The following is a 70,984-nucleotide window of genomic DNA, read 5'->3' on the forward strand; positions in this document are numbered from 1 at the left end:
ACAGTAATGTAAGTACAGGAGACACTCTTGAATACGTCTGAACCACATTTTCCACATCAGTTCTGTATTTCTAATTGTAATCCTTGTGGTTACTCTTGTACTGCTGTATTACACACACATATGCTACAGAAGAAAAAAAAGTTGACAGTGATGCATTTTTCCCATAAATTGTCACACCTGACTTTATATTTTTGTGTTCACATAGCTGTTTTACAACAGGTCCATAACATGACTGAACTTTGGCAAAATAAAAAAAATACAACTATGTACAATATATAAAAATAAATACCAAACACCTTTACAGTACAACATAGGTATCACTAGTTGACAGACGATGTACCACAGCTGTATATGTTATTATGGTCCACATTAACAACATGTACAAAGATGTTTATAGCAGATTGAATTTAAAGGGACCATAGGCATCTGTTTTATCTTTTTTGAATTAGTGTCTTTTATGCTTCAGAATGAAATTCTGGTGGTTCATATTGATGATCAACACAGGTTATGAACAATGTGTATACAACAATGGTATAGAACCAAAATGTCCAGCACATCTGGATCGTAGTCAACAATTTCAGAGAGGCAGTACTCAAGTACGCAGCTGCTCCTCCAGTATTCTGTAGCACAACAATTACATTTTCCTTCACCGGGAGGCGTGTTCCTGTGTTTCAGGAGGGAATAAAATATTTGTAACATAGGTCAACGTGTCACAGGAGTCACAGAACTCTGTTTATTGATTGGCTGTGGGTACTCTTTGGCTGCACTTCACCATTAAAAGTGAAACCATCCCCAACTTTAGTTTGGCCACACTTCACAGCAGAATCAAAACAGCCGCAGTTTTGGAGCGGCCGCCTACAGTTTTCCATAGGCATTGCATGGCGGCTCACAGAAGGCCGCACTTCACCGTTTGAGAAATGTGGCTTCTTGTGAAAAAAAAAAGGAATGTGTAGCATAATGTCATTAGAATAATCAAAGCAACATTTCGAAAAAAGTTCTGGTTCTGGTACCAAAACTCACTGGCACTAGTATCAAAACATTTAAAAAGATACCCTAGCTCTATTCCTTATTCTGTACTGAAGTTCTAGGCAGGACTTTGACTTGTGGACAATTTTACTCCGTGAACTTTTCGCATGTGCCTCTTCATCAGCAGCCTTTCGGTAAATAACTCGTCACAATCCCCACATTTGTACGGCCTCTCCTCTTTATGTTTGGCCAAAACGTGTTTCCTCAGAGTTGAACCTCTGTTGAAAGATTTGCCACAGATGTGACAGCTGAAAGGCTTCTCTCCTGTGTGAGTTCTTATATGTTCCGTCATGTGTCCTTTCAGTTTGAAACACTTGCCACAGAAATGGCAGCTGTAGGGTCTCTCTCCTGTGTGCACTCTCATGTGGTTCTGCAGATTGCTCTGACAGGGTATGTGTTTGCCACATATGTGACAGTCAAAGTTTCCCTTGCCGTCATGTGACTTGCTTTCGTGCGTCTTGAGGTGCCATGTAAGCACCGTTTTTTTGGTAAATATGTAGTTGCATATGTGGCATCGGTATAAGGTGGTACTGGTCTTCTCTTGAGAGTGCTCTGGATCTTCTGCAGGGCTTTGCGTTGGCTCTCTGCTCTCCTCTGCTGCTTTGCAGTCTTCTAACTGCTGCACTGTTTTGATGAGTTCTTTCGTCAAGGCATCCCCGTCATCGCTGTCCTCTGCTGAGGGTTGCACCTCTAGCCCGTTGATCCACAGTTCCTCCTTCTGCTCCTCATGCTCCACTTCAATCTGGGAGGGTCCTGGCTGGTCCTGGCACACAGCCGGGCTCCAATCCTGCTGTTTAGGGGCAATCTCCTCCACCGATATCGGTGCAGTTGACAGTGTGGCATCTGCAAAGACGGAAACAGAAATGCATTACACCGACTGAGTTGTAAGTGCCAAAATATTGCTCCCATCAATCTACGGCCATCAGGAATTTTACCTTTGAGATCAGCTGCCTCAGAGCCACATCAACTTCATGAAGGGTCAAACCAGTCAAGAGCTGAGGACTCAGTTGAGCCTCACGCTAGGAACTATTGTTTTGTGGATGAGTGTTACAGTACAACAATGCCAATATATTACCATTGCATTTTGAAGGAATCAATTTTGAAGTGTTGAATCTGAATACTTAAAGGTGTGTTGCCTATATCCACCTTCTAACAGGCACAGTATACAGGGAATCTTTTCTGAGTCTCAGAGGCATTAGACTTCTTAAGATTGCATGCAGATTTTCACCGACTCATCATTGGCTCAAACTGGCTCACCCTGGCTTGCTTGAGTGTTTTTGTGGGTGTTTATTCTCTCCAAACAGCCACTGATTGTACAGATATTACCTGTCGTTAGCTAGCATCATACACACTGTGTTTGTGTGAGCAAACGCTTTGCTCACATTGAAACATTTAAAATACATCCGAGAGATCTGGAGCAAATTTGCATCTGTTCCAACAACTCGTGTCTTTCCATTGGCCCTCTATAGTCAGTCGTCTATATTGAAGTAGGTTCAATTGATCAACCAAACTTGTAATGCACTGTCATACAGGTTAGTGCAATTCAAACTATGAAACTATACTGTTGCACATCTGATTACAATCAACATCCCTGATTGGTGTAATCAGAGGTTTGCTCTGTCGCACCTGTAACCACACCCAACTGTGATGTCACACCCTAATCACAAACACACATCTGCCAATATGGGGGTCTAGCCTCTTTTGAAGTCATGATTTTATACCGCCACTCATTTCAACATATATTGCTCACAGACACACAATCAAAAAACTGCAGCAGTAATTACATGTACTGTAGCTTTATTGGCATTGCACTTTACAAAACAATACATTACAAGCAACGTTTTGCAAGTCAATAAGAAGAAAGCCACACATGAATTAAAAGCAGAATTTAAGGAAGTACAGCTGTCAATAACAAAGTTTTAAAACACGGTGCGAAAAGCTAATTTTGTATCATAATATAAATAGCCCTTACGATGCATTTTATAGATATAGATTTATGCACCTTTAACTATTTGCTTGGTACATTAAGTGTTTTAAGTATATTTCTTCCGAGCGTGTTACATGTTTTTAATGAGTTGAATTACAGCAACTCATCAGGAGCATCTGAACAATATGAGAAGTTGTATCAGTGCGGTGGAGCATAAGTGCTAATCTGAGGAAGCATGTCAGCTGCAACTTCAATTAACACACAAGCAGAAAAGATAAACCTTTAAAAAAGCCATCACCATCAGATGCCCTCAGACTCACTGTAACTTTAAACAGCAGCAAGCATCGGCATTGCTGCAGCAACAGTATTTCATATGAAGAAGGTGACATCGTGGACCGTCTTCATGTGCTGTTTGAACACGACGAGCAGAGGAAAGCGCTGGCTGCACTGCATGCACTTGAACGGCATGTTCTCCCTGTGTTGGATCCTGGCGTGTTTCGTCATGGTGGAAGACCTGTTGAAGCTTTTCCCACATGTGTAGCAGGTGTAAGGTCTTTCTCCAGTGTGAGTCCTCAAATGTTCTTTGATATGACCTTTCAGTCTGTATCTGTTACCACAAATGGGACAGGCAAAGGGTTTCTCGCCGGTGTGTGTTCTCATGTGGCAGATCATTTGACTCCTGGTGTCTGTTTTTCTACCACAGGCATAGCAGGTGAACGCTTGGTTGGTAGGCTTCGGTAAATGTTTTGCTTCATGAACGCCGAGGTGCGATTTTAACTCGATTTTTCTCAAAAAAGGCTCACAGCAAATCTTACAAAAAAAAAAGTTTTTCTTCTTTGTAGATACTGGAGATACTCCAGAGGATGGTAGCGGTTGGTCATCTGGTGATGGTATCTCATATTTCATGTGCTCTCCGACTGTTATAACTCGAGACAGGCTGTCTGGCGCTTCGTATCCGCCATGCTCTCCAACTGTCACAACTTGAGTCGGGCTGTCTGGCATCTCATTTTCTTCATGCTCTCCAACTGTGACAATCTGAGTTAGTGTGTCTGTAACGTTGCTGTATGCAGGACGTACAGGTGTCTCTACAGACCTGGTACAAAGTTCAGTCAGGTCCTCTTTAATGGTCAGGATGACCTGCTCCTTGTCGGCCTCACTGGGAATACATTCCTTCTGTATCTGCTGCTCCTGAGCACAAAGGGTGGGCAAAGCGATCTGCCTTGAATCTGTAACAGTGGATAGGAAAATGTTTTTGGTAGCAGCTAGAAAAATCACTCCTCTGATCACACAAGAACTAGATGTTGGGAAACTTGAACGGTCCCCAGCAGCGCCGCTCGTCCTAACAGCAGCAGAGAAATCAAATGAAAGCTATGGTTTGAAAACAGTGACTATAAACTTTCATTAAAATTAACTTGCACACCAAACATTAGAAAAACACGATAGATATTCAAAATATCATAAACAGAACAACTGATGGGAGAAACAGAATTGTGTGGAGAACGGGAGCCAATACAAGTGCAATCATATCAATATGCTGCACTACATACCTTTTTCTATCTGGGACATTTCACAAATAAGCACCCAAAATATTCATCGATAGTGAGCATAAGGTGATAAAAAAAAACATGACTCAAATGGTGGATGTAAATTTATTTTATGAAAGAAATCGAAGTACTTCACATGGAAGTAGTAATCACATAGCAGGGCACCTGAGCAAATGGCTCCTACTTGTGATTGAGTAAAACGGCTCAAAATGCAACACAACACCAACACTCAACATCCACACTCGGTGGTATTGAAACTCTAGTCAAGGAGTTTGCAACCTCAGGCCGTAGCTTAACCAAAGGCACCCCGGCAGTAAATGTTCAAGATTGTTTTTTTGGAAACGTTGAAGTGTCCTCTCGTCCGCATGCTAAATGACCTCTTCCAACGCCATTGGCAGCTGCAGTTTGTTAAAAGTTGCTGACCCCTACTATAGTCTGTATGCAATACTGCTGTCACATTATTGGCTGCATTGTATTCCCCCTTGTTTTAAGGCAGAATTTTGCTTCTCCTTCAAGGCGTCGCACAATAACACTGTAGGAAAATGTGTACAATTCAGCACGGCTCACACTCGTCAAATGGGTTGGATGGTAGAGGTGAGAAAGATCTCCATGTTAGCGACTTGCGAGCATTCATATCATCACGATGCTTGAAGGGTTACAGTGTTAGGACTCGGATGTTGACGTGAACACCAGTCAGAAATTACTCTGATATAACATCAGCCTGGAATAAGCCTCATGTAATCACAAATGCTGCTTCCATGCTTTTTGTAGTTTGGGTTCACAAGTGAAATAGGCGGGCTAAATTAAGCTGTATTTAAATAATATACAATGGATCTCAGGTGTGAATAGATTTGATGTTGTGCAGCTGTGTTTCACCCCTTCCGGTCAATGACTTGAATTTCTCTCACAACCCAAACGTGTTTTTTTGCGAGCCACAATAGGCGATGAGGGGCCTAACTCCACATTCAGTCTGGCTGTACTATAATAACACCAAAAACATACACGGCCACAGGTTATAGTGACAAACAGGATATTACAAAAGACATTCAAAATGCACTTTGCAGTATGTGACATCACATCAACAGCTAATTAATTAATGCTCACCTTTAACAAAATAGTCACACCACTTTTAAAATGAATTTAAGCAGCTCCTCCATTTTGTTAACATGAATGGAGTCATAGTAGGCAGTGGTTTATTCAGTCAAGAAAAAAAACTGTGATTGAAAATGATCAAAGCAGTTGTCTCAGTTGCAAGATAGAAGTTGTAGTTTTGCTATTGGTGACACAAGGTCATTTTGGTGAAACACGACCATATTACTGGGCCTGTCCCGAGGTTCTTTCATTTTTACTCCTCCCTATATCATTTGAAAAATCCATATGTTCCAACATGGCATGCATTTGAACAAAGATACAAGAAACCCTTATTTACACTCAATGAGTCACACTTTGTGTACATTTTTCTAAATCTACACACATGCACTTTTATGAATGTGAAAAGGTCAAGTTAGTGCTTGTGAATCGGAAATACATATTATTGTTTGGCGTTTGTTCCCTCCACACAAAATAAAGTATGGAGTGCATATTAACCCAACACGTTTCTTTGTGTAGAATAAACTGAATTGTAAAAGAAAACATTGATTTATTTTCATGTTGTTAGGGCGATACGTATAAATATTGGCATCGTACAGAACTGCACTATGAACAAATCATGGTTTAAATGTTTTTATTTTCTTAATGTGTGCTGTCCTCTCTACAGGTGACGTTGGCTTCCATTCACCATGTACGCTCCCTGTCATTAGCCAGGAAACAGAGACATTAGCTAACATGGCTTGCTAACGTAACGTAGCTGAATGTGGCGAATACCAAGCCCTGGAACTAACTTCACGCAGTGTTATCTGACGTGCTTTGGATAATTACTAACGTTAAGCGTAATGTCAGCTCAGGCACCGACGGAGAGGTGCAGCGCAGACTGAGAAACATACCTGCCCTGTGCAGCCTTATCTCTGGTTTGTAGACCAAATCCAACAGCCGCTGCAGCCTCTGGTTCTCCAGTTTCGTGTGGTACACCTCCTCCTGGTAGTCTATTATTGTCTTCTCAACGAATCCATAGATGTCTACCGCGGCGGCGGTTAGCCGTTCCGTCAGAAAGACGTTGAACGACTGAAGCGTGGAGTTAGCCATCGTGCAGCCTCTGTTAGCTCCCTTTTCTGCGAGCGGTGTGTTGCACAGTGTGTACCGTGCAGAGAGGTACCGTGTAGTGCTTCGAGGGGAGCAGCCTTCAGCCAGAGATACGATATGCAACAAGGTGTCATACCGCCATCTACTGTGCTGGACTGTGTATAACTGTAGTATAACTCAAGTCTAAAGACTGCATTGCCATATTCACACATTACATTTCACCCTGCATCCCTTTTTGTTGCAGGACACAGTTGTCCTTTCAAATAATTGTAAACGTGTAAGCCTGTACAGGAATGTCGTGGTAAACCAGCCTAAACTTTATTTATGTTTTCAGACGTGCATTATTTACATTTCCATAACTGGCCCTCAATGAGTTACCTTGCCAGTATATGTAAAAACGATGTGTTAACATGTAAGCTAAATAAAACAAGAGGCAAAATATAAAATAAGCAGTTTTGTTAGTTCACACAGAGACGCCAATGTGGAAAACGTTGAAAATATCAAAGCTTTCGCAGAAGTGTACCACAGGTCCAGTGAAAAGGGACCTGAGAAAACCGACACTCAGTTTTCTACTGATGCACAAAAGCGTACATGTCCAGATGTATCTATCTTATTGTTGCAAAAGAAGAATTCACCCTCGCCTGCGTGCAAAGATAACTAACTGTGTTGTATGAGAATGTTCCAGCACCAAGGCCATCTGGCCGCTTGTTTTGGTTGCTGGTTGTTTGTTTTTCTTTGTTTTTTGCTCCTTCTGTGTAAAGAAAGTGCGTTCCCTGTATACTTGGTTCTTCCTCACTGAGACTGTACGCATTCTGTTGTGATGATTGAATCTTCTCTGCACAGAAAATAAATACTCAAAAGACAACCTCTGGTTTTCGGTATTCTTTATTACAGCATTATTAAAAGACTCACACAAAGCGGGTACATTTCTACTTAGTATATTGTGTAAATGCTTAAGTGCTTGTACTTTTGCTCTGAACTCAGTAGACCTCCACCCTTTGTGTTAACATACGTGCTCAAATGTATCTTGCTGTTGGGTAATGGAAATATATTCTTATGAGTATTTTATATTCTTATAAGATAGAACTGTTTTACAACTTGCTGTGAAACAAACCATCATAAGCTTGCATCATGTAACTTGTGATCCATGCAGCTGACTGCCTGCACACACATGTCCTCTTCTTCTGTGTTGGATAACAAGTACCTATTGTATATTCACATGTTCTATGCCTCAAGGATACAACATATATATGTGTGTGTCTGTTGTTACACAGATAAAGCACTTCTTTTACTTCTGTTTGACGATATTCTATTACAGTTTAAAAAGACTCAACAGCAGGTATAATCATTTTCCACCACAATCCTCTTGTTTATTCTCAGACATTCAACTTGGTGCAGATCTTTTGCCACATTCTTTAGAACAGTGTGGTTTCTGACCTGTGTGAATCTGCATCAGCATTCATAACTTCTTGCATTTTCTTATGCCTGTCTTGACTCTTGTCTAAATATTGGAGTAACTTATTCTTCTTTCTTTTATACAAAACTACTTCTCTCTTGACAGCAAATATTGTACAGAAATAGGCTATAATTAATACATTAATATCACAATATGATTGCAATAATTCAGATTATTCTCCTTCTATACCTTCTGACTTTGTATAAGAAAGGGCTTTAAGACAGTTTAGGCAATGTTCCATTCAACATCTTTTGTTTGCTGTAGAAGACGTGACAACTATTCTTTTAATGTTTCCAATTAATACCATTAGGCTTTGTCTAGAGACGTATACCATTATGAACAATTTCAAACAACTCCTCAAATTAAGTTTTGAATAGCTTGTTAAACTCGTCTCTTGTTCATGACATTGTAATATAAACTATAGGAAACATATATTTGGATGAGGATTGCCAAAGGGTTAGTAGAATAATTTATGAGTAAAAGCAGTAGTAATATGTACTTTAATACTCTGTTAGCTGCATGAGCAACAGCAGCACTGAAAGAGCTTTTAAAACAAAACTACACATTTGTTGTACATGTGTAACAGCCACAGTATTGTTCCTTCTCGGTTTCCCTGTAAAAACAGATATCTGATCACTATATAATACGTATCAAAGATTTTGTGTGATAAGCTTTCAAATAGTAGTTTCCACATTCATGGTGTATAGTTAATATGTCCTACTTTGCATTGCATGTGTAACAGATATATGGATGGGAGCATTGTTTCTCATATCACCGTAACAGTGATGAGTGCTGGATTTTGGTTTGATTTCAAAGAAATTTAAAACGTTAAACTTTTTTGTTCACTGAGGTATTACTGTTGAGGTCTGAAACATTAACGGGGCAACTGTGAACATTAAATATAATGTACATCTTTTATTCTCATATGAATATAATACAGCCACATTTCACACTGATAGTTGAAAATAGATATGCATTTTTTTTACATGTTAAAGTGCAGTGCTGTATATACAAAGTGAAAGAGTGTAATTAACACCTCAATTAGCTGAGGTGCATCCTGGGATGTTTACAGTTGAAACCGTAAGAGGTAAATCCACACTGAATCCCAGAAGGCAAAATACTGCTGCAGCGCTGCATCTCTATATTTAAGGTCGATACACTTGGTGACATCTGAAGGAGCACACCTGCTGTGACATCACTGACTGGGGCCAGAACAGCAACAGCATCGGAAGTTTTAAGAGCAGCGCAAAGCTTCTTTCTTTCTTTTAAGAAACAACTAGGAAGCTCTTACTTTGATTGGGAGTCATGGTAAAAACTCTGAACACGTAAATAAAACATTTCCAGTTATGAATAAATCATATTACTATTTCATGTTTGCTTTATCACAGGAGACATAGGAGCTACCGTTTGTGTGTTACAGGTCAGTTTAACCAATCAAGAGCCAGGTGATATCAATGAAAACTAATTCAATATCAGTGAAAAGTACACAACCTCTGAACTAGCTATGCTGTTCTTATCTAATATCTCGTAAGATGCAACATTTTACTGCTCCATGTCATTATCATTCTGCACCGTTTTCATTGCAAGGCCCCACAGAGTTACACTGGAGATAAACTGGGCTTCAGTGGACCTGTATGAGCCACTATTGGGCCTGCTAGAAGAAGTGAGGGAACTGCAGTGATTGGCTGTGGGAGGGAGGTAGGGCCTCCCCACCCCTCCTCTGCCCATCTCCACCGACATATTCCCATTCTCCACATACGGACCGTACACAACCTCCGGAGACAGGTGGTGTTTGGAAAGCTTCATGTGGTCTGTGGCTGTCGGGGCTGCACCTCTCTCCTGGTGGTTGGAGGAGAGGAGGTGATGGGGTACCAGCGAGCGCAGCTCAGGAAGGGGGGTGGGGGTAGAAGCCGGGCTGAGGTGCATGCTGGGAGGTGGAGTCTCTATATGTGGTGGTGAAGTAGTAGCCGGTGAGGGTTTTTCTAACCCTGCATGGGGCATCAAGCCGGGGAAATGCTGCTCACTGGTTGCGGCAGGAGGTTTACTGTGGCTGACGGGTTTGGGGAACGCGGCCACTCTATCTGAGCTACAAGGTGGGTCAGAGGTGTCTGTAGCGGGGCTGTCGGCTGGAGCCCCCTTGCAGTGCATGTTGCTGTGTCTCCTCAACATGGCAGAGCGGGTAAAGCTCTTTCCACAGGCGTTGCAGATGTAGGGTTTCTCACCAGTATGCGATCGTATGTGACGCTGCAGGTCCCCTGAGCCAATGAAGCATTTCCCTAAAATAATTAAGAACACATATTGAGTGTAAAACACGGTGCAGACATTAGTCTATACTGAATTTAAAAAAAAGATATATATATATTTTTTAAAACTGATTAACTTTTACTGGGTGTGTTCACAACATGACTCAAGCATGTTTTGGGAAAAATGGCCATTATAATTTAATAAAGCCCGATGTGATGTCATCAAAATGCTTGTTATGTCCAGAACCCGAAGATATGCAGTTTACAGTCACATGAGACAAAGAGGAGCAGAACATTTAGAGACTAGAGCAACATATTTGCAGATTCATTTCCAGTTAACTGACTAATTGTTTCCTAGCATAGTGTTGTATACAACTATGTCTACAGTGTAATCAATGTGAATAAGACTTTCAACGCTATAGACGCTGTTCTTTACCACATGTGGCACAGCTGTGTGGTTTTTCCCCAGTGTGACGGGCCTTGTGCTTCAGAAGCTTCCTGTGTGTGTTGAAGGATTTTCCGCACTGGTCACATGTGAATGTCTTGTCTGTGGTGTGAGTCCTCTTGTGTTCCTTGAGATTGCTCAAGTTGTTAAATCCTGAGGTACAAGACAAGCACAATGAAAAAAAAAATTGAAAAAAAATCACTGGGTCTGTGAACTAAGAAGCTCAACCTACTATCAATACTTGATAAAGATTCAACTTAAGAATGAGGACATTAGGTAAGAACTACATATAGATGGATAAAGGAAATAATTAAGATAATTGCTTCTGTCGAGAGCAGTAATTTACCTCGACCACATATATCACACAGATGTGGCTTCTCTCCTGTGTGGACCACTTTGTGACGATGGACATCCCCTGATGCAGTAAAGCTGGAAAACACAGATGAATATTCAATTTATAGGCTACTGTAGAGACTATTATATATTATATTACAGGGCTGTGTCATACAGGGACAATATCATATCACTGGGGCCTGAACTATAATCTATTGTAATTGGTTAATTAGTCCAGTACAGCCACAAATTCATCAATTTCTTAATTATTGCCTGAACGTTATTGGTATGCCTGAAATCAAGTCAAGCTTTTGTAAACTAGTCATGAGTAAGTAGTAATTTGCAATAAGTAAAGGAAGACACACAGACATACAATACACAACAAAGTGACAAAAAAAAAAAACGTATACAGGGAGGAGGTGAATGACCAAAAATGTAAATGAGGAAATTGCACACATAGAAGGTGCCATACCTTTTACCACATAACTCACAGATGTACGGTTTCTCTCCAGAATGTCGCCGCAAATGTGTCTGTAAATTTCCAGCCTGTAAAAAAAAAAATCTGTTAGATATCTCAATATATTATTCCCATCTAAGAATAACTCTGGAAAATCTGAATAATACACCAGACGTTACCTGTGAGAAGTATCTCCCACAAACATTACACTGGAAGGGCTTCTCACCTGCAGAAAAAATAAATGTATGTTTGCTTCTGAAAATATTCCTAGAACTAAATTACAATTATTACAGAAACATGTCACTGTATACCATGTGTGATTATAAGGCCAATTGAATCAGTAAATACCGGTATGTGAGCGCTTGTGCAGCTCCAGATTGCTCGGGTGTCTGAAGATCTTCCCACACACCTCACAACAATACTGCTTGTTTCCTATCTGCTGCGGTGGCTCTGGCAAAGTTTTCAGATTTTGCACTTCTTGGTTCACAGGTGTTGGACTGGGAAGTTGCGTATCTGTTGCCGTCTCTGTAACCTGCTCTCTGTCTGAGTTAAGGCCCTCAACGGGAGCTTCTGAAGCTTCAGTCTGGACCACAGACTCTTCTTGATGACTCTTTTTGGGACATCTGAGGACAGGTTCACTCACTGATTCAGCAAACATCTCCTCCAATGCCTTCTGAGATCGGAGGTAGTTGTATTTCTTCAGGTACACAGCCTTCTTTGGGCGCACTGGCTTGTTGAGCATTGAGTCTGCCGGGTTAGCGTTGGGGGTGTTTAAATTATCTGAGGGTGTTAAAGAAGAGACGGGGTTCTTTACGACTGCCACAGATGTGCAGGGAGGATTGGGCTGAACTGTGTTTCCTGAGCATACGGGAGTGGGGCTGACCCCGAGCTGACACGGCTGCTCTTCCACCAGCACCAAAGGGCACGGGCCTTGATTTAAGGCTGCACTATTAGTCTCAAGTGCACTTTGCTTGAAGTACTGCTTACTATAGAAGTTACGGAGCTTGTAGCCATGGACAAGCTGTTTTTCTACAGGTGCTGGAGTGCTGCTAGCTGTGTCACAGTTCGAGGAGCTATTAGGCACAGAAATAGGCAACCTTTTGGTGTGGTCCACATCACTACTGAAGCCAGGCTTCTGGGTTTCAGAGGGACAGTGGAGGTCAACATCGTGAGGAAGACTACTGCTCCCCAAGAGGCAGTCATGCTCAGAACTCAGCATGCCCGGAAGTGAAAACGATGTGATTTCCACTGGAGGAGGACAAGGCTTGAGGAAAGCATTACACATGCTCTGAACATTTGGAACCTGCAAACACTGAGCAATGTCCAGGAGTGCTTGCACATTATCTTGGTTGATGTCAAGATGGGAGGTGTACATGTAGTCGAATATTTGGCCGATGCCACTGACATCCTGGATGACCAAGTTGAACACCTCATTCTTCTGACTGGGGGAATTTTGGAATAATGACCTGGAAAGATCAAAGCAGCATTTGTAGCATTAACAGCAGTGTATGATTACTTAGCTACGTGGTAAGGATGGAAATATGCCACAGATTCACTGACATGTCACTCTATTATAAAAAATAATTGCATAAAAGCACCTGAAATAGGAGCTGAAAGCAGCCAGGACATTCTTGTGGGCTTTGAAGCAGACACCTTTGACCACCAGCATGCAGTCACAGAGCAGACCCTGAATCCTCTGCTCCTGGAGCTGCTGCAGGAGGTACGAGCTGTGGCTGGACAGGGTGTCCATGGTCAATCAGCTGCTGAATCACCCAGCTCCAACTTCTCCATCAAAACACTTTCTTAGGGGACACAACATGACAAAAACAGCAAATCTCTTATAAAGGAAATATAAATAATTTCTCTGGTTAGCTTGTCCTTGAAATGTCACCAAACAAAAAGTGACGCAAGCGATGCCTTTTTCTTTTTGAAATGATAATATTCATCAATAGATAATCCAACAACCGCGCAGACTCCAGCGTTCTCTCCTACGAGACCACCCATGCAAAAATTTGGACGAAAACGGCTAACAAGCTAACTGCAATGCTATGCTAACTACCTACGACATTGAGCAGTGTGAGCCGGTGCAGCACCAGATCCCTAAATAATTACATTTACAAACGAGAATAAAAGCCTTAAATGTCGTTAGCGGAGTAAGGTTTGCTAGAAACATAAATCCAAACCTACGTCTGATAAGTCCACCTTTTATGTGGATGATGGGTCACTTTATCCAGCATCAATACGACACCTCACTTCCTGGTGCAACCCGTATTTCGTTCCGCCTAAAAATGAAGCAGATAACATAAAAGGATTATTTTGAGACTTTCAGTCTATGATTTAATATACTGCCACGTGTCAAATTGGTTTAACTAGCTGCAATTTAGCTCTTGATTATAGAAATAAACGTTGGACAATATTAATATCACACTGGTCGGAACATCTCTCAACTTGCATTTTACACGGAAGAATATTAATGTTGTTCATGGTGTGATCACGTGTGTTTTGAAAACTTCCCACGAACGGAACAGAACAGGCGGTTTGTAGCAATCAGCTCGAGGCTCACAACATCTGTACGCTTTGATAAACATCAGCTTCTAGCTCTTAGAAGAGCGTCTCTACCTTTCGTTGGCTAACGTTAACGTTAGCTCGTACCAGCGCTGTGGACAGTCGGGTCCCGCTTTCGCGTGAGGATTGCACCGGTTTCGGCTTGACTACGTTGGTACCGTTAGCATTATCTGTGTTAGCACATTCGGTTAAATAAAAAAATTATCAATACAGTGTAGTCAAGCAAAACGTGTCGTTAAAATGGTGTTCTTCACCTGCAACGGCTGTGGTGAATCCCTGAAAAAAGCCCAGGTTGATAAACACGTGGGCATGTGCCGGGGATGCCAGGTCCTGTCCTGCATCGATTGTGGAAAAGATTTCTGGTAATGTCCGAGCGTCTACTGTGGTCTCATTTTCGGTTTACTCTCGCTAATGTTTTCTTTTAAAACCCACGTGGCGTCATTCCCCCAATCTCAGTGTGTTAAATGGTGTCTCTCTGTACGTGTTGAACAGGGGTGATGACTACAAGAACCACGTTAAATGTATCAGTGAAGACCAAAAGTATGGAGGCAAAGGCTACGAGGCTAAGGCAAACAAAGGAGATGTGAAACAGCAGCAGTGGATCCAGGTAAAATGGAGGGAAACGATAACCATCACTGTCTACTGTCTGTATTTGTGTTTTTTTATTTTGCTTCTAACTTGATGAATCCTCTCCTGAAGAGAGTCCAAGACGCCATGAACAAACCTGGAGTCAGTGCAAAGCTAAAGGGGGTGCTCCAGCAAGTCAGTGCTTATGATAACGTCCCAAGAAAGAAGGCTAAGTTCCAGGTTAGTAATACTTACCAATAATGTTGTTTTATTAACCACACTGTGATGAACAACTGGCTTGCCTGCATTTACTAATCCATATATATTTTTGGTCTCTTCCTCAGAACTGGATGAGAAACAGTCTTAAAATATCTAACACCAGCCTTCATGATGAAGTGTGGGACATCTTTGCTGCAGCTGACAGTGTAAGCTACTCTGCTTAAAGGTTACTGTTGTTGTTTGTTTGGCTGTTCCCTTGTGCACATTGTCACTGTCTGTCAGCATACATCAAAGTGAACGAGTTTTTAGTTTAAGTTCAAATCCAAAGTGATGAAATGCAATAGTTGGAGGTTTCCAGTGGCCCTGAAGTACATTAGAAACATGCTACAGGGATTTACTTTATCTTACATAGATGATTTAACATCTAGGTTATCATGTATGTGGTTTTCCTTATACTATCTGGTTGTAATACATTTAGTCATGGAAAGAAAAGGGAAGTTCCTCCTTGTCTTCAATATCCCAACTGACTTTCATTACTCACCTATAATCCGACAGCCTCCCGAGGCCCCCCAGGGGACTAAAGAAGCCGAGCAGACAGTCGCTGAAGTCAAAGCGGATTCTAATGGAAATGAAAATCAAGACGGTGCGAAGAAGAAACTGAACAAACGCGAGCGCAAAGAGGCCCGTCAGCAGAAGAATGGGAAGGTTGCGAAAGGTGCCGATAAGGCGGTTGCAGAAGAGCCAGGAGAAGGCAAGAAGAAGAAAAGGGACAGAAAGAGAAAGCACGGCTCCGAGGAAGACGCCGATGAAGAGCAGAGCGGTGCCGATGAAGAGACATCCAGCAAGAAGTCAAAGACAGGTAAGGTGTTTTCTAAAAATAATGCTGTTCTTACAGTATCATATGATCCGTTTTTTTTAGCATATTTTAATGAATCCTGATACATTACTGATATATTAGAATGTCTGTTTTATTGCTGTGTGCTCTTGGGTCCTTGTTTGAATGTATATTTAACAATTTAGTTTTTTCTTTCAGTTGACCAAGAGGCTGATGTCACTTCAGAGGAGACTGAGGATCAAGAAGTTCCCAAAGGTAATGTGGTTCCCGACATGACTTTGACTGACATCTTGCAGAAAATAAATGATGTAAAATAGAAAAGGCCACCAGGGGTCAGTGTTGCTTCTTTTGTTAACGGGGAAGAAATTCCCCCCCCCCCCCCCCCCCCCCAAGCTAATTTAAGTAATAATAAATCTCTGATTTACTTGCAGGCAAATTCAACTGGAAAGGAAATATCAAAGCAGTACTGAGAGATTCAGCTGACCAGGAACTGCCAGTAAAGAAACTTAGGAAGAAGGTGAGTCATGGAGTGTTTTAATACAATTGACTTCTAATCCCAGCAGCACCGTGTTCTTCTAAGTATTACAGTAGTACTTGTACACATGGATCACTATAGGCAAATGATTATACCATTATTCTCCTTTCTCTTTATTTTTCATGCAGATTATCATGTAATTATTATTTGTGTTTATTACACTAATAAAAAGTAGTGAAACCATCAACGTTGCTATTTACTGAATTTGAAAATATAGTAAAGCTGTTTCAAACGCACAAATCAAATTACTGTACTGTGTATAATTGTGTATACAGTATTTGAAATATGTTATACTGTAGTACAAATTAAATTAGGCTATAGTCTAAAAACGGTAACGTCAGTAGTGCAAATAGGCTTCCAAGCCACAGCTTGGCGCTGGTTTCAGTGCATTTCAAAATTTTGAATAGGCCTGAAAGTAAACTGTAGGCTATAAATGCCGACCTGGTAGCAGAGTTTGAAAATAAAAGTATTCATAAAATACTGAATTTTCATGTTGTTTATTAAGATGTTAAAGTTTTTTCTTCTCTTTTACAGGTTGTGGCAGCGTACTACTCTTTCACTGGTGATAGTAATTTTAAAAAAGAGGAGGAGGTGCTTGCACTTTTCAACAAGAAGGTCAACAGCAATCCCAAATTTCGAGTCTTGAAAGAAAGAGTTAGACTTGTAAAGTAGACGTGTTTATCTCCCCCGTCTGGCATGAAATGTATGTTGTTCATAGACTTTTGAAATTTAAACGCCCCATATAGTTGTCTGCCGTCCTCCCTTGGATGTTTTTGTACAGATGACCTAATCTCGAAGATTAAATAATTTTATAACTGAATTACATGTCCTGTTCCGTAGCTTCACTGATTGCAGTGGCCTCGTCAGCAGGAGAAAGACTTTTTTTATACAAATCGCCTCACAACGTGTCTGTATTGTTTTATGTATGAAATGACAATTGTGATAGATGGCTCCTCTGTTCCACATTCCAAGCCCACGGTAAGGCTGGGAAATGGCACTTTATCTGTGGGATTGGATGTTGGAGTGGGGGAAGGGAAATAGGAGAGGTGCACCTGAGGTGAATTTGACTCTCACACGGGACGAAGCTAATGCACATTCCTCGGCACCCCGAACGGGGTTCACTTGGCCAGGTACACAGAAGCTCCATAGAAGCAAGACGCTTGGTGTCAGCCTCAGGTGAAGTTTTAATGCTGTCTGATTTTCCACCGCTAGAATGAGCAGCCCCTTTACCCTGTACACACACACACACCACACACACACACAGAGACAGAGGAGGAAATCTGCCCACCTTTATGAAGCTCTGCTAATCCCAGCAGGTTTAACACTGATGCTCATTCATCACACTGCTTACTTGTAATTGTATATTGCATACTTTGGGTATTAGTCAAGCTGTTACTCAAGTTTGCTGGTATTAAAATAGTGTTTTCTTGTCCACAGTGTGACTCAATATTGCTCAATGCTTTTGTTTGAATCCAGACCCCACAGGATACTCCAGAACAACTGAAACTAAGCCCGTCTTTGCTGTGGCAAAACAGATCTCCGATCGACATTTTATTTGTGCCATTTGATATCGCAGGATTAACTGTGTGGCCATGTGTTTTTATGGGGCAGTTTCACTAAAATTTGGTCTTGGTGGCAGTCATAACTATCTGATCAATGCCATTTTAATTTGTTTCCCTTGGGTATTGAAGTGAGAATGCCATTTCTGAAAGAAGAAACCATGTTTTCTCTTCAAGATGAAATGTTGAAGTCCTTGATGTCCTGAGTAATAAAACACTTGCTCGTTTCAATACAGTCAGAAGTTTTTCCACTAAAGCCTTTATGATCCTTCTCTGCTGGTGATACTGTTAAATTATCTTTGAGAGCTTATGTTTAATCATTAATAGTGAACTAACTCTTCAAAACACACCCTTAATACAGCCTTTACCTGGTCTGGTATGACCAGTAGCTTATGGTGGATTCTAAGAGTCTTCTCTACTCGTCTTATAGTTGCATTTCGTTTTAGCATCCATCATTTTCTCTCTATTGTTTCACATAAAGCACTGTACAGTGGTGAGTACACCTTGTGCTATTGTAAGGAGGTATTTCTTCTTTTACTGATCCCCAGCATAAAAACCAAAGTATGAGGCAACACTCTTATCTGGTGCATCTGCACAGGAATAATGAGTGCAAAGGAGCTTATGACCGTGTCACCGTTACCTGTTTGTGAACAAAACTCAACATGTTTTCCCAAAAGGCTTTTACCATATTAATGTAAACAAGGGTGGTTTATTATTAGTTACACCTCTTTCAGTATAACACAATACTATCCAATGGTACAACAAATTACCGATGCCAAAAAATGATTTAGGACTCACTGCAGGACTGTTACTAAAAATGTATTCGTTTTAGATGTACCTTTATAAACTGGCATCAGAATGTATATTGTGACTGTTTGCTATAGAATAAGTGGTAGCAGCAAGTTTTATTCACTTTCCTTCTCTGCAGGTGTCCAGTCTGTGCCAGATTGAAATTGAGAGTGAAATAGGACAACGGTATCAGTAGTGTCAGATTCTTGCCCGTGCTATGTAAAAGTATACATTCAAGATAAACGTTGAAACACAGCCAGCTGCTATGCATTTTGCAAAGTTTTTGTCGGATGGGAACAAGTGTCCTGTTCATTCAAATATCCTCAGTTACCCCTTTGAGGTTGTTCTGGTTCGTGTCAAGATAGTCTTTGTGGAAAATGTTCTCAAACACATGGTTGTTCTTTATTCAAAGGATTGTCGTCGTGTTCTGTAGTAGGGTACAGATAATGAAATATTTACCTTTTTGCAAGTGCTAGATGTAACAAACATTCACTGTAATCATACTATAAATGTAGAGTTTAGTGTATGCATCACAAGTCCTATATTGTTGGTCCCATAGAGTTTGCTATTGAATAACCTGCTTCTCTTAGCCACGTTTTGTATTTATACATGTAAATGGGGGGAAATTAAACATTGTTTTATAAACTCAAAAGGGACCTTGGTTTAGTTTATTCATTTGCACAAACAAAGACCAGAAAATAGAATACATCAATAATACACTGAAGAATTAAATAAAATCAAAGCAAATTTAAAGGATGGAAATATGCAATGTCCTAAAATGCACTCAAATGTAAAACATTTTGAAGACCTCCCTATGTACTTGGCATACTTTTTCTTTTTTTAATATATATATATATATACTTCTTATACATTTCTAATGAAGAACATTACTTTTTTGTTTGTTTAACTGATACGCTTTCATAGTTTTTCTTTAGCTATGCCTTGACATTTGTTAAACTGTTGTTTTTCCTTATAACAAAAAAGAACTACAACTGTCGTTTTCACGTGCGTCATATAAAAGCGACTCTGTCTAACAGGAAGTGCCTTCTAATCACTAGTCAGCCTTTAGAGCTAGTGCAAGTTAAAGATAGCATCAACACAATGCTTAACGACCCTCAGTTTGCGACTTTGCGGAATAGATTTAAGAGAGATGCGGAGTTTCTTATGCAAACAACGACAAACGGGGACGAAGATGAGAAGAGTAAGCCCCAAAAAGATTGTGTTGGCTAACACTGTTGGCTAACTTTGACTAGTTTTCTGACAGAGCTAACAACCGTTAAGTGACGTTAGCTCTTGTTTAGACACTTGACACACCCACTGTAACGTTAGCTAAGTGTCATATAAGGACAGCCTGATAGCTAACTTGAGCTAACAGTATTGTTAGGAAAGTAGCTATCTTTTATAGTTTAAATCTATTCAATGGCCAGTTTGTAACGTTAGACCACTTGCTAGACAATCTTTAGACAGTTTGCCATTTTGCCTTCACATAACTATGCTATTGGCTGTATGGTGGACAAACTCTGAGGCCCTCACTGGCAGAAATACAACAATTCTTGATTGTTTTGACTGTGAGCAGCAAATGCTGTGCCAGCTCAGCAACATAATACAGGGAACTCCTACACTGTCTTCAATCTAAGGGCTGTCTCTTTGACAGTGTAAACTAATAGCTGTAATATAAGGAACAGGCGAAAGATTTATCAAGTGGTTAACCCTTTTTATTATTAATGGCTGCTTTCCCCCCCGTTTACATACCGTCAGTGATTCTTCTGACGACTTGGTCTAATATTATCTTGTATCCAAGATGGACCACCAGGAATAACGTATATGTAGGTCAACTACTTGTCTAGGGCATGAAGTTCACCGTGAACTCTGCACAGAGTAGACCTGCATGCTGAAGCAGTTCAGCAGCCAACAATGGGCTCTGATACGTTTAATCAACCAGTAAATTATAGAGATTAATACCTCTCTGAGACGTAAGATTATCTCAAAGATAGCTATCGGTTTCACCTCAAAAGCTCCTTAAACCTGTAAGGTTGGGGACTTGGCACATTCTGTTATAGCAAGAAAAAACCCTCATATTTAGTTGTAAATTCTGTACCATACTGTAACACTTTTACTATCTCTTAGTATTCCATTTTACTGACTCATAAAGTGTGTTCGTGTTGAACAATTCTTTCAGACTGTAGCCACACTGGGCAATTCTCAGTTAATAATTAAGCGTAATTTGCTCTGAATCAAGTTGTTTTGTTTTTTACGTAGTTAGATCTCTAAATGTAGACTCATGAATTGAAACTCTTTCTTTTCTATTGCCATTCAGGTCAGGAGGAAAAAGATGCTAAACCTCTCCCTCGCATTAACAGACACTCCATTTTCTGGCTCGTGGCATCTATAGGTGTGACCTACTACGTGGATTTCCTCCACAACATCATGGAGAATGATGACATCAAAAGGTGATTGAGTCAAGAGAAAGAATATATTTGCTGTGAATTACCTGTACACATCATCATAGATAAAAATCATCATCATGGTACCAATGAAACCCCTGGTGTCTGATAACACTTAGAAGCTGTTTGTGGTGTTGTTAACGATCCCATCTTCTGCATTTCAAAAGCTTCACCCACTCTTTATACCTTCGGGTCTTAATTGAGTCTTCCTCCTTTCAACCCCTGTTTTTTCAGTTGGTGGTTCAACGTGGGTCTGATACTCCTCGGGATCTGCCTGTCTCTGGCCATGTTTTGCATTGTGTACCTGGAGTGGTTCAAAGGCATCCAGCACTATGACCAACAGTACCCTGCCATTCCTCCGATCACCACCGCAGCCTTTATCGCTGCATCTTGCAGGTAAAACAGCAAAAAACAGAACAACTAACTCTTTTAGAGACCAAAGAAAGTAGAACAGCATTCGATTTATTTTCTACAGAACATTTGACTTCCTGTACCTCTCCTATTTAAATGTGCAATTTAAAGTTATCTGCGTGCGTGATTAGAAGTGAAATTATATCAGTTTACTGAACATATATGTTGTCCAATTAGTAACAATAAATTACATTATTGAACACACCTGTGTGGGTGAGCATGGCTTGGAATATTTTAATGCATCTTAACGCAGTGTGAGGTGGGACCTTTACCATTGCATATTTTAGCAGCACCCATTCATTAATACACTATGGAATTGTCTGTGGTTGATGAGGGGCTGAGTAGGGCAATGATAATAACTATTAAAGGCTTCCTTGACATGCAAAAAATTCAACTACCGGACATAGTTTTTACAAATAAGGTCCCATGGTGGTCCACTGAAAGGGGTGGGACTTTGCCTCTTAATTGCCTGTTTTACATTGACTGCCTGCTGACTCCTCACTCACTGCTCTTAACTGGCCCCCGGCCGGTGGGGGTCGCAAGTGATAACACAGCTGAGTGCATTGCCGACCTCCCCCCCAAACGCTACTTGGCGCCCGGAGACACAGTTTGCTCACTTTTATTGTTTTGGATGGTTTTCCATACTTTTTTAATTGGGCATCAACCTGATTTTTACACGCTTATTGTCGAGCTGTGTGCAGACACCTGCATAGATTCAAATGAGACACAATTTCATAAAAAGTTGTGTCGCTTAAATGGTTGATTGGAGTCACTGGTTAGAAGAAAGTGGGAAGCTGTCGAATGCAAAACTAGTTAATCAATAATGTATGATTCATCAACACTGATACTAATTCATATTGTGCATCTTTGTAAGCGTTGTTGTACTTTCCTTGCAGCCTAAACATGGCCCTGTGGCCAGTGTGGTCCTTCTTCACTCCATTCATCCTCTTCACACAGTTCATGGGTGTGGTCATGTTCATCTCTTTGCTTGGATGAATGTGACAGGTGAGGATAATGCTTTTTTTTTTTTTTTTTTTTTAAGCTGTCATTTTGAGTTTCACAAAATGTCTTTGAATTGAATAAATAACTTGTGAAATATTGTGTCATTAAATACTTAATACCAACGCTGAAGAATCTGTACTTTACGTAATCTTGTTATCCACAATGTTGAGTTTTCTTATGATAGTTTTCCTCCATTACCTGCACATGTTTCTGAAGCAATGTCAAGTTTACAACTGAATCAACAAACTGCATTGCACTGTAAGACAATTTATGCCAAAAACCTGAGACATTCCAGCACCAAAATGAAACACACACACTGACCATAATGGTATACGGCCACATTTTGAAACGACACATGCACTTAACAAAGCACCAAACATTTACAACTTAATCAAAATCAGCAACATGTGTCTTTTGAAACTTAAGATTGCTTATATATAGATATATAGATATATATCTATATATATCTATATATCTGCAGCTGATTGATGTAGACCCCTCTGCTGACTGTGGTCAGTCTGTAGTGATGCTTTTGGTTGGGCAGCTCAGCATGGTAGGATCACTGTGGTGTCGGTGAGAGTTTAACCGTCTCCGTTTATGATTTGTCACTGATGTGTTTCCCCAAAGAAACAATGATGACTGTCAATAGAATGTGATGCATTGTGTTGTAGTAGGAAAAGGTGTTCCTGAATAATAGTGGTTACTGATAACATTAACGATGGGTCGGCTCTGTTTTAAATGTGTTTCAGGAAGGTATGATATTGAGCCACCATTCACAACACCAGGGGCCGTATTCACAAACGTTCTCAGAACTAAGCCTAAGCATTTCTAGCAAGGAGTTTTAGCTTAGGAGTGATTTGGAAAACTTCTCAGAGCAACTCAAGGAAGGGACAGAAACATTATAGTGAGGAGGTGTGGTTGACCCTGTTGCTATACAACACATTCTTTTAAAGACGTGTGATTGGTGGATCCCAAAGAAAAATAGGCTCCATTTAGACATGTTTTTTTAGTTTTAGTGTTTCATTTTTGTACTTAATCTATTTGATTTTTACAGGAGAAAAGGGCTCAGCTTTCATCCAGTTTATATACTGTAAGTAGCGGTGTTATTCGGCATGCAAATCTATAAACCAGCAGACATTGTTGCATTTTTCCAGTTGCCAAATATCTTCGTGTTGTGATCACTTTCATGTCTGGTGTTTTAGCGTTGAGTGGGAGATGTGAGCGCATCTCTGATGAGATCAACCTCAAACATTACAGTAATACAATCTAGTGATTCATTCACTTACTGTCATTCAGCATCTGTTTCTCTTTCCACCATTTCCTCCTCTGCTTAAGAAACTCTTAGAAAGCTTTATGAATACGGCCCCAGGACCCTGACACTCAAGCAAACAACTGGCTTTTTTTTTGTTATTTATAGTGTGCTATTTATTTCTTTGCTTTTCCTACGGTGATCTGTTAAAATGTGCTGTGAAAATGGCCTTTTCTATTTAAATGATGAAAAATGTGTATAAGCAATGGAGTAAAGGTGTTCCACCATTCATAACTGTTAATAAAAAAAATAACACACTGCTTTTTCATAAGCAGTTTGTGGTTCACAATGTTGACTGCTCATATTCTGTAAAATGTTTTTTTTCTGAAATAAAGTTTATAACGAATTTCACTACTTGCTATAAATGTTATTGCTTGACTAAGCATAACCTTGAACAAATCAATAATTTAAAATCATCCACATATAGAAGATGCACTGATGCAGTCTCAGATGGACCTGAGACTGCATCAGTGCATCTAAATCTAAATCCAAAATATTGGCAAAACTTGATTAAAAGCTTAACTTGGACCAAGATGACGCCTCAAAATGTATATAAAGTATGTGTATGTATGTATGTATATATATATATACACAGTATATGTATAAAATAATAAAATATTTAGAAAATCATTCTGATATAGCAAAGCTTTTGCCTAATATAACATTTTTATCTGAACTTTGGACCCCATGTACTGGATTTTAAAGGCTTGTTTGTCACTAAGATTTGTTTTAATGTAATCATCACTTCTTATAGTTTTTTTTCAGTTTGACTTATTTCTCCAGTGTGTTCATTACTGATGGTCAACATACATGCCAGTGGTGGATGAAGTATTCAGATATTGACTTGAAAGGGTTATGATACACATAAGCATTTAAAATTTCCTTTCAGAGTGTCGTATTATTATACATATTTACAGCTACGTTTAAATGTTTGTTGGGCTCTTAGATCTACAATACGCACATTTTAAAAGATGACATCACCTACTCACTATTGGACGCAAGTACCTCAAATATCTCTTCAGCTTTGAAAAATAAGCATTTGTTTTTAAAGACAATAAGAAAAAACAAATCTTTTTCTCAATCAGTTATTGATTTGACAAATTAGGTTGTTTTGGGGGCGTTGGAGTGCAAACGACAGAGAGCTAATTTAAACACTTCCAGATTAAATCAAAAATGTTTAGATTTAGTCAATCGCCCATTAAAGTTCCCAGATAATGAATAGATCATACTCTTTTCCTTTGTCGGGCTGATTCTCAGTGATTAAGAAATCAATACTCAGACATCAGCTGATGTGCTGTTAAGGACTTTAATCATCTCTCCAACCCTCGTGACGCCACTGTGGAGTGTCCCTCGCGATAGGTTAATGAGGTCCCAAAGATGAGCAAAACAGTTTAATCAAAGCCAATTTCTCCTCACTTTTTACTAGTAACCAACTTCAAAACACATTTTACGCCTATCAACAAAACAACAGCTGCGCGCGTTGGTTTCTCCACGTGCAGTGCGCAGATCTCCGATATGCTACCGATGGAAAATAAACATAATTGCAGTTTGACCTATGAGCATGTATTTAATGCCAGGTGTGGAGCTGCAGGAACCCATCAGGTTATGTTTATGACGCCTAGATTGGACTTGTACATTAAGCTTTGTGGTACATACATAATAATTAACAGTTTACAAACATAAAATGGAAATTATTAAGAGAAATGGAAATCAATGGATACTAAAATGAGTATAGAAACTTTTATTTTGAAAATAATAGTAATAAATCAGGATTGCTGCTGTTCACCAAAACACTTTAACTAGTTTATTTGTTTGCACCAATTGATCCCCAAATATCCATGTCCTCTATTTCAACCACCTACCAACTACTTGTTTTTATGTTTTCTGAGTCATGCTGCTGGACTAGGTTGACTCACTATCCTGAGGGACTGAGAAGATAGGAGCTATTGTGAAGCCACTGTGTTACGTGTATCCATTTCACTAATTCTGTTTCACTTTTTTTCAAGTTGGTTTTCAAAAATGGAGCCATATTTGTTTTTTTTAAATAAGGTAATTATTCAAAGACCCTGATTACCATATTATCCTAGATTCACACCAATCACCTCTCAATCTGTGTGAGCAGTCCTTCTGTTGTTATGCTGATTGCGCGCATCCGCCCACTCTATTGAACTAGAGTTTGGTCATGTCCATAAGAGCTCTCAGTGCTGATGATCTCAGTGTTCTCCTCGTTGACATCCACTTACAAAAAGCCATTGTTGATTCGAACATTGAAATCTGATCCTACTTTTTTTCACCTTGAGAGCAAAGTTTTACAAGTGGACATAAGGATTTGAGGAGGTGGCACTTGCATTTGAAGCGCTGTCAGGGCAGGTCACTTGCCTCCGCCTGTTAAAATCACAGGTTTGTGAAATGTCATCCTCCCTTTTATCTCATCCAGGACTGTGTGCTTAACACCCGATAGCCACCCTGAGAGGATTTCAGCAGACTTGGAAAGACTGCCTGGCAGCTGCTCAGAAGAGGTGGATTTGAGCGAAGCTCGTTTTTTTCTGTTGTTGTGGATAATTCCGTGCTTAGTGTTTTTGCTTCTTTAGTCAGTGAATGGTTGGCACAGCAAGCCCAGCGATTTCTCTGAAACATATGGGAGTTTCAAGAGGACAGGGGTCTGGGATCACCAAAGAGTGAAACGCAATCTACCTTTTTCCTAGCGAGCCTGTTACACGACCAGAAATTTCAGTTTCATGGTTACAAGATGACAATGGCATCTATCAAATCCATCCTCAGTGAGGCTGGACATTGAAACTATGCGTGACCACTGAGCCGGACATTGAAGATTGAATTAGCATGTTTGGCACGGTACCTATTCGCCTGAATCCCCACCTTGTAGCAACAGGTTAGGCACCTGGCCTCCCCCAAATGCTCTTATAGCGCGCGGCTTTGACTTTACTCCTCTCCCGGCATTGCGATTCTTCTGCATGTCTCCCACCATGGTGGAACACAGCGGCCTGGATATTATGTGTCTGAACAATTACTGTCACAGTTCTTCCTCGTCGTCCAGCTCCGAGCCTGACAAGAAGATTTTCACTAAACTAAAACTCAGTTTGTCAGGGGATTATCCGAGGAAGAACGCAGAGATCCTCAGCGGCCAGTACGGGACCAATCTGCTGCTGATCGGGGCGGCGTTGATGCTGGCTGTTGCGCACCATGGCCCCTCTGTCAAGGAAGAGCACCTGCTGTCCTTTGTCACCTGCCTCATGATCCTCCAGCTGATCTGGATGATGTGGTACATCCTGGTGCGGGAGAGACAGAAGGACACGCGGACCGAGAAAGACGTCCACGCCACCACATGCTGGATAAGAGGTGAGTTTGGAAGATTACGCGCCAGATTACAGCAGTAAATGCGTAAAATAGCAAACTGATGTTCTTTTCCATGCGTTTGGAGATGACAGAGGGTATTTCTTTAAGCATCCGAAAATCATAATCTTTACAAGGATTTATGTTTGATAACCTGAAAAGATGTGTTCGCTATAAAGTCAAAGTGTGGCAGTAATAACTTGATCTGTATTTATTTTTTCTTCATAGGTGGTTTGACTCTCCTTGCACTCCTTTCACTGATTATGGACGCGTTCCGAATCGGGTATTATGTTGGCTATCAGTTTTGTGTGTCGGCGGTGCTCGGGGTATATCCTGTCATCCATGCAACTCACACCATAGCACAGGTACGTTTACAACCCAACTTTCATTTCAATAAAGTGATAATCTTTCAATGCTTTTTTCTTTTCTTTCTGTGCACTTAACCCGGTAGGTCTTTGAATAATGTGCTCTTTGTTGTTGAGGTGAGCACAGAGTTACTGCAACAATATAATCCTGTCATTGTCCGTGCTATTTGAGTGGAACTGACAAAATCCTTTTGATGACGGGATTTAAACGATTCTTAAGTCGATTTTGCTGTCTATGAAATATGTTTTATTAAGTGATATTTTGGATTATGTTTTGTCTGGCTTTTTACATTAAGGTTCTGTGTCTTGGTGTTTTGTTTAGGTGCATTTTCTCTGGTTTCACATCAAGGATGTCATCAAGAGCTTTGAAACATTTGAGAGGTATGTGAAGTATGTGTGATATTACAAAACTTAAATTATTGTCAAAAAGCATGTTGTGATACCACAATCCTGAAACATCGCACCAGCGACAACAACATATTGTATCATAACACTGCCATATGCCATTAGTTAACTGCTCATCAACCTTGTTTTCAACTGTTTGTCTCTTCAGATTTGGTGTAATACATGCAGTCTTTACCAACCTCCTCCTCTGGTGCAACGGTGTGATGTCAGAAGCCGAGCACTTCTTAAACAACCATAAGAGAAGACTCTCTGCCCTGGGCTACGGAAACCTCACTATAGGTAAGGGCCAAGGGGTTGATTGCTGGCTTGTACCTAGAAGACAAGTACAATAGTCCACTTGAGAGCTCACTTCAATGGATGAAAGAAAAAAGAAGGAGAGGAGGGTTTTGCGAGGGGAAGGGAGGTTAGCTCGGCAGCCCAGTGGGTCTTGTTTGTGTCGAACGTCTCACTATTAGGTTTCAGGAGACACACAGTGTTGCTAGTGCTGAGGCCCTCTCCCCAGCCCTTTCCCCACACTTCAGCCACCACCACCCGCCTTGGCAACCCCCCGCTTGACCTCAGACGGCTTTGTCCCCAGGCTGCTAACTCCCGAGGGTGCTGCAATTACAGTAACTGATACATCTAAGCTCAGGGTTGGGGGGTTCGGCTGCTCCTCCTCATATCCGGCTGACTGTGAGGCTGGCTGCACCGTGACTGTTGTTCCCTTTTTAATTAAAGGCTGCAGTACCATAGTGGTGGCCTTTTGGGTGGGGGTGAGTGGGGCACACGGTAAGGTTTTGTTGAGATCAGCATTACCATATCGTGTTGTGCTGGCCTTGACAGGGAGTAAGTATAAAAACTGCAAAGTCATCACCATCTAAGATGCTCAGACATTTAGCGAATGAGTGAAATGTCCAATTAAAATCAGTAGAATAGGAACAATTTATATTAATAAACTTGATTTTATAGGCTACTATCAAAATAATTTAAAGTCACACTTTAGTAAAAACTAATAAAAATACTGGCCTTTACAGTTACTTCAAATTTAAGTTTCATAACAAATCTAAAAGTATTAAAAACAATGTCAATAAAGAAGTGTCCGTCCTGGTTGCCTATGATTGTGAGATAAAACATAAATACCATAAATAATCTTAAAATAAGTTACTTAAGGGGCCCTCTTTTGCTTTGAGATATTTTGCTTTCAGGCTTCATTGTTGATCCAAATTATTGGGGGGCATGAATGTAGAGCAGTGGCAGATAATAGATTGAAAAAAAATGGAGGGGTCACAAGACTATTCTTGCGATATTTCTGCTACCCCAGTTTTGGGATTGTGTTTATTTTTTCAGACTATCATCTAATCTTTGGTCTTTTTCCCTGTGCGTTACTGCTAATTTGACACTTTCAGACCTCTAAAAACGACTGCAATAAAACAAGTGTTTGTGGTTGAAGTGGTCACACCTAGTATGCTGTCTCTAAGGCAGTTCCTGTTTAAATAAGATTGCACCGGAGCAAAAGGATGTCAATGAACCTAATCTGCATTTCAAAGTGGTTCTCTTGAAACATTCAAGACGAGATTGGATTAGAATAAAGGTTCAGTAGTAATACTTTTGTCTGAAGGCTCTCAAAGCATTCGTATTTGAAAGAATTTATCATATTGAATCGCTAAAATGAAGTTACATACAGAGGTACGGTCCAGATATAATATGTTTTCATTCATTGAGTGCTTTTGGAAAGTGACGTATATTACTGAACTGTACACAATGAAGTATTGCTATGTTCTACATTTAGTCTATTTTCATTTTCTGAGATCCTATGCATAATTATTTAATGTTTTTGAATCACTTTTTACTCATGTTTATTTTAATATTAATGTGTCTGGTTTCCTGCAAATATAGTATTGTATTATGTACTGATAGATGGATGTGATTTTGTTATGTCAGGGCAGCATAACAAATAGATGTATTTCTCACGAATTTGCATCTGTTTTTGTTTGTTTTGCAGTGCACTCAGAGCCCCACTGTAACTGCACCACCAGCACTTGCTCCATGTTCTCCAGCAGCCTCTTCTATCTCTATCCCTTCAACGTCGAATACCACATCTTTGTCTCTGCCATGCTCTTCGTCATGTGGAAGAACATTGGAAGGACCATTGACCTTTCTGCAAACCGTAAGAGGCTGGCTACTAAAACCCAAGGCCTCGCCGTAGGCCCCATTCTGGGTCTACTTGCACTGGCCAGCACTATCGGGATCCTGGTGGTCTACGTCACCCATGTAGAAGAATCCCTCCAAACTCGTCAGTCAGCCATTTCCATGTTCTATATTTACGGCATTGTCATGCTGGTGTTCATGTGCTCTGCCGGTGCTTCAGGTCTGCTCATATATCGAGCGGACCACATGCCACTGGACACCTCCAAGAACCCGTCCAGACAGTTGGACACAGAGCTGCTGTTTGGGTCCTCTATTGGCTCCTGGCTCATGTCCTGGTGCAGCATAGTGGCTGTGTTTGGCACCAACAGCAGTCCTCCTTACCGCTGGACCAACCTCATCTACTCTCTGCTCATTGTGCTGGAGAAGTACATCCAGAACCTCTTTGTTGTAGAGTCCCTGTATCGCCAGCAAGAGGATGGAGAGAGGGAGGACCCTGAGTTACCAGCTGCTCCAGAAATCTTCTCGGTGACGTCCGCTTTGGCCCCACCGTACGACGGCATCATCAACCGAGCCTACCAGACGCCAGACAGAACCTGTGTCACCATGGAGAACGACCAGGAGGAAAGCGGACAGGTGTACAGATGTCCGAGGAAACCGTCTGAGGTGCCGCTGCCTGTGGGAAACAAAGTAAAGGAGCCCACCAATATAAAGAGGCAAATCCTGAAGAACATCGCAGTCTTCCTGATAATGTGCAACATTTCGGTAGGCATTTGTACTTGTCAACTTGATAATTGAATGTAGGTGAGATGAAATTAATTTGAAGGGGACTTTGTTGTGTAAAAACTCTAAATAATAGCAATCTACTATCTGAAACATTCTATCATTTAATTACCAAATTCGTACTTAAAATTAGAACCTAAATCACCTAATTTAACGATGTGTAATGTGACAGAGATCACTCGTGTAGACCCTCAGCTCTTGGTAGCGTTTTAGCTTTTATTTTTGTTTTCACTCTCACCACTCTCATCAACCTTGTTTGCAGACATGGCTGGCAGCTGTTTTTAGCAAACATGTCAGAGAAACAATGGTACGTTAACTGCCAAATTGACAGAAAATGTTAGTGACATGGTGAACATACATCCAGCAGTTAAAGAGACAGATATTTCTTTCAAGAGCAGAGGTAAGGGAGATGAGAGGTTGCCAGAAACTCGACTAGAGTGCTAATGTTGCACCATGTCTGCTAACAGGGATGCACCGATACCGATATTGGGCCGGTACTGACTTTAAATAGCTGGATTGGGTATCGGTAACAATGGGGCAGATTAATTCTATGTTTGAATACTGTATACATTATATACTGTCAAGCCTGATGCTGCCTTACACATAGAAGAATGATCCCAGTCACTTCCACACAGTGAGGCATACAGCCTAATAACTAAACACTCATATTGGATTGACACCCGGTATGGGGCGATACCCAAAGCCCAGGTATCGGTACCTGAACTGAAAAGGTCAGATTGGGGCATTTTTATCCTTCAGATATATTCAACTGTCTGCTAACAACTTCATACGGTGATAAAACAGTTGTGAATGTGACTCACACTTTCTCAAAACACCATTTATTGCTTGTTTTATACTGCCATTGACTTCCTGCTGAATCCTCACTCACAATTCTTAACCGGCCTCTGGCCTGTTGGGGCCACAAGTAATAACACGGCTGAGTGCCTCTCCGCCCCCCGCCCCCCCTATCTGCTAATCTGCACCCCCAGTGAGAGGATAACAGTTTGCGATATGTACGGCTAACGCCAACAGAATGGACTGTTTGTTTGCCTAACTGCTAACAGCTAACGAACTTACCAGAACACTTGTTTCTGGCAAGATTGTATGAAGTGTCTAATACCACGACTTTGAGCCAATTGCCTGCATACATCGCCGCTTGTTTCTGAGTTTGAATGAAGTGTTTTTTTTACGAGGTCTTGCAGCTCGTTAGTGTCTATATAGGGAATGGCCAATTGTGGGTTGTATTCATTTAATCACACAATACAGCAGTAGTTGTCGCAGACACACCTGGCAGAGATCTGCACTCTACTGAGTACACCTTTCTAGTTTAACTTCTGTCTTTCTTTCAGCTGTGGATCCTTCCTGCCTTTGGCTGCCGCCCACAGTACGACAACGGGTTGGAACAAGAGACATTTGGTTTCAGCATATGGACCACAGTTCTCAATTTCGCCATTCCTTTGAACCTTTTCTACCGCATGCACTCAGTTGCCTCTCTGTTTGAGGTGTTCCGCCGGGTCTGACAGAAAAGCAGATGACTGACAATGCCAGATAACATGCACAAGAACACTTGTCACCACCGGCTCCCGAGAGTGTCTCACAGCGCAGGTCAGCCGTTCAGGAGGCAGTCTGGGTCACACTCCAACAGACTTAAAAACAAGCTGCGGAGACAAACAGAACGAAGAGCCCTGAGTGTGGGCATGACTGAGGAGGACGGAAACTATTAGCCTGCGTTCCTTGAGGAATTATCTTGTATAATGGGAGACTTATTAAAAAGGGTGATGAAAAGGAGCATTGGTTTTAAACATTTCAAAAGGGCCCTTTGTCCTTTTGTTCGGTAGTCACATTTCAGTAGATTTTACTTACTGGTTTAGCATTGTAAAATGTACATGCTGAACCTGACACACATATTTTGTAATGTTTCATATTAGTAGTTGAAAGTGTATAATAGACTACCAACAAAATACTACAGCTAAGCCACTGAAACACCTGTTGGTCTCTTACAACTAATAGTACTGTATTCAACAGAGCCACAAGTGCATTGGTGTACAACTTGACCCATATTTTCTCTGCATGTGAAATGTTCATACTGTATATGGATATGGTTCTCAGTTAATTCTCTTAGTGGTAGAAGTCTAATGGAACAGTATGCAACACTTGAGCTACAAAGACAGTGACAATCTTAGCACTATATTTTAAATCATATTTTTGAGTTGGACTATAGTTCTCTGCCTCTCTCAGTAATTTAAGGTTCATCAATGTCCTTTTTGTATGATGATTCTCTGTTCTGTCAAGTTGAATGGTAAGTTATGTTCAAAATGATGTTACTAGGTATCTGTATCCACATTATATTGAGAAGTACATGCTGAGATAACAAATCTACTGTCCAAAAATGGTCCTTTTTATATCCTGATAACAATGAATTAATGTCTGCGTAATATGAAAAGTGTTCAAATCAGGTGCATCTACATTGTTAAAAAAATCTTGTATCAAAATAGTTGCAGAATTATTATACCAAATAAATGTGGTTGTGATGACAATTTACACCAGACCAGAGATTGTATGTTTACACCTGAAAGATCAGCAATAAAAACCATCCCAGTCTGTGACATTACTTGTTTCTTTTTGATATACGGATATGCTGTATACTTGTACTGTACCATTTTGTATCAAATCAATGTATAATTTCAGTCAGTTCTCAACCTGGTGCTATCTGCTGTATGTGCTCTCACTATGTGCCAACTTGTGGTAAAATCCTTGTTTTTTAGGTGCAAACTACAATATTATATAATCTTTGTAAATACCGTCATGCTGATCAAAATCATCGTTCAGACACTGTGACACGATTTTGTAAAATTCCAATGAAATGGTGCTCTTGTGAAATTATGTGTACAATAGTGATGGATGTATATCTTTTGCTTATTGAAATAAAGATTTTTTTTCTTTTTTTCATACGAGAGATGTGTCACATCTGCTCTCCTTCACACTGACGTCTTTGCTGACTGTCGCTACATCGTCATTGAACAGCTGAATAGGCAGCAGCTGTAGTACACATTTACACCACAGGATGGCGCCACATATTTATGTTTTTCTTTTTTTAAGGAGTTCGATGGGACAGTCCAAAAGCCCATGTACTATATGGGCAACAACAGTTTGGATGATTGCGCAATCACCTCTTAATTAATGCCCGCTTCTTACAAAAATCTTAATGGATGCAAGAGGGAAACATAAACATTGTGACACACAATCATTTTTTATGTTGTTCGTTGAATTTTTCTACATAAATTGTTCTACACAGCATTATCGTATTTGGCCAGATAAACAGGTCCATAGGCATCACACATTTAATCTTTCAGCGTAATAATAATAATAATTCATTGACTGTGGTAACATCTGAAGTGATGTCTGTAAGTAAATAATGAAATGCTGTCCCGGGCACACGTTTCCTCCTGACATCCCGATATTATAGGTTACTCCAGAGAATTTGGCATCGGGAGTCGGGAGATTATTTTGACGTAGTGTCACAACGATTTGACAGGCACGCAGACACATCTAAAAATATCCGTGACGTTTCAAAGCCGGAAACGGCGCTGCTGCTGTTACGCAGACAAAGCGCAGCGCTCGGAGCTCCTGGCTCAACGTGCCGGCTTAGAGTGTGAATGTGACTCGCCTGTTTAGGGTTACTCTGACAAGTGGGTGAGCTATGACCTCCAGTCGGCGGTCGTCAGGGGGCAAACAACCACCAGTATTCAGCGATAAAAAATATTGATTTATCCATGATTGATAGATAGATAGATATATAGATAGATACATAGATACATAGATGTACAAAACACTGATGAGTTGAGGATTAAACATATAAACTACGCTGTATTAGAGACTGTGACTTCACCAAATTTCTCTCCGAAGAGAGGGTAAGTCAAAGGACGAAGAAACGTGTTTATGCAAGAAGACTGGTCAACATGTCAAGTCGTGATAAAGTGTTTCCCCTCTATCTATATGTATCTATCTAAAATAAATAATCAGACAGACAGCACCATGGACAGCTCTGTCAGTGCAGTTCCTTTAGGCTGCATGTGAGACTAGCAGCCCCCCCCCCCCCTCCCCGATTATAAAGCGGATTATAAAGCACTGGATGGGTGTGTCTGCAACCCTTATACAAAACATAAAATGCATTTAATGCAACCAGTAGCTGCTTATTTGTGTCCATGCAGTTCTCACACAAAGAAACTCCGCTCCACTGTTACTCCTGTCACTGCAGTGTTGTGTCAAATATGGATAATGCGCACGGAGACGATAGGCAATCCATAATTGGTAGAAAGCTGTCAACTGGTTTAAAGTTTCCAATAAGACACTTTGGAGTCCCAAAAAATGTTTAGGGCTTCCTCTCACCCGTTTTCTAACGCAGTGCGATAGTGTGCACACCACCCCCAAAGGAGGCGTGATGTGTGCGCCCAGCTCGTGTATGGTTAGTGTGCGTTAGGCTGTAGGGACTCCCAATGCAACCACGCCGCGCTCAGGATACCTTGGACTGAGAGATTCGCAGAGGTAGCCAGGTAAGACGACCGGACTGGCAGGGCTGCAACATGTGCTCGCCACTGCGTGCTGCGTTCCAGCCCCTCAGCGCACCTGGCACGTCGCTCGGCACAGTTTTAAGGCGATCAATTATCTCTTTCCGTTTATTTTGCACTCCACACCAGGCTGGCAGCCGAGCAAGTCAATGGGGAGAATATGGTGAATGGCTGATGACTGCACCCGTGTCCGCGCACGGAGCAATGGACTGCAGTTTTACTTGAAGAGGCACTCACATGGAGAACCCAGCGAAGTATCTCTCATCGGTGCATGGGATTGACTCCGTGCCGGCACCCCTCGGAGAGATTATGTGGAACAGCACCGAAACGGAGGCAACAAAAGACGGGGGGAAGGATATAGTGGTGCGTACGCTGACGGGCTGCCTGCTGTCCCTGCTCATCATATGGACCCTGCTGGGGAACATCCTGGTCTGCTCCGCGGTGTTGCGCTTTCGACACCTGCGGACCAAAGTGACCAACATTTTCATCGTGTCCCTGGCTCTATCGGATTTATTCGTGGCCGTCCTGGTGATGCCCTGGAAAGCTGTGGCAGAGGTGGCGGGGTACTGGCCATTTGGCACTTTCTGTAACGTCTGGGTAGCTTTCGACATTATGTGCTCTACCGCCTCCATCCTCAACCTCTGCATCATCAGCGTGGATAGATACTGGGCCATCTCCAGCCCCTTCCGCTACGAGAGGAAAATGACCCAGCGAGTTGCCTTTGTTATGATAAGCATCACTTGGACGTTGTCTGTGCTCATTTCATTCATACCGGTCCAGCTAAACTGGCACAAAGCCAACAGTGACGACATGGCTGGGACGCACAACTCTTCCACGAGTCCGCATATAGAGGAAAACTGTGACTCCAGCTTGAGCAGAGAGTATGCTATATCCTCCTCTTTGATAAGTTTCTATATTCCCGTGGCAATTATGATTGTGACTTACACCAGAATATACCGGATTGCACAAATACAAATAAGAAGAATAGCCTCCCTGGAGAGAGCAGCAGAGCACGCGCAAAGTTGCAGGACAAACAGAATTGAGTGCCAACACCACAACACCTTGAAAACGTCGATTAAACGGGAAACCAAAGTGTTCAAAACTCTGTCGGTGATTATGGGTGTCTTTGTGTGTTGCTGGTTACCTTTCTTCATCCTCAACTGTATGGTCCCGTTCTGCGACAGACCGGCCACTGACCGGGACGCGGGTCTGCCCTGCGTCAGCGAGACGACCTTCGATGTCTTCGTGTGGTTCGGCTGGACCAACTCCTCCCTGAACCCCATCATTTACGCCTTCAACGCCGAGTTCAGGAAGGCATTCGCCAGCCTCTTGGGCTGTCGCAATTTCTGCTCCAACACACCAGTGGAAACGGTTAACATCAGCAACGAGCTGGTCTCATACAATCATGACACCCTCATCCACAAGGAAATTGCGAATGCATATGTCAACATGATCCCCAACGTGGTTGAATGTATTGAGCATGAAGAGACTTTCGACAGGATTTCACAGTTTTCTCACAACGAAAACGCCACCGATTCGGTTTGTGACTTGGAGGACTGTGGGGCAGATATCAGTCTTGACAGGATGTCACCGTTCACACCCAACGGATTACACTGACTCCAACTCTGTCTCCCCGTGCGTATTTGGATGTATTGATAATAAGTCATCGCTCATTCACCTCCTTTGTCCCGGAAGCTGTTCAACACAAGAAGCCCCCAGCTCAGGGTCCACTGAGCCGAGCAGCTGATTAGGGATGAAGTGATTTGCTCATGGACACTTCAGCAGGGCGCATACGTCTCTGTAGCCACCTAGGCCACCCTGCCCCCGCATTGCGTCATGTATGACATGTGATGTTGTTGTCCTGTTCTGAAAAAATACAAAGTGATGTGTTGGTGTTTATTTACATGACAAGTGAAGTCTGTGTTCATTTGTCTATAGGTTCGGTGTCGTTGAAGCTGTTGTTTACCGGAAGGCTTTAGTCGGAGCGTCCGCGTCTCATGTCCATCCACTTGGAAGGAAAAAATAATGTTTGTAAAAATGGAAACTTTTTGCTGCTTAAAACCCTAGTATATCCAGTGCCCGCCTTTCCACTGAGTAAGAAAACTGAGGGAAGCCTTACAGACAGTGCAACCAAGACAGTTCTACTCAAATGCAGTCATTTCAGCGCCTTATCTTATTTAAGGAAGAGTTTTCAGACGTGAAAGGAATGTGTTGTACGAAGTAACTTGATGCCAAAATGCAGTATTAACGTGTAAAATGTACAAAACTTAATGGTATATGAACATATAAAAGTAAGCCTGTTTACAGTGGAATCATTAATACAAATCAAAGAATTTTGAACAGAACCAGAGGTTTTTCTAAAACTGTGATTCTTTTCTGTGACCTTTCATTTCTCATTGAGGCCAAAACTACTGGATGGTTGTGGTTTATCAACCACAGTTAGCTCTAACCTAGCTGTGCAACAGAAAAGAAAGAATCCAGGCTGTCGAGGTGTGATTTCAAGGTGTGAATCAATAACTGCGACACAATAAGGCTACAACGTCTCATCAACTAGAGGAATTGTTACTATACAAAGCCTACACACACACACACACACACACACACACACACACACACACACACACACACACACACACACACACACACACACACACACACACACACACACACACACACACACACACACACACAAGGCTATTGGGCCAACACAACTGGATGTCATAAATCACCTCTCCAACACCTCTCTCTATCTTTGTACTGTACAGATGACCTGATCTGAATGTATACTACTGTCCTTTAAACAGTGAAGTGTCTCATCATTTGTCTAATAAAATGCTATCATGCTGACAGGAACAGAGTGCTCTGGTATCTTCTTGAATGTCACATTAGAGTTTATGGGGTTTCACAAAGGGACACACTTTTCAGGGTTGGTTGATTTTCACCTTTAGTCTAACTTTAATTTTACCTTTGCTCAGCAGGGACTTCACTGTCATGAAAATCCACCCCTGACCCTTATTCTTTGTTAAGGTTTTCTTTGTGTCAGTTTTCCCTCTAAGGACAGTTTGACAACAGAGTGACAAGAAAGGTTGGCAGAGAAACAGAGAGCGAGGGATGATATGCAACAGAGGTCCCCGGTGGACTCAGATAGGGACATTATGTTTATGTGGTATGTGTTGTATAGGCTGTTGCTCCTCCAGGACACTTCCTCAGAATGACCTGTCTTCCACAGGTTCAGACAGCTGATATATTTCCTCTGGCAGGGGGAGAGAGGCTTGAATCCAGCTGATAAGAGACAGTTGTGCTTCTATGGAGTAATAAAAATGGCACACCCTGAAGAAGCAGCAGTGTTATTCAGAGTCTCCTTATTTACCAGCACTTATACGCACAGTGGCTTTGTTGTCTTTGAAACAATATAAGTACTTTCATATAGAAACCCAGTGAAATAACGTCAGTGAACACATGTTGTTGACCTGCCAAACGCATCAGTCAGTTCAGTCTTTCTGCCAGCAAAAGACAAAACCAATCTTGTGAAAATCCCTTCACTGTGTCAGGTCTTAGTATAGGTTGAAAGATGAAATTCAGCTTTTTGTGAATAAAAATATATAAATATCTAAATAAATACATATATTTCAACCTATATGCTACCATTTGCCTGAAATGTACTTTTATTCTGGATGCTGGCTATTTCAATCGTGGGCGGCAAGTTATTTTTTAAAACTATATGCGTACTTTCTCTGAGCCAAAGTTTTTGCATTACCCCACACATTGCCTTATGCTGGGCTGCGGAGACTCAAGTGAAGTCAGTTGGGGACTACACGTTTGAAAATTAAAAATACAAAACTTACAGCACATGGCTGCATCTGCCACTAGCATAACACACTCCAAATGGCGGTCAAATTGACGGCGATCAAGTTGCATTGTGGGTAATGTGGATGCCACGTTTGTACAAGGAAGAAGACAGCATGGAATACAAAAAACAATATCTCTGGTTAAGCGGCATCGCTTTTTTACTGTTGAATAGGTGAAGTATTCTTTTATGTAAAAGTACCAACACAGCAATGTGAAGAAGTATTACAAGCAAGGCAAAAATACTTGTCCTGCAGAAAATGCTCCCTGTGAGTGAATATCACATATTGTATTCATAGATTCTTCGTAATGAAGCATCAATGCATAATCAGCATTTTACTGATGTACCGTAGCTCAAGGTGAAGCACATTTTAATGACTTGATTGGGATGCCACAGTCACTGTGTTGGAGGCTTTTCCTGGCCAACTTGGCAAGGGAGTGATGTCAGTTAATTTAACTCACTTAGTTGGGACATACATACAAATAAATGCAGTGAAGCAAGAAGAGGTAGCATTATGTCCCTCTGAAATGCAGTGGAGTGAAGCTTAAAGTAGAATCAAATGGAAATACTCAAGAAGTGTAGGCTACAGGACTGGAGTATATACTGTATGTATGGAGTCAATTGAAGTCTCTCCGGAAGGATCTGTAGATCAGGTTGTCAGTCAGACCTGAAATCTATGCGATGTGATATCTCAGCGACAACTCTTTGAACTGTGATTAAACTCAAGACTGAAGATGACGCTGGCGCAATTTTAACCAAACCTTGAAGATGGATGGATCCACTTTGACACTGCATTTTAAAAAGTTGGCCTAATATGAAGGGTTTAATCGAAGGGCAGCATTATAAATTTCTAATACCGGAACATGTGCATGTGGCTGCTGCTGATCTAATTTAACTGAAACTGAAGAGGTGATACTAAATATTAAAACATGTCATCATGCACCAAGGCATTTCTGAGCATTCATTGACTAAATGAGTACGGAGTAAGAAAGAATGCAGCATTCCCAGGGGATGAAGTGTTAACTTGTCTTCTGCGTTTGGTCCTAGCAGTGTGGAACAGATATGAAAGGTGGTTTGACCTCGATATTCAGCCGTGACAGGAGACCTGCAGAGGAAGTGGAGGCAGGCTTAGGGGGGGTTACACCGGCCGTCAGGACACATTCATCAGAATCACTGCACACACATACATGTCCACACACACACACACACACACACACACACACACACACACACACACACACACACACACACACACACACACACACACACATTTAAAACACAGATTTACATTCATTTCCTGGAGACTTAGCTTACCATAACCGTTACCAGTAGGGTGGGAAGCAGAGGCCCCACAATATGATATTATCACGATACTTAAGTCGTGATACGATCTTATTGCAATTTTAAACATTTTGTGATATACTGCTATTTATTACCTTTTTTATCTGCATATTATGCAATTTGTCAACGTCTGTTTCATCAAATAAGATAAAGTTTTCAGTTGGTTCATCTCAATATAGTCATCTTTATTTTGTGCATCTATGGTGGAGATTTGCATTAAAACAACAATTCAAATGAGAAGAAGTTTAGAATTTTTTTTGATTATATTTTTTAGTGATGAAAATATTCTTGCCATTTAATTATAAGCTGCTTAGAACTATTGTCAGCAAGTTAAACATGTAATAATTCCCTTTCCAATATCTGTTTATGTTGCTATGAAACCATCTTCGAAAATGCTCCCACACACTAATTTGAGACACTTTTTGGCGGATATAAGGTTGAATGATGCGACAAAACTCCCTCAAACACACAACACAAACCGGCGCACACAAACTTGTTATGTGACTCCCCAAACGTCTCAATGCAGCAATGAGGACACCATAGATATCTAGCTTCTTCAAATCTTTGGTTATATTACCGTGACTTATACAACCGCAGTTTAGGCCAAATCGCTTAATTCCGACATCCCTAATTGTAGTATTAGCAGTTTATATAATAAATGATCAATACTTGGCGTTTATGTATCGATCATTGGTATCGATACAATATTGTATAATATAGGCGAGTCCCCACAATGTGACTGTGTAAACAGATTTATGTCCCCCACTCACACACAAACACATCTCTTCTCAATTCTCTGCACGCTTCCTTCTTTTTTTATCTTCAAATGGTTTTAATCATCTAAGGAAAAGCAGAAAGGCAGTTTAGCTTCCTCTTTCCTTTGCCTTTCAAAGGAGTGGAGTGAACATGGTGAGGGACACAGCTGTGGGCTCACAAGCTGCATGAATGCTGCAGTAAATGAAGCCCTTAATTACTGTAAATCAGGCTTGACCTGTATTATCAGATCGCCCATGACAGACCTGGAAGTAACCTCGTCAATATTAGTGTCCCGCCACCACCTCACAAACCTACACCTCCATGTTTCACTTTACACAGTGACTTTTTCAACTATGTCTTCATTTGAATGATTCCATGTTTTATTATCGTGATAAAAGAAACCGTCTGAGTGAGGCTCAGTCCTTCGACCTGCATCGTTAAAGCAGAGACTTCATTTAGGTCACCAAGACATTGTTGTATATCTGTATAAGAACAGTTCAGCTTTGAAGATCAGACGTTTTGCTTTTGAAACGTCTTCCACCTCTCTGTGCCATCCCATTTGCTTCCTATCCCTGACGCAGTCTGTCGTGTTGAGTTATTTTCAGTGAGCTAGAATGGAGAGGAAGACTGGTGTCTCTTTCCCCAAAGGGCACTGGTCCAGTCTGTATGTTAGGCCAGTGGCATGCACACATACTCTCATGTGGTCAGAATAAAACCTTCTGCTCTGTTCTGCTTATGTAGGAGGTGCAAATATTCAAAGACTATGTTTGGAGGATTTGTTGCTTTGCTACATCCTCTTTTCTCACATCGACTCTGCTTCTTTTTCCTGTGAGCTTTTTAATAATGAAATATATTATAATACAGATCTTGGACAGTTTTATGGGTGAAAATGCAATATTGTTGCACATTTGGCTGGAATGAATTAGTAATCCAGGCTAAAATGCATTGTCAACAAATATAATCATATAAGAATGTTTCTTTAAGCAAACAGCTTAAAGATCCAGATTGGTTTTCTCAACATTTTTATATCTCATAATCATAAAGTCCATAATAACACAATTTTAAAATTAAAATCATATTGAATTGATATATGCAAATTATTAGGAAAAACCTGTCATTACAGCAGTCATCAGCATTTCACTTTTTGAATTTATGTCCTTATAATTCTGCCTTTTGTTTCTTGACAAGTTTAAGCATTTATGACTAAATATGCAACAATTGAAATTAAAGTTTGGAGAAAAACCACATGCTTGGATATTATTTATTCAGATTTTTTAACAATCCGTAACTCAGCTAATCTTCTTCGGTTGACATTGACGTTTAAGGATCTTTAATCATCGGGATCGTTCAGGTCAATATATTGTGATCTGTGTGAAGATGCTCTTTGAGTTGTAACTATTCACAAGATATCATTTTCATATATGAGATAATGTAGTGGGGTAGTTTTTATGTAATGATGAGATGCCATGTCGTTACCATGAGATGCTCAGCAAGAAATAATGTGATACCAAGTCATAGTCACTCGATGTACTGAAGTTAAAATTGCAAGAAAGTTTTTCTAAAACATTGTTTTTTTCTTTGATGAATGCAATGTGCTTCTGTAGGGCATTCTATTACATTCTATCAGATAAAAAAGTAATCACAAAGACAATATTAAACAAAGCCAAGCCTGAAAATTCTGTGCCCAGGCCTTAATATGTTGTCAGCGAATTGTTCCATCATGAGCACCACTGTGAAAATTACCCACACCGACTCTATATGAGAGCGAAGGCAATGAGGCAAGAGAGAAGGATGAAGACATTTACTGTATGAGGTATAAAATGCTCCCCGCTGACCAATGAGAGATATAGAAGAGAAAGAGCGCCTGAATACTGAATACCTGTAATACAAAGAGCTGCTGGCCACCAACTTTAACACTTCCTGTGGTTGTAAATCAATCATCTGGGAATGATGACTCAGCACCCCTCGACATTTCCTCCCTATCATCGGTCGTACAGTGATAAAGGATTGCTTGCTCTGCAGAAAGGTTCATATGATGGGCTAATGTGCACATTTGTGGCACTTAGGAGGTGAACAGATCTATCAACCCAGACTGATTGCTAATTATGTACTCAGTTTTTGTCATTTGACTTTGTTTGAACTGGTTATTTATCTATTAAATCAGTCCCTCATATCACAATGTCATTTTAAAATGCTTCTTGTCAATGAAAATGTACCATATAGCATAATAAAATGTCCCCTCGGTTTTTTTCCCACTGAATGTATCTTTTATTGGTCATCTTGGTATATTTTCTTCTCCAGTTGTAGCCGGTTTGTGAGACTGCAGAAACATAAAACCCCTCAAAAAGGTTATCACTATGTCTGTATCCTGAAGAGGTGCGAGGTCAGCTGCCATCTTGTCCAAGGTTATGACTTGGACCAGGTCCGGTCGTCCTCTTCGGGTTCACAGCAGACAAACATGATGGTGCTTTCCTGAAATGAGACAATAATACATTTGACAGCAATTACTGCCATGAAGCAAACGTATTCATTATCATGTAAGCCATTATTCTGGAGCAGAACTGTATGTGTGGTGGTCTCTCATTGGTCCAGTTTCACCCTGTGATGATGGACAGAGTTGACCTATGAGCAGAGAGGATTGAGACTTTGTTACAGCTGCTTTGAAAAGACCAAACTCAGAGCTGCTCTGCAGAGTCTTTGAATGTTATTGATTTTATAAACAATATAGTTTCCATAATGATTATATGCTTGGCTGCAGTTAATAACTATTAGTTCACAATGTGTTTTCTTATTTATTTTTTATTTAGCTTTCGCAACATGCACTCAGTCAATCACTTATTCTTTAGCAACATCTATTCTGGCTGCAGCAGACTTCTTGTAAATATTTTAGCATTGTTTTATTAGCGTTTGGGGTTTCTGTGCGCGGAGGAGGAACCTACAGAGAGAAGAATGCCATAAATTGTGATCCAACTTGATCATCTGGCGTGCTACGATCTGTTTACACAAAATGCAACAGAAGATTAGTCTCAATTATCCAAATAATGTCGCTGTATTAAGGGATCACTTGAGTTACTACAATTCATCGTAAGGGGGACATGAATGTCTGCACCAAATTACGACAATCCATTTAGTAGTTGTTCAGACAGTTCAATAGTCTCAACAACTATTGCATAATAGCTTGTATCTAACACAATTTTATAGGTTTTAGTCGATAGACACTTTTTTTACTTTCAATACTGTATAATAAAAAAAATCGTACCCTCACTAAACATGTTAGTGACTTTCAGATGTTTAACATGTCAAGAAAGCATGAAAATAGCTTTGTGCCAAACAACCCAATGATAAGACACAGTTTGGACAACAGTTTGGTTTGGGTTTCTGAAAGCATTCAAAACATCAATTCTATAGCATGATTGGATTACTATGGTTAAGCTTTAATTGATTCAAACGAATGACATGTTACTTTTAGTTTGAAATAAAGTCCTGTGCTCTGTCGCCTATCGTGCTTTCTATTTTTTGCCACTGACATCATACAGCTTTAGTTGTGGCAATGCTCATTTAATTTCACGGCTGAAGGGAACTGAAAGGGATCTGTAATTATTAATTCTGCTGCTGCTTTAAGGTTCCCCTCTGCAGATCAATGCATAGATATTTTCAGTGACAAAAGAGAAAGTCTAATCCCGCTGGTGCGGGATTAGAAGCTCTTAATAAGCTTAGCCCTGCCTTTGCCAAAGTTATCCAGCTAAAGTTAATTATTTCCTCCCATGACAGTCCGTCCTCCCGTTTATTATGCTGTTCACTGTCTTCAAAGACCACCTGTCTTTTCCTCTGAAAAGGAACTCGAGAGAAAAATTATACATTTTAAGGGACATTTAACCTGATCAATCATTAAAGTTAAAATAATAGCTTATACTTGAAGGATAATGCTGCACATTAGTGTGAAGAGTTCAACTTGTGTAATTGTTCTGATGAAATAACGTTTTGTTTGAGATTACCTGAAATTGTCAATGTACTTTTTCTCTTACACAAGTAAATTGGAAATTTACATTGCATTATAGCCTAATTCTTTATCACAACATAGGACTTCATCTCACTACTGAGACTAGTTATTATTCATGTATGGCTTATTAGGCTATACCAGAAACTGGGACAGACTGAGTACTAATCTGACCTTCATTATTCTTTCATACTGTATGAGTTCTACGGGGCGACTGTGGCTAAGTGGAGAGCAGGAGATCCTTCAATCAGAGGATCGATGGTTCGATCCCCGGCTCCGCCAGTCGCATGTCGATGTGTACTTGAGCAAGACACTTAACCCCAAAATTGCTCCCGTAGGAACACTGTCTGCTTCAATGCGTGACCCTTGAGACGAGGTGAATAGATGCTGCTTTACATGTTGTCCTCATTCTGTGCATCTGCAAGAGTGTCTCGCACTCATAACTGAGCCAGCAGTTTTTGTGGTGGACCTCAGCTTTACGGCGTCTCCAGAACAATTATAAAGAATCAAAACAACAAGAACACTTCTACGCTCTTCCTCCAGAGATGTATAAAGAGGTTGCGAGAACAGCCATCATGTCAAAAAGCTCACTTATCATGTTCTCCAAACTCCATTCAGGCACTAATTGTTTAGATTGAAGTCTTCTAGTCCTTTGGGGAATTCAATAAAAAAATGACCATCCATTGTTGAAAAGAAAATACCCTGCAATTCCGTTTTCTTTTTTTATCTGAAGACCGAATAATTGAAACTGGTCTCTGGAGGACGAAGGTGCAGTTATTCAACCAACCTCAATGTCAGAGAAAGTGACAGGCTGTGTTGAAAGACCTTGTGACCCCTCCAAGAATATGGCAAAAATACCAGGTAGAAAGAGCATACTATATATTTTTTAACAATATAAATAATTTATTCGTTCCTGCAGCTATTGGGAGCAAATTAAATGCGGAATAATTATTGGAGAATCGGTGTGTAACTGATTCTGTGGTGCTATGGCAACCCTTTTAACATTTAATCAGTAGAAGAAATAGCAATTGTAGATATCAACAATTGCTTTTTGACTAGTTAGAATTCCAAGCTTACATCCCTAATGTAATTCTGACTAGTCAGTCAAAATGTTAATTCTTGATATTCACAATTCATTTAGTGGAAATGTTCATTGTAGATATTTGTGACTTCATTACAACTATTGAACTTTACCATTGACTTCTATTCAAAGTCGAATTCATATATGTATAATTCAATTTTGACACGTTATATTTCCAATTCGACGTATCCATAATGTCACTAGTTGGAACTCTAAGTTACAGTCATTATTACAAAATGAACACCGACAGGTTGAGCAAGACCCAGAGCTAAAGATATCAGAAGGGGACTTCTAGATTTCTTAAATTCAATTCTGACTAGTCACAATTAAATGATTGATATGTCATCTTTGAATTATAACTACAAAGAATGTAATTAAAGATACCTAGAATTGTATTTCAGATCTGTAATACAATTGTAAATATAATTATATTTGTAGAAGTCAGAGTAGCATACAGATATCAGAAAAGAAATTTCCACTGTAGATATCTTCAATGACGTACATATTCAAAGTGAATAGCGTAATTTGGGCGACATGTCTGAAATGTTTTGTTTGTTGATATCTGAATTGGGGAGATTACACTCGTCACAATCCTTTTAAACATGTGGAAATTCAATTGAAATATCTAATTGTTATTCTTATTAGTGCAAATACAACAACTGATATTAAATTAAAGATATCTGTTAATCGGTTTTGGCTAGTCGAAGTGTAATTTACATGTGAAGTTATAGATGTTACATGTCAAATTTGGTTTACAGATATCATAAATTACCCTAATCAGAATGACATTTTGACAAGTCAAAAATGTAATTTCCACTAGTGAAAAATAAATCGCTACTATAGTCAGCCTTACTGATTACATGTTGAAAGGGCTTGCCATAGTGGTGCTGTGCTGTCTCGCTGAGTGCTGACCTGTGACACAGGGAATCAGCCATGTTTTATTAGGTGGGTAGTGGCGAGCACTTTGCTGTCTTCTGAAACCGAGGAATCAGGATGCAAGCCCTGTCAACTGACACAGCAGCAGATATGTATGCGTGTGTGTGTGACTGTGGGGAGTAGAGGGAGTGTATGTGTGTGTCTTGCTTTGCTCAGAGAGAACGAGGTCAGGTAAAGGCAAAACAGGATTCAGTGCAGCAGCAGAAGCAGGAGCTCTGGCTGTGTTGCTCACCTGCTGCTGGCCTTCAGATAACCAAATAAATAGAGAAATAGACACAGGAAACGGGGGTTCTCCGTGCATCTTCCCGCAGCATGCAGCTGAATCAGGTGCCTCTCAGTTCTCGGACAGCAAACTACCAAGGGAACTGGGACTGATTGATTTGCCGCCTTAAAGGAGTGCAAGGAGAAATTTAGTCATATATTTGCTCTAATAATGAAATACTTTAACGTGTACAACCAGACTCAAGTGATATGGAATCTCTTTATGGTACAAAGGACCTGTTGCATTTCCGTGTGAAATATCCCAAATCCGCTGCTATTGAAGTGCATGAACAATACAAGCAGTGGTTGAGTACTTTTACTCGAGTACTCTTCTTAAAGTGGCTATTGTCAATATTATTCTGATAACAAATGGATCAAATAATGATGTGTAATTGGATGAACCCGCAGAGAATTATCACAGACTCTGCTGTTCCCATCAGTAACAAACTTGAGTGTTTTGGTTCACTCTCAACGCTTTCACAGCACTCTTCTCAGTGGAAAAACTCATTTAAATAACAGTGTTTTCATTTGAATAACAGTTTGAGGCCCAAAGAGGTGCAATACTTCCCTCTTTCGTGCCCCATTAATCATCATCAGATTTATGGTGTGTCCTTTGAAGGGAGTGGGACCCCTAGGATGGAAACCACTGGACTAAACTACTTAACTGTATACAAATAAGGTAAAACTAGCTCCACCTCAAGCAGCTACAACAGTAAAATTCTGCTTGATACATCTAAACAATCTAATAATATTTTATATAAAGATAGATCACTCACATGGCCCCAAACAGCCCATCAGGACTATCTAACCATTCATTAACCGCAGGAACAGCCTGCAGGAGCAATTTGGGGTTAAGTGTCTTGTGTCCTAAAGACACATCGACACGGACTACAGGAGCCGGGGATCGACCCTCTGATCCTCTGATTGAAGGCCGACCCTGCTCTACCACTGAGCCACAGTCAACCCCCTTATTGTAGGGATTTAAATTATTAGAGAGATTTAAATAAATCTTTAGGCGCTGATAGCTCTTCTATTTGTCATTTTTCTCACAACAAGCACAGGAGAAGCAATCAGCTTCAGAGTAACATAAAAGAAGAATAAGTCAAACGCAACAGCGACGGAAAAATTGAAAGATATAAGATGGAAATTAGATCTGAAAAAAGCGTTGCACTGTTTCGATAAGCTCCATGTTTCTCATCTGTGCCACTATACAGATAGCATGCACAGCAGTGCAAAGCATTTCTTTGGAAAGTGGAGCTTAATATTACTTTGCCACAGTGCAGTGTTTCCATCAAGCTGTCAAGTGAATTTTATGTTAACTAGATAAATGCGACAACGGAAAATGTAAGGTGCAAACACACTCCAAGAACACCAGAAAAAAACGCACACATCCACTTCTCAAAGAGATCCAACTGATTAGTACGTTGTTCTTTCTTGTAACGACGAATGGCTAAGCAAGCTTGATGGGCACGTAATAAATGAGAGTGAGTTCAGGGTTGACATTTGTGTGATATTATGTTTCACAAAGAAACATAATCTCACAATCAAATTTTGAAGTGAGACGAAGTATGGAAATTCCAGTCAGTGCACTGGTCTCAATATTCTAGCAGCAAAAATGTAATCAGAAATAGAAGTGCGTGTGTCGGGATGGTGTCGTATTCAAATTCTCAGCGCTCCTTCACTCGCAGCCAGTGAATCATACATGATGGTCTCAAGTTTCAGGAACTGCTGCATGCCAAACCAGCTTTGGGTGATTACTGTCTGCTTACAAAGATAACACACAAACTGCTGACAGACATCAGAAAAATCAAAACATCCATACAATACATAAACAGATGTACTCCATATGTAAGTGAAAGACAACGATACTTGGCATTTACAGAGTTTGGAGTGTGGCGACTTTTTTTCGCCTTTCCAAAACAAAATGCGCAAGAACAAAAGTGTATGAAATGCTTTATACGAATTATAATCTAACAATGTAATTTTGGCTATATTATTCTGAAAAGGACTCTTCAAAATGAGTAGTTTTACTTATGTTTTTTACTATTCCTTTAAAAAAAACGTAAAAAAGTTTACCATTATTGATTAGAAGATAAAATCGGGGATCATTCAAACTACAGATTCTGAACTATCTCGATTTACTAATACGATTTACTTTGATTGGTACTATACTGTTTTTGACATACTTGTACTATATTTGATAATTTCCACAACTGTATACTTCTACTGCACTACATTTTAGTGGGAAATATTTTACTTGTTTTAGATTAAACTACCAGTAAGTATAGTAGAATTGAATAGAAGAAGTAGGTCAAATTAGCTGCTCCTTGACCAACTGCAACATAAGATTACAGAAATAATCATGTTCCAGTAATATGATAATATAACACTGTATACTGAGTATTTTTCTTTTCGGTAAGGTAAGTTAATTTTGTCGCTAATACTTCTATAATTTCCCTGAGATAAATGTTTGAATGCTGTACTTGTATTGGATTGTTTTTCACAGTGTAGTATTGTTACTTTTACTTGAGTAAATGACGTGAATACTTCCTCCAATACTGGTTTTTCAACACAGACATCTTTCCTTGTATGTCCAAAAGACAAAAAAAAAAACACTTCCACAGATAATCAATAGAGTGAATAATCACCAGGCCACACAACTTGAAAGCATCACATCTACTTCAGCAGCTTCAGCTGCTCAAAGATCCCCACCTAACCTAGCAGTCAGCATGAAGGGCAACAGACACCCCATTGGAACCTCACCTCCTTGCTCTAACTGACTGGTCGGAGGTTTGTCATGTCACCTTGGTTCTATCGTGCCACATGTTTTGTGTATACAGTCTCTTGGGTTATACAGTGATTGTGGTGGCCGACTCACGTCTCTTCCCCGCATCTTAAAGTGCAACTTGAAACGTTAAAGCTTTACTGATTTATTTAGTGCTGACGCTGCTTTTTATACAATGTAGGCCTACTCTGTCACGTCTTTTGTTTGCTGCTGCTTTTGTGAGGAAGGTATTTTGATGAACACCCGGTTTTGAACAGCAGTGTTTTGTAGAATATGATGATTCAGCAGTGTAGACAACAAGGAACACTACTCTTATCAGCACCTTGTGAATACTGAACCAGCCATCCTGCTCTCCTGTGAGGATTTGTCAACGGAAGTTTGCTTCAAATATGTTCATATTTGATGACAAACTAATAAAAAATAGACACAACAGGGTTGGGCAGGCTAATCAAGAGTTTGGCATTCATGAAAGTATAATTGTGATGATAAAATATTCAGCTGTTCACCACTAACATCAACTTCTGTCAAACCTGGAGCCAGCTGTCAATCACACAACGGCAGTCCCAAATGGAAGGCCTATATGTTCTTTGTTTTGTATCGACCTTTGTGATGTAACCACATGCAACATCCTATTCGATGGTTTTAAAGTCTCTGTCTCATGTCGAACCAGTGTAAACAAAAGAACCAAAGAGGCAGCGGCATTTTCTGTCTTACTGAAAATAGGCCAAAGGAGAGCAGGAAGATCCTAAGTATTCTGTCTGTGGTCGTTATTTCATCTCTTTATCTTGCAGTCTTACAGGGTTACTGGTAACAGGCTGCAGGGGACGCTCCACTCAAATTATACTCGCATAAGCATATTATTTCCCAAATGTCCACTGTAAAGATCAGGTGGCATCCAAGGCAACTGAACAGCTTGAGTAAGTAGCCCTGACCCACATGGTGGCCAAAGGAGTGATGCGTGAACATTGAGGATATGTGGCAAGGTCAGCTGGATGAGAAAATAAAGAAGTGATAAGGAGCATACATTTTCAGACTTAAAAAGAATGCGAGGGAAGAGGCAGAGTTGTTCTCATGAGTCAAAAGCAGACCTGGACTTACATCAATGATCGCTGTTCTGCAAATGTGGGGCAAAATCTGACATGAATCATTAAAGAAAGAAATATGGAAAAGTGAGAAACAAGACAATGCTTGCTGAAAACCAATGTGTGTGTGTGTGTGTGTATTTATTTGCAATGCCATACTCTGTAATTCAATACATTTGTTTAATTATTGCCTTCAGGAATGACCAGAACCTCCTCTGTTCACATTTTCTCTCCATTTTCTGCCAGTGGAACCATATAACTTCTCGACAAGACAATGTTAAGAGTTTAACTTTTTCGAACACTAATCACAGCATCTTTTCAGTGTGTGGGTATCGGGTAGTTCTGAGGAATTATGAGCTTTACTTCACAGAACACCAGATTCTTTCTGCTGACAATGTTTTCTTTCAGAATCCCTTCTGCTTATCTGAACTTAACTTTCGTCAACACCTGGTCGGTGGGCTTCTCTGCGGTAAACTATCAGGAAAATAGCTGTTAAAGTCTGAACTGCCATTTTGTTTCACATCATTCATTCAAAATAACACTGTGTCCACATTGGCTGATTTCGTAGGTGATTGTCTCATGCGTGCATTGTTACCATGCATTCACATCCTGCACACTGAGTTCAGTTTATTCTTTTTGATAATAATAAAATCATCTGCTATTCATCACAGTGTCCACTAAGGCCCTACACAGTTGAAGGCCAGGCCCTGGACTCACTCCCTGTCAATTTCTGCCAGATCAAATTATGAGAGTATCTGTTCTGCTATTCAGGCAAAAATTAGCAGTGCATAATTGCTGCTCTTTAAAATGCCAAATATAGTCACATGGTTCCCACACATTATAATTCTGTTCCTTTACTTTATGCAGAAACACAATGACAGAAGTGCAAGGTGTGTAGAAATGTTTCCCAAAGCTATAGTCAATCACTCCTGGTGCTAAATTGATGTTTGCCAAAAATTAACGAGGACAACATGTCTCTTTGGGCCGGTACTACTGCAAAAATAACCGAGCAGAACTAAAATAAAAAAACATTGGAGAGGAAAACTGCAGAATTTGATTGACTGTTGTTTCGGATGCCTCTTTTCAGTAGTTGTCTTTGAGAATGTGAGAGAGAGAACTTCAATTACAGCCTTCTTGGCAGCTCAGACGCACTTTTTGCTCTTTGTGCTCTTTGTGCTCTCAGAGATCCTCCCTGCTGCACTGCATGCAGAGCTGAGACTGAGTTGTGCAAATCACACCTGTCCCTCTTAAATCGAGTTCAAAATCCCCAACATTGTGTGTGAATGTGAAATGCCCGTGTACTCACCTTGACATTCATGCGATGCCTCTTGGCCTGTAATGGAATATTAATAATCCTCCTATCCTGTAGAATTTCCGAGCAACTGAATGGTTTAGGATGTCAGTGGATTTCAGTGGTGAAGCTTGGTATGCTGGAGTTTCTATTCATTTTGCAAACAAATTGGAATTTTATCACTGCAGTTGAATTCATGTCACATCTGGCTGTTACAGTGCTGAGGGTGGCTGAAGCGACGGGCAGCGATTGGCCAAGGTGCTGTGAAAAACCAACCCAAAGCAAAATAAATGAAAAACAATGTGAAAACAATTTTAATCAGTTTACATTGATTGTGGGTGTCCTTCACAGCCGTGCCACTGGATCCTGTGGCGGGAATCTGCATTGCAAATCTGGATGTCTAGTGCATGCTTTTCACTATAGAGGTCAATCTCATGCTTACTGTGCAGGGTCAAAACAGCTCTTGGGCAACCAGGCGCATGATGACGAAAAAGAAAGATATATTTTCAGGAAGAATTTAGCCCCAAGCATCAGTCCATCTTTTAATATATAGCAGTGTGTGTGTGTGTGTGTGTGTGTGTGTGTGTGTGTGTGTGCATGCGTGATTATGTCTTGTGTGTCTGTGCTCTTGTTTTTCAGTTTATCTGGCTATTGTTAATAAGAATATGAAAGACTTGTTTTTTGCCATTCTTTCACCAGCAAGTCATTTGCACATTGAGAATTGTTCCCTTGCGTTCACTGTTTGATTTTGGATTATGTTAGATCATTGTGTGACAGTGTGTGTGTGTGTGTGAGTGTGCCTGTGTGTGTAAATCCTGTGTAAAGCAACAGAGGGCATTGTGTCTGTTGCTGGCCTTTGTTCAGGTTTAATGTGCCAGACTGCATTGTGCCAGCAAAAACGCATAAATAAAGGGGCATAATATTAGCATCTCACAAAATGACACTGTAATAAACCAATAGCACAAAGAAATGAAAAGGTTAGAAGTAAAACTCCCACTCTGACTATGAGTCATCTCGTTATTTTGTTTTAAGAACTGATTTGTTTCTACTTAAACGTTATTGTCTGGATTGTTTTCAGTGAGATGGCCACCACATTAAAAATTCATCAATAACATCCCATTTAAAAAAAAAAAAAACCACCCATAGAATTCCTCCCTTTTAACTTCCCTCTGTCGTGTTTTAAGGCTTTGACTACTGATGCGAATTCTCCAAAGTTGCGGGATAATGAGGCAGCTTGAGTGAGAGAAAGTAGCACTGAGTTTAGCTTTGCTTTCATCAAATTGTTCTGTATCGGTCGTACATTTCCATTGAGATCCTTGTCATGAATATATAATCAATACCAAACTCAAAACTATTATTTGCGTAAGTCTAAAAAGTAAAACTTCTTTTGCTTAAAATTAAAAGATGGAGTTCGTTGTTAATGAGTTTAAATTTGCATTGTGTGCCAGCACAGAGACTGGCCTATAGTGAAGCAAATCCCTCCACATGCCGCCACATTTAGCTCCGTCTCTTTACAGGCCCAGAGGATTTTAATGGCTGGATTCTTTGGTACGCTAATAGTTGCAGTTTGTCAGTACGTTCTTCCAAAAGCCCCTGGTGGGTGTTAATCCTGCATTTCTGAACAATTTAAAGAATTATTCCAGAAAATCTGATCGACAGTTGGCAACAGTCAGCAGAAAGCTCTGGCTTAATTTTTGGGACAGACTGGGTTATTTAGCTTTTGGGGTTGATTCAGAGAGAAAGAGAGAGAGAGAGAGAGAGAGAGAGAGAGATGTCCTCTCCAGTCACATGAGCACTTATTGCTGTACTAATATTTTAAATCATCCGACTGTGTTTTAGACGGACAGGTGGCTTTTAGGTATAACCTAGAAAACCATGGCCTAAATCCCTGGCTTATCATCCTCCAGAGACTCATGCACACACACACACACACACACACACACACACACACACACACACACACACACACACACACACACACACACACAGCTCACAGGATGAAAAGGGCCGTATATGATGCCTCTGGTGCAAGTTTCGACATAAAAAAGACCTCTCTGGTTATCGCTTGCTCTATAAGGGGACCCTTTTACATTTATTTTCTCACTCCAGCGCAATGAAACTGGAGAGGCCAGGGAATTATGTGATCTGAACATTTTGTCTCAATGTACTGCATCAATGTGACAGCTCCTTGGGATGCTGGAGGCTAGTTTGTGTTCTCTTTCTATTCACTGTAAGCCCTCGGCCCGGTGTAGTTGAACGTCTTTTAATATTCGTTGTTTCCTGTTTGTTCTGAACAGCTCCCTGTATGCTCTGTCAGTCAAACTAACAAAATCCATATTTCTGCACTGCAGAAGAGCCATTAAATCATTCATGGGGATCCTGATCTATGTGTAACACCTGACGTGAAAAACAGATTTGGCCCCTTATGAATTAATTTCCAACCACCATTCAGAATGCTATAGATATGCTAAAAGATACACTTCCAGGCGTGCTTGTGGTCATTTTGTGGATCTGCGCTCTCCTTACCTGGCTCTGATCTCCACGTATTTGGAAAAGAAGACAATTGACAAATTGAAAATGACTATAGCTTGAGGCTAAAAACATCAGACAATAAACAGAATGGACAACACAAAAGTAAACACGTACGGCTTAAAAACAGCTTCAGTGTTCCCTGTCTCTGATCCTGCCAAAAGATATTCCGTCATCTAGTGTTTTAAAGATGGTGGTGGAGAGCACTCGGTCTCACGTCTCTACAAACTCTCTCATCGGTGTTCATTTTAGCATTCACCAAACCCGTCCTGAATCAAAGCTCAGCAACCCTATTGACAGGCCTGTCAAGCTTGGATTTTTCGTTTGACCGATACTCAATATCCAAAGAGTTTAATTGGGGGTGTCCCCTTTTAGCTTTTCCAAAAAAACAAGAGGAAAAGGATGCTAGCATTACTTCCAAAGCCAAGCAGCCATTAAGAAGCTATTTATTTTATGAACTTACATGTTGAAGTGCGTGAGATAACTCTCTATTTAGGACTGGACCATCCACGTTTAGGGTAACGTTATAGCGGCTCGAGTTAGATGAGAAGATCGATACCACTCCACTAAAAGGGACTGGTATCAATCAATCTTTTCATGCTTTCAACTGTCAGCAAATAAGCACACCATTATTTTGCATGCCTTATCATGCCTTTCACCAACAGATATCTTTCCTGTCTGCCAACTCAAAGCCTTCGAGCACCGCAAACCAATCTTTCCCCATCGCTGCAAATTCTACCGACTGTAACATTTTTCTTCGCTCTGCGGTTAGAGGATTTAATCGAGGTCAAGGTGCGTGACTTTTAAGTGTAAAACTTCAAACATCTTCCATCTCTGGTCCGACTCTGTGCCATGGGACTGATATAGAGCTCTTGATGAGACAGAGGGAGACGGGAGTAAGAAAGTGGGCTGCAGGACTCCCTGTGGGAGGCAGACCTGTGTTCAACCTGTCTTTATCTTCAACCTACTGTAGTGTTCCTGCCTATTTACAGATGTCCTATTTATTCTTAGAATAGCCAAAAACAAACATCACATGTTGCTGAGGCAGTTCTGAATGGACATTAATTATTGTTGGATGCAGGATAGAATTCACGTATTTAATCAGCCCTTTATGCTGAATACATTTTAAGTAGAGACTTTTAAAAAATTCTCACAAGGTACCAAGTTAAAATAATGTTGCCTTATTTGGGGATTATTTCATCAAGATGACTTATACAATTTAAGAAAGAAGAAAAAAGCAAATGAAGATGAGGTGGAATCAGATGCTTCGTTAGTCAGACTCTTCTCTCTGAATCTCATCACAGCTGAACTCCTCTTTTATTTCCCTTTTTCCAATGAGATCGACAGGATTTGTACACTTTAATGCATCATTCCCTTCTGAAGAAGGTCAGAGGATGGCATCCTTCTTTCCATTCTCTCCCACATTGTTAACTGCAGAACTCTAATTCGCTGTCAGTCATCCTTTGCCAAATATGAATTATGCGTGCCTCAAGCAATTTAAGCTCAGGGAGTATCGGACACACTGTCTTCCTCTTGAGCTGATATTAGGTTTGATTATTTTCTGCAGTTCACTGCAAAGAAATGTGTAATTACTTCTATCTTTCTTTTGGAACAAAAGAACAGAATTATTCATCACTGCTATAAACTCTCATGACACCTTCCAGAAAAAAGATTTCCTCTTGTACTTAAAAAAACAACATCGTGCCCCTTGAGAGCTCCAGCAAAGAGAATACGAAGACTTTTGTTTCTTTTTTACTGCTGTATTCTTACTTAATCAGGCTGTTTACAATGACACGTTATATCAATGTCAGTGAAGTTTAGAGCAGGTTTTGCCAGGTTTTAAAGAACACTAATTTTACAGGCAACACAATCCCAGTGAGGATCGAGAGCTGCTTGCGTCAGCATTTCTCTGGGGTTAAGAGAATAGACATTTCTCATTATAGCTGTGCAGGGACCAGTGGGGCAGAATTAACTGCCAGCAAGTCTTCAAATAGGCCATTTAGTTTGCAGCACAGTGCATAACACTAGCCATCACCATTGAATGCACAACACAATACAACATTTAATACAAATGCGTTTTTACAGCCGAGATCCATAAAGGTGCTAGTAATGTTAATGAGGTGTGCAGCGCCTGTAATGATCTCTCTGGAGGCGCCTTATCTCATGTCAAAATGAATTTCTCCACTTTTCAATTGCTTCATGTAGCAGTGCAGCATTGAGTGTTTGGAAAATGAAAACTGTTTTACATTAATCTGTCAGAAAGGTCATCTTTGAGAAGGGACCGGCTGCAAAGGCCACTGCAGTACTAATGCTCAATAGATACTCAAGGTTGTTTTGGTAAAGACTACTTCATAATTGGATATGACACTACCACAGGTAACACGACACACAAATAAATTACTTGCATTTGAAGTAACAGGACAATGAGTGGCAAGAGGATAAATCAGGTAGGAGAAACCATGTCTGTCTGTCAATCGATCTCCACCGCTCTCTTTATTTCAGTACTCTGGATAGCGCCGCTGTAACGTTGGCATCCCCTACAACAAACAGCGCTGTCCATGGTCCTGGCACAACAGCTAAGCAATACAAACACATTATGTATAATATGTACTTTGCTATTTTTCTAAAGATGCGTAAAGCTTACACAGAGTGGTAAAAATACAACTAACCAACTAAAATATTAAGCCCACTTAAGTCCCCTCGTGGGATCTGAGACAGGCACCCAGATCTTTATAAGTGCAACTCAACCCCTTCCTCACAATTTGATTGTTTTATGCCCTTATATGAGGTGCGGAAGCTCAGAAGTTCAAGTATTCCTGACAAAAACAGCAGTTCAAAAAAATATATATCAAAGTGTTCATTGGTCACACAAAAAGAAAATCACGGTGTGTACCGAACCTTTATTTTTTTCTGAGAAAGTCCATTTTATTGACACTTATCACTAAAATACTCAAATCATATGAATAGAAACTTTTATTGAGCTAAGGTAACGTTACGTTTACCAACAGAAATTGAAAGTGTCCAGTATTGTTTTGCCTTAATGATTATTGAACTGTTATCATCTCAGATAATGTTTCATTTGGTCTGTTACATTACATCAGGTTGCTAAAATTGGCAAAACAAGCTCGTAAAACTGTAAAATCCAGTTATTCTACTATCACATAATCCAATATACGATAAGATACTGATTTTCTGTTGTTGATCTGTTCTGTTGATCGTATCTGTTGAAATCAGCCAAGCGAACCAACCTCTTGACGTTACAGGTTAGAGTACTGCAACATGGTTCTTAGTTATCCATCTTGAGATACTATACATAATAGGAAACCCTTGAAAGCAATGCAGATGGCAGGGAGTATCCTGCTGGGTAGCAGAAGGCAGTACAGGGAGAAGTAACTCAGATAAAAAATATTGGATCTGTTGGAGCAGCTCACTATGTATGTGTATGTACAGTATGCCTTGCAGCTTAATATCAGTGGTGTTATATTGACTTAGTGCTATAAAATACTGTTAGAATGACTGTAAAGCTCTCATAGTCATTATTCTTTCTAGTTTACCCAGGGAAACTGTAAATGTCTATAAGGTCATTATCGATCTGCTTTCTTATTGTGCCGTTATGTCTCGAACAAACTTGGACTTTGGGTTTAAAAAGGAGACATGCTTTTTTTTCCTTTCTTCTTTTGAAAGACTGCTGCACTATAATTGCTCGGATAAAAAAAGTTTGTGTTCAAGTAATGAAACTTTCTGTAATTGTTTTTGTCTTTGATGAAAATAGGTCATATATTGTTGTCTTGGTGCTGTTCTGTTGACCAAGTCCAAATGAAAAGGCTTATTGCGCTTTTTTTCTAGTTTCCTTTATAGCTGCTGCCGCATTACAACAAACTGCTGCAATTCTCTTAATAATTCATGTATTCATGGTAATTCCCCCTCTTCCAGGCACATTTTCACATAATCAGTTTCTCATTGTTGATACCTGGTGTTGAGCTGCCAGTCACTGGTTTCAAGTCCTGGTTATTAGGTTGTATTATTGCAGGAATATCAAAGGAATAATGGCTCCGCATTGGGAATCAAAATGAGAAGATTTACACTTAAAATGTGGATTTAAATTTTTCTCTTGATAATAATTTGCAAAACAGAGATCTTTTATGCCGATTAAAAATGTGGACTCACACTGAGCCCCAACTCATAGGGCTCGGTGATTTCCAAAAACAATTTCCAAAAACTCCAGAGTGTAGTTAAGTCCCAAAAGTCATGAAATGTAATGAAAAAGATGTATGTAATCAATTTTAAATTGTTATACGATTTTCTTTCCTGCTCGCTCCACACAAAGGACATACTTCTATTAACGCTGTGGTCTATCAGCAATGAAAGAAAAAAACGAGTTTTATCCAGAAAGTTTATTAGAAATTAACTTGTGACTTGGACCCACTGAACCCTTGATTGACCCCCTGAAAGCCTCAATTACAATATTTTGGGTGGGGTCTCTAAAATCATGAGACAATTATTTCTCACTTGCAATTATCACTAAAATGTTGTTTAAAAGCGTACTAATGCCCAGCAGTTTTCCTTATTCAAACTGTTTGGTCTCTACCAACTCCTGAGGGACAAATCTGTCTCTTTAGCTGCTAGGTCCTCCACACAGTATGTTAAAGCTTGTTTCTAACTGTATTCTGTTCCTGCTGTTGAGCAGGTAGTGCACAGTGGGTCTTTAGATGTTTTTCACTGAAAACAGCTTTGGATAAAAATGACACAATGAGAGCATTACAAGTGAAGCAAAACAGTAAAGTTGCAGGCCTGACAGCTAAACAATGAGCTGAAACTCATTATGAAGCTCTGTAAAGCTGAGAGGAGCTGCAGATTCAGGAGGTGATACTTCCTGTAGGTTCATTACTACGAGTTCTTCCATTTAAATTGTCACATTGTTTTTATGCTGTCATTTCATACATTATGATAAAATTATGTGTAAATTTATCATTTTACAAATACATGATATCAATTCTGTAGTGTTCAGAGGGCTGTACAAATCCGGCTAGAGTGAATTTTCATTTAGTGCACGGAATATTTAACCAAATCATTGTCATTTTTGTCACGGCACATACAGAAGAGATTAAGCATGTAGACAAAGGCTAATCCAGTGTAATTACTGTGAGAGCTCCCAGTCAGATGGCGCTCCAGCAGGACAATAATGCTCATGTGGTACAATAAGAGGCCTTCAAATCAAGATGTTATCGCATTGGACAATTTATGATCATTGTTGCTGAAATATACTTTAACACCGAGGAAATCCTTCCACACAGTCTCAAGATTAAACTCTGTTCAAGCACACAAGCACATCATCTGCAGAGGTTAATGATAAGAAAGCATTTGGAGATTACAGAGTGTAAGTAAAAGACTCCCAGTGACTGAACATCAGCCAGTTTATTTGTGGACCTGGAAGGAAAAATGTGGCTCAGTTCCACATTAACCTGTTTTGTAGGCTGCTGCAATCAGCAGCTGTACAGATGGTGTACTGGCGCAGGAGATGAACGGTGTTTTTCTCTCCCATTAGGCCAACGGACCCACACACTGACCTACATGCATTTGTCTGACTCTGAATCAGTGTAGAATTGTAATTACTAGAGTTTGTGCCTGATTATTGAAGTGAATATTCCTGATTTGTCAGTGTTTCATATAGAAGTAAATTGTGTGTCTTTTAATATTATCACTGCATTTCAAAGGTCCGCTTAATGGGCAGCATTTCAATAAAGCAGCAGTTGCAGAAAAAATTGCCCACCAGTCACCAGTTTATTACATTTAAGATGCTTATCTTCAGGAATTCACAGAGTGAGGCTGATAGTGTTTGGCTGCTGAGCATTAATTCGATTTGAAGTGCTTGCTCGCATTATATACTGAAATTTGATTGAAAATTAATCTTATTTTCTATCTTTAAGTGAACCCAAGCAATTTAAACAACTTCAACTTCCGAAACACAGCAGAAGACAAGTAGGCCTACAATCACACTGCAAAACAGTATCAGATGATGAGATCAGTGAATAAGTCAGATATGACTATACGTGTCTCAAAAACTGAGAATCGTACTCACCGTTTCCTGAACCCTAAATATGTTTTATGGAACTGTTGACACAAAATAAGTGTCTGCTCTCAAAGGCTTGTGGTTGCGCTGAAAAAAAGTTAGAAATAGCTCATGAGAGAAATCGATGGACCTGATGGCTGTTCCCTTTATGTGCCATGTTCACAATGAGAAGATATTTACTCTCCCCTCAACAATAACGCAGGACTTTAAATTGGGAGGATAATGTCGACTGGACCATAGTTCTGTGAATGGAATGCCCAGACGTTTCATGTGATATCAAAAAAGCACGATGAGAAAATGTGTCTTCAATGGAAATATTAATGACTGTGAGGTCAAGCACAAAATCAGACACAAACTTTGGACCATCAGGGCTTCTGGAAGCTTCCACTCATCCTTATGAAACTGAAAAATCCATTCAAATTTTAAAATCAGTTAGGACTGTTTTTGGAACAAATGTACGATGTCTGTTGGTTTTGACTGGGAAAAAAAGCTTTGAGTCAGGAGATACAGTGCTGGTTTAAGCTGCAGATGTCTGCATTTCATAACTTTTGATTGACTGTCCTGTGATTTGTAGCTATGGGCCTACCTGCATTGTTTTTTAAGGAATTCCTAAATCATTCGGAAAAAAATACATACAGTACAGTTGCTAACAGCTGCAACATAACTTTCAATATTTTTATATTAATGGGTCAAATAACTGAGTCACGTGACAGGTGTCACTTGTATGACAAACCCACAAAATGTAAACACAGTGGGACATTTAGCGGATAAAAAGTTCGATATTTATATATAAGTTGGTGAAGTTGGTGAAGATCAAAACATATAGAGGAGCATGAATATTGGACTTACATTCATCAGGTAGACAGAAACATGACCCCACATGAATGCCTTTTTTGCTTTGAATGTGCTGGATTAGTATACAAGCAACAATTTGCTTAAATGTTAGCAACAACACATTTATAGATTTATCATACATTGTTGTGTTTAAAGCAAAAAACAGGTAATGCAGCTTTAAATTCCAACCAAGTCTGTACTTTTAGTTTAACATGCCAACCATTAGTAAAAATTAAAATAGAGCATTTATTGTTTCTCTTATGGGGATATTGTTTTTAATAACTGGAAGATATGAATAGAGTTTGTAACAGGTGTGGTAAGGACCCAGAAGCAGTACGACAGACACACAGAGTAGTTGGAACGAAACTTTATTCCAGGCTGAACACACAACAAGCAAACAGTTTTGGCTCTGCACACGTGTAGAAATCCACTCGATGGAACGCTAAGCCATCAGGGGAGAAGGCAGACAGAAACCAGAGGAAGAATCTCGTGGTCGGGGACAGAAGGCTGAGACCGGGGCAGAGGCAAGGCGTAGAAGTCTAAACAGACAGGGTCGGCAAAGGGAAACCAGTCAGAGGGTAAACGCTGGGAAGTCTGGCATAATGCGTAGAACGATGTGGCAGTGAATGTGGGGTCTAAATAGTCGGTGCAGCAGAGTGAGCAGGTGAGATTGATTGAGCTGATGAGGTGGGTGCCTAACAGGTGCACTGAATGAGCTGATGAGGTGCACTGAATGAGCTGATGAGGTGCACTGAATGAGCTGATGAGAGAGAGTGACAGGGGAGAAGGCGCAGAGCTGTGACAGAGTTGTCCAGTACCGTGTCATGACACAGAATTTAGCATCTGCTCAGAGTTTTCACTTCCAGTGTATTTTCTGCTTTAGGTTATTACATAAAGAAAATAAGCTCTGTAGCAAATGAACATCATAATATACACCCATTAGATTGAATGTAACAATCATGATAATCTTTACACACAATTGTTGAAAGCTAATTGAGATATGAATGAATCTAATCATTGTCACAGTAAATATGTACCGTACTGTACGTGAGCTTCTGTGAACTGGAAACCTTATTTCAAATTCTGGGAAGAAAAACTTTGGAAATCAGGTGACAGTCGCCATTTCTGGGTTTCAAGGACTGTGAATACTGATGTTCTATTTCAGTGCACATCTGAACCATGTCTGTGTAATCCACTTTTTACTTACAGTGTGTCAGCTGCTACTGACTGTATGAACAGGCTTTTTCTGCATTCAAAATCCACCTGCTTCATCGCCCGACTACACAAACTCTGAAAGTACAACACAATGACACACGCAACATTGATTTCTTGATGTCGTGCTGAACTGCTCAGAATAATTTCAATGGATCTGGTAAACGACATGTAATTTCCCCCCTTGGATCAAACGTTTCAGCTTCCTACACTTTTCTACTCGACTCTTCTAACTGTTTTCCACTGCTGTGACTCAGTGAAGTATTTTACAGCAACAAATATAACTCTGGACTTAAAAGCCTTTCTATGAGGTCAAGTGATGATTAAGGGCCTGTGCTAAAATAATGTGATACCAAACAAGTAGGTCATTTGGCTGTGTAAGAAAAACAACAGAGCAAGAGACATAATTCGAGGATTATGGTTACATTTGTTTAGTTTTTCCCTTGATGGCATTTATCGGAATGTTTTAACTGACGCAGAGTTTTATAGTCTCAGGGACAGGTGGATGAATGTGATAGAATCTGAATTTGAGAGACTTGAAAGAGTTACCACGAATGAATCTTAAGTAATGACAAAATGCTCAAAGTATACGTTTTGTTGATTCACATGATTACGTGTCAAGATACAAGCCTATGCGTTGACAGGTTGACAGGTGATCAAGCAGCTGAGTATCATTATAGAATCCTAGTTTTGAAGAAGAATGATGTCAGTGATGCCAGGGTTTCTCTCAGTTTGAGTTCTGAGTGTGCTGAAACTGTTAGTGCTTTTAACAAGAAGCAAGAAGATTGAGGGAGCTCCTTTCTGTCCTCTACTCCTGTCCAATTTAAGCTACTTTGTTTTGGGAGGTGACAATAAGATTGGGAAGGGTCACCCGTTCAATCCACATCAGAAATGAACTGCCACTGGGCCACATCTCATCAGCACCTGAACAGATTCCTCGCATAACTTGATTACTATTAATCATTGATGCAAATTATTTTCAGTGATAAGGTTATCACACTCTTACTAAGCTCACAACATTGACTGATTGAGACCACATAGAAGAGGAAATTAGACGCACTTATTTCAACTGGCAGATGGGATGGAAGAGTGGCACTGAGAAGGGAAACAAATATTTGAGAAAAATGAGATCAGAGAGATCAAATTTGTGTTCCTGTCCAGAGAGGAAATTAGTGGACAAATGTTTGCCTATGATCACAAGAAATGTATTCCATGAACCTGTCATAATCTTGTTTCTTATCATAAGAAGGCATCAGGAGTTATCTCAACATTATAAATGATTATTCTGTGATCATTAAAGAACAAGCTGTCAAACAATAATTATGCTAAATGTACGTTGTAATTACAGGAGGAGTGAGAAATAATAACATATTTACTTCCAGTATATCCTTTTTTCCCACTGCTAAAACAATGTGATTTTGATATTTTGACATTTTGTTGGTGGAGGGGAACTGTAGTTTGCTTGCTTTGATTTCAGTGGTTAGTTAACAGCCATACTTCAGTAGCTTTCCTATTGATCTATCACTGATGTCAGAGTAACAGCCTGCACTCTCAGTTCTCCGAAGATGTGTACAGAAATTAGTAAAAGACTGTTGTCTGGTTTTATTAATTTGGGCGTGTTTTAAGTTGTGATTGGGCTGGAAACTGGCAATATGATCTGGCAACACTACTTGCCGGGTGACACTTCAGCCCTAGCCCTGGGGGAAAAAACATCTAAAACAACATACTCAAAATGAATCAGGAATCATTTCTCAACATGAGTCTTATATGCATATTTCTGATCGCTTTTGAAAGGTAAGAAGGGAGTTTTACTTCAAAACACTATTCATATAACCATATTACAAATAACATAATCCCCCCCAAAACATTGAAATAGTAGTAAACACAAAGAATATTGATCAATATTCACATACTGAAGTGTTTAATGCTATACAGGCAGATGTAGAATGTGTCGTGGCAACTTAAAATAAGTTGCTGCCCACAGTGCACAAAAAAAATATTTGTCTATCGATTCTCCCAAAGATCTTCAATGCGTGAAAGCATGGCGTCTCTCCCAGTGAAAGACACCCTACAATGAGCTACGTACAGCCTTAAGCGTATACTTTATAGCGATTAGCGCAAGTAACATGCGGCAGAAAAGGACGTAATCACGGCCGGCGTGTGGTGTGCGTATAGGCTCCACAAGTGATCACTGCACGTGATCCTGCACCTCGGTGCCTTTTTTTTTTTAGGTTTGAGACGGCTCAGCTGAATGCCTTTTCCCCCAGGTAAACTACGCCACGGACAGAAAGGAAAAATTGCATCACTATGTCTTGTGCATGTCTTGGTATACTAAGTGGAACCACACAGGCTCACTGAGATGCTCAAAGCAGCTGTTCATCTGTTATAAAGATGGCAAAATATTTCCAAAACAGGATGGCACATTGACTCTGTGCAAGTATCTTGCATGTCTTTAAGTGCACTCCACAGTGTTCTGGGCAACAGAGGATATCATTATAACAGGTTTTGGTCTTTGCCTTTACCTGTTAGGTGTTATTACCTGTTGAATGTGCATTGTAATTTTAGTTATGTTACGGAAAAATCATAGTTATGGCAAATAACATATGGTTAAGGTATTTTAGGCAGCAAAAATATGTTTAATATAAAGGCAGACTTGCTACAGAACATGAGTCAGTTGTCAGCTGTGCAAACACCTATCCATCATCCCAAATTCCACACCATTAAGCCTAATTCATGCTTGCCACATCCATGCAACAACAAGGATATGAGTGGGTCAGCGTGACATGAAGTTCATCATCCGCCCCTGCCCGCAAACGTCCATGCAGACATCAGCCACGTTTGGTCATACTCTGGTTTAAAAAACATTTTCTTATTTTTGACTTTTTCCTGTTGTTCGGTCAAATACGACAATGAACAGGTGAACCTCCTCTTGCTTTCCTGAAGTATGCATTTTGTTTTCTAGTGTGTGAAATGCAACTGAGTATGCAGACCCCCGACTGTATGAGCGACCCTTCCCTTTCCACTTTGCTGCATCGAGGGGACACAATTTCCTGCACTGGCACTGAACATTACCATTCGACGTCTGTCAAATATTAACACTGGGCTGATCTTTCTACATGAGTCACTGTGTGAGGTAAATGTTTGGTTACAGAGGACGGCTGTCTGTGTGTTTTGTCCTGTAGCAGCTCCCTCATCCACGCTAAGTGTAGGTTGAACCTAGTTTTTTGTTTGCTGCCCAGAGGGCTTGAGTGCTGTATAATAAGAGCATCAATGTTGTCAGCCACGAGCAGCATGCTCATTAGCATGAGTGGCTCATTAGCGTGACAACCCCCCTCCTTCTACCACCGCAGTGGTGAGAGGTGGCGTATTGCTGCCTGACTGAGTTGCCTTTCCTGTACTGTACAAGGTCAATCAGGCATGACCTGGAGCAGCAGATCCTGCCTTTTTCCGCCCAGGGTTTGAATGGTGGCTGTACATATGTTTTCAAATATATTGTGCCGGTGTCACAGCAGCGGGTAAAGGTGTCTGGCTCTCAGCCCCCCTTTAAACTTGTAGAGCTCTAAGAGGGTGAAGTCTGTGCGAAACAGCTTGCTTATGGAGCCCTCTCACCTTGTCATTCAAGAAGTTGTAGACTTGCCGCAAGCAGAGTAAGATTGTATGTAAGGAAAACAGACTTCACCAAGGAGAGTGGTGCACCCTATAGAGGCTGTTTAATACTCAGGCAATCACACTGAATTGCTATTACTTTTATCTTCATTCATTCATCATTCATCCATTCTGTTAATATTAGCAACACCAAATATATTTGAATCGCTAAACAAATCAGAGATGTTGGTGGCATTTCAGAGGTCTGGAATAATTCCATAAGCTGTTTAAGGGCTCCAGCTAAGAGAGCCAGGGTTACAGCACATAACTCTTGTCTCTTCATGTTCCTTTGGGTCTGTGGCTAATTAAAAATAGTGCTATGATGACTATTATCTGTAACATTTGTAATTCAATGACAGTGTTGTTTCAGTTGAGGCTCCACTGTGTACATTGTCTGTATCTGTGTCAAACATTTAGAGAGATAATCTTGGACTGTGAGTCATTTATTGTCAGTGTAACACACTGACTCACTTGACACTGCGCAGTGTCAAGTGATAAAGGGGCATGGGAGTTAACACAGTGCCTGAGCTTTCACTCCATTGAAATAATGAAGTTTAAATCCCAAAGCAAATCCGTTCGTTGTTGCGTTACTGATAATGGTCTTTTTGATGAATATAGACAACTGTTAAGGAAGGTTTCTCATGATATCGCAGCTATCATTGAAGGGAAACGTTGTATATACACCACTTTCCATTTAGCCAAGTCGACTGTAATGAACCAGAGAAAGAAAGCCTCTCCTCACCTGACTCCAGCACTCTTAGTAGCTTATTTGCATTTTAAAGATGCAACAATTTAATTCATTCACAATCTGGCACCTACCCACAGGTTAGTTAGGAGGTGTGGATACGTTTTTTTGTGCTTTAGAAAGTAACCTCCATAAAGGTGTTCTTCTGATTCACAGCTTTGTTCTCATTAACGTTGATCCTTCTCTTCATTCGCTTGACCACTGTTGCGCTCTCTCGCTTGCTCGTTGAGCGGCGGATTTTCATTGCTGTGTTTACAAACTGCAACCGACGACGTGACTACATATTATACCTTTAACACACACAGCCAAACTACAAGACACACTTACTGTCTCAATATTTACCTGAGGCTGTCTGAAATACTCAAGCTCACTTGTGGTAAACTAGCACCGCTGAGACTGAAGGAGAAAGCAGATGCTTCAGGGGCACAGCAGCCTTCTAATGGAACTGCCAGTTGAAGGGCCTTTTAGCCAAATGATTGTTTTATTAAGTGCAAATGTCAACAAAGGTCTTGAAGCTACAGCCACCACAACTAACTTGAAATTCAAACTATCAAGAATACCCGCAAGCCCCGCTACCAGGTGACAGGGTTCAAATGATTAAGTCTCAGTTCAGTCTGCAAAATAAGATCAGAAGATGAATATACCACACAAACAGCAAAGTGCCCCCAAGATGCAGGGGTGGGAGGCTGGGATGCAACAGGTCAATGTTTCCAACAAGACCTGTGCGAGTAAAAGATTTATCGTGTTGCAGAAAATAAGACACTGACTATGTTATACATAGTAGCATCCTGGATATCATCAGAATGCAGATGGAGGGGGAAAACAATTATGACAAATTGCATAATGATGATTTACACACCAAAATGAAGTTAGAAATCTGACTAATCAGGATGATAAACTGATTATTGCTGGTCGCTTTTCTTTATCAATACTGGTGATCACATGGAGAAATATAGCACAGAGCGGTGAATGCAGCAGGCAGAGAGAAACCAAAGTGGGTTAATCCCCCACTGCTGAGGTAACTCAGTCGGTGCAGGAGTGACAGAGTGGCAGGGATGTTGAGGAGTCTATTCATGCTGCGCACATGAAATAAAAGCATGCATGCAGGGAGAATAGACCGTTTTTTTGGTGTTTTGCAGCTAAACATCATATCCTGATCAGAACATGGATAAAAGAAATAGCTGGGACATTATTTTGCATGTAAATGTGATGAGAAAAGCATGCAGATGAATAAGTTAAAGATGAAATGCTCTTATTAGTTATGTTGCATCCTGCAGACTGTATGATAAAACTATTTTAGCATATGGAGCATAAAAAGGTTCATGGTTTTGAGGACTGTACAGGAAAATGGACCAAAAGAACCATCTGCATATTCTGACCCTGTACTTTGCATGAACAGCGCGGGACCTATTCAGACAGGCAGCCTTCTACATTAAGAAGAGAGTAAAGACACAAGTATATTAAAGTTTATGTGCCGAGGCAGACTGCGTGGAATGGGGGGGCAAACACAGCACCAAACGACCCATTGATCATTGCAGCTAAGCACGAGGATATTATAGATCCCCGAGCATGCAGTAAACACTGTCACAGCCATAGTCTCACATGCCGGGACTTGGACCAAAGAAGACTTTTTGGTGTGCCAGACTGAGTTAGAAAAAGACACTACTGCTCATGGGTTATGGCCACCCAAGTAGAAAATATATTTTTTCCTGTTCTGTCGTTTGTCTTTAGTCATATGCACACCGTGAGGAGCTTTGACTGATCTGCCATAACTGGACCCCGAATCCATAGCTTAATATCAATGAGTAAACTTGAATGATATCAAAACAGATGATGGCTGTGTGGGTTGAGGAATCACAAAGACAAATGATCTGTTTCTTCAGCTCTAGTGGGCTACTTTCCTGTCTGTTTGACACACTTCATTGAGGGTATCCTCACTAGGTAAAGGTGGAATTAGGCCAGCAGAGATACTGGACAGAACCAGTCACTGTTTCATCACATCAAAGGATGTTTGATAAGAGAACCTATTAAGTGAACACCCATGCAACCTTGGCTTAAAATAAATCTGTTATGGGTTTTGATTTTCATATTTCATTATACATGCACACCTCCCCTAAAACCTGGGAAGTGTAAAATGAAATCATCCGCCCTCTCCTGTAACCAGGAGAGACCTTGATGATTATTTTAAAAGATCTGAAGGAATAGTTTACTGAAGAATAAGCATTACAAATTCTGAATGCGAGCTAATATAAAAACATTTGCACAGCGCCTCTCTCTGCGGCCCACTTCTTACTTTGCATAATGGGAAGTTGATTTATCAACATTTCCTGAGAGGATATCTAAGAGGTTGGACAAATAATTTATCCCACAGCATTACTCTATACAGTGCATCTAATTAAACATAAAGTATTTATGTCTTTGCCGCTTTGAGGTCTCATAATTAATCTCCCACCAGCAAATCTTTCTGTCAATTATCCACTAACGTTGCTGAGAGTATGACTCCTCGAGAGTAACATGCTGGAACAGAGCTATAAGAGACAAGACTTTATTACACACACATTATTATTCTCCTCACTTCCCTACCTGCTTCCCAGTTGAACACTTATAATATGTGGCACTAGCTCACTGGATATGATCAGGAATTAAACTAAGATTTCCCCACCTCTCTTCAACAATGCCATGTAGATACATGGACACCCCTTTGCCATTGCATGGCACACATACCTGTGTATCTGTGTCTATATGAGAGGTTGGGCAGTTAGCTCGACCAGCAGTGGACTTTGAAATGTGGAGTACACCCTACTGTGGAGCAAACTGTAACTGCTATCCAAAGCCACGCTTGTCTGCCTGTGTTCAGATCACCTCCTTCGCTGGCTCCAGCCATCTGGTGGGAAGCAGCCTTGGCTCCTTTCAGATTTGGAGAGGCTCCAAAAAATTGTCCCCTTGAGCTTTCCTGCGCTCTATGCGTTCTCTTTCTCTCTCTCTTGTTGTCTATATATCGGGAAGTTAACCAAGACATCAGCATTAGGGTTTTAATCCTGCAAAAATATGTCTCTCATCAGACACGTCTGCCCCCCTCTCATTATGAAGCTGCTTTGAGACGATGATGTTGCATGCTGCTGCAGCTTGTCT

General features: G+C 40.4%; 6 protein-coding genes across 7 annotated transcripts; 4 read left to right on the forward strand and 2 right to left on the reverse strand.

The window, feature by feature from the left end:
* Positions 1-153: 153 nt before the first annotated feature.
* LOC142954694 (uncharacterized) lies at positions 154-6,694 on the reverse strand. The gene is made up of 2 exons (XM_076095877.1): positions 6,480-6,694; positions 154-1,869 (listed from the first exon to the last, which is right to left on the reverse strand). The coding sequence occupies exons 1-2, from the start codon at positions 6,676-6,678 to the stop codon at positions 1,085-1,087; spliced, it is 984 nt and encodes a 327-aa protein (XP_075951992.1). The 5' UTR covers positions 6,679-6,694; the 3' UTR covers positions 154-1,084.
* A 2,328-nt stretch (positions 6,695-9,022) lies between these two features.
* On the reverse strand, positions 9,023-13,884 carry zbtb49 (zinc finger and BTB domain containing 49). Of its 2 annotated transcripts, none has more exons than XM_076095875.1 (8): positions 13,797-13,884; positions 13,208-13,407; positions 11,958-13,075; positions 11,789-11,835; positions 11,625-11,698; positions 11,166-11,248; positions 10,811-10,972; positions 9,023-10,407 (listed from the first exon to the last, which is right to left on the reverse strand). In XM_076095875.1, the coding sequence occupies exons 2-8, from the start codon at positions 13,357-13,359 to the stop codon at positions 9,674-9,676; spliced, it is 2,370 nt and encodes a 789-aa protein (XP_075951990.1). In that variant the 5' UTR covers positions 13,360-13,407; positions 13,797-13,884; the 3' UTR covers positions 9,023-9,673. The 2 variants fall into 2 exon arrangements, with proteins under 2 accessions (XP_075951990.1, XP_075951991.1); XM_076095876.1 differs by having other exon boundaries at positions 13,208-13,411.
* A 218-nt stretch (positions 13,885-14,102) lies between these two features.
* lyar (Ly1 antibody reactive homolog (mouse)) lies at positions 14,103-19,330 on the forward strand. The gene is made up of 8 exons (XM_076095726.1): positions 14,103-14,536; positions 14,667-14,781; positions 14,874-14,981; positions 15,086-15,166; positions 15,516-15,819; positions 15,994-16,050; positions 16,227-16,312; positions 16,865-19,330. The coding sequence occupies exons 1-8, from the start codon at positions 14,415-14,417 to the stop codon at positions 17,000-17,002; spliced, it is 1,011 nt and encodes a 336-aa protein (XP_075951841.1). The 5' UTR covers positions 14,103-14,414; the 3' UTR covers positions 17,003-19,330.
* Positions 19,331-19,715: 385 nt separating this feature from the next.
* Positions 19,716-24,195, forward strand: tmem128 (transmembrane protein 128). Its single transcript, XM_076095727.1, has 4 exons — positions 19,716-19,879; positions 20,996-21,128; positions 21,357-21,518; positions 22,430-24,195. Exons 1-4 carry the CDS (start codon positions 19,780-19,782, stop codon positions 22,527-22,529), a joined length of 495 nt encoding a protein of 164 aa, XP_075951842.1. The 5' UTR covers positions 19,716-19,779; the 3' UTR covers positions 22,530-24,195.
* Positions 24,196-26,284: 2,089 nt separating this feature from the next.
* otop1 (otopetrin 1) lies at positions 26,285-33,823 on the forward strand. Its single transcript, XM_076095725.1, has 6 exons — positions 26,285-27,201; positions 27,424-27,560; positions 27,883-27,941; positions 28,114-28,244; positions 29,947-30,854; positions 32,222-33,823. Exons 1-6 carry the CDS (start codon positions 26,817-26,819, stop codon positions 32,390-32,392), a joined length of 1,791 nt encoding a protein of 596 aa, XP_075951840.1. The 5' UTR covers positions 26,285-26,816; the 3' UTR covers positions 32,393-33,823.
* A 1,854-nt stretch (positions 33,824-35,677) lies between these two features.
* drd5a (dopamine receptor D5a) lies at positions 35,678-37,141 on the forward strand. Its single transcript, XM_076096111.1, has one exon. It carries the CDS (start codon positions 35,678-35,680, stop codon positions 37,055-37,057), a length of 1,380 nt encoding a protein of 459 aa, XP_075952226.1. The 3' UTR covers positions 37,058-37,141.
* The last annotated feature ends 33,843 nt before the right edge of the window (positions 37,142-70,984 follow it).

This window comes from Anarhichas minor, unplaced genomic scaffold (assembly GCF_050575085.1).
Source record: "Anarhichas minor isolate MPS153535 unplaced genomic scaffold, ASM5057508v1 ptg000021l, whole genome shotgun sequence".
NCBI lineage: Eukaryota > Metazoa > Chordata > Actinopteri > Perciformes > Anarhichadidae > Anarhichas > Anarhichas minor.

What these genes read in the sequence shown, in the direction of transcription:
- otop1 (XM_076095725.1), top strand. Translation starts at nt 26,817, where the DNA reads ATGTCTCCCACCATGGTGGAACACAGCGGCCTGGATATTATGTGTCTG. An exon ending in CTACGGAAACCTCACTATAG is followed by an intron (nt 28,245 to 29,946) that starts GTAAGGGCCAAG and finishes TTTGTTTTGCAG; the next exon opens with TGCACTCAGAGCCCCACTGT. An exon ending in TGATAATGTGCAACATTTCG is followed by an intron (nt 30,855 to 32,221) that starts GTAGGCATTTGT and finishes TCTTTCTTTCAG; the next exon opens with CTGTGGATCCTTCCTGCCTT.
- tmem128 (XM_076095727.1), top strand. Translation starts at nt 19,780, where the DNA reads ATGCTTAACGACCCTCAGTTTGCGACTTTGCGGAATAGATTTAAGAGA. An exon ending in GAGAATGATGACATCAAAAG is followed by an intron (nt 21,129 to 21,356) that starts GTGATTGAGTCA and finishes CTGTTTTTTCAG; the next exon opens with TTGGTGGTTCAACGTGGGTC. An exon ending in TTTATCGCTGCATCTTGCAG is followed by an intron (nt 21,519 to 22,429) that starts GTAAAACAGCAA and finishes CTTTCCTTGCAG; the next exon opens with CCTAAACATGGCCCTGTGGC.
- LOC142954694 (XM_076095877.1), bottom strand. Translation starts at nt 6,678, where the DNA reads ATGGCTAACTCCACGCTTCAGTCGTTCAACGTCTTTCTGACGGAACGG. An exon ending in GATAAGGCTGCACAGGGCAG is followed by an intron (nt 1,870 to 6,479) that starts GTATGTTTCTCA and finishes CCGTCTTTGCAG; the next exon opens with ATGCCACACTGTCAACTGCA.
- drd5a (XM_076096111.1), top strand. Translation starts at nt 35,678, where the DNA reads ATGGAGAACCCAGCGAAGTATCTCTCATCGGTGCATGGGATTGACTCC.
- zbtb49 (XM_076095875.1), bottom strand. Translation starts at nt 13,359, where the DNA reads ATGGACACCCTGTCCAGCCACAGCTCGTACCTCCTGCAGCAGCTCCAG. An exon ending in GTGTGATATATGTGGTCGAG is followed by an intron (nt 10,973 to 11,165) that starts GTAAATTACTGC and finishes CTTGTACCTCAG; the next exon opens with GATTTAACAACTTGAGCAAT. An exon ending in ACACAGCTGTGCCACATGTG is followed by an intron (nt 10,408 to 10,810) that starts GTAAAGAACAGC and finishes TAATTATTTTAG; the next exon opens with GGAAATGCTTCATTGGCTCA.
- lyar (XM_076095726.1), top strand. Translation starts at nt 14,415, where the DNA reads ATGGTGTTCTTCACCTGCAACGGCTGTGGTGAATCCCTGAAAAAAGCC. An exon ending in AACAGCAGCAGTGGATCCAG is followed by an intron (nt 14,782 to 14,873) that starts GTAAAATGGAGG and finishes CCTCTCCTGAAG; the next exon opens with AGAGTCCAAGACGCCATGAA. An exon ending in GGATCAAGAAGTTCCCAAAG is followed by an intron (nt 16,051 to 16,226) that starts GTAATGTGGTTC and finishes ATTTACTTGCAG; the next exon opens with GCAAATTCAACTGGAAAGGA.